Source organism: Monodelphis domestica, chromosome 1, assembly GCF_027887165.1.
Source record: "Monodelphis domestica isolate mMonDom1 chromosome 1, mMonDom1.pri, whole genome shotgun sequence".
NCBI lineage: Eukaryota > Metazoa > Chordata > Mammalia > Didelphimorphia > Didelphidae > Monodelphis > Monodelphis domestica.
Genome location: NC_077227.1, coordinates 253,111,397 through 253,183,485, shown reverse-complemented (window position 1 = coordinate 253,183,485; position 72,089 = coordinate 253,111,397). Strand labels below are relative to the sequence as shown.

The 72,089-nt window shown below is 43.0% G+C and overlaps 1 protein-coding gene and 1 long non-coding RNA gene across 3 annotated transcripts; both read right to left on the bottom strand.

Annotated features, from left to right (window-relative positions):
- Positions 1-30,684: 30,684 nt before the first annotated feature.
- On the bottom strand, positions 30,685-42,154 carry LOC107650765 (uncharacterized). 2 transcript variants are annotated; one of them, XR_001626726.2, is made up of 4 exons: positions 42,021-42,154; positions 35,173-35,273; positions 32,517-32,955; positions 30,686-32,181 (listed from the first exon to the last, which is right to left on the bottom strand). It is a non-coding gene; the product is annotated as an uncharacterized LOC107650765 (long non-coding RNA). The 2 variants fall into 2 exon arrangements; XR_008914962.1 differs by having other exon boundaries at positions 30,685-32,955.
- A 9,888-nt stretch (positions 42,155-52,042) lies between these two features.
- On the bottom strand, positions 52,043-58,749 carry IRF2BPL (interferon regulatory factor 2 binding protein like). Its single transcript, XM_056810625.1, has one exon. It carries the CDS (start codon positions 55,228-55,230, stop codon positions 52,897-52,899), a length of 2,334 nt encoding a protein of 777 aa, XP_056666603.1. The 5' UTR covers positions 55,231-58,749; the 3' UTR covers positions 52,043-52,896.
- Positions 58,750-72,089: the final 13,340 nt, after the last annotated feature.

The window sequence follows — 72,089 nt, the reverse complement described above, 5'->3', positions numbered from 1 at the left end:
CCTTGCACACACCCATACAAAACAGACCTGGTCTCTTCTACCCACCATGCACTTGTGGGTCCCTAGGCCCCGTGCCACATAGTGGCTGAGGCTGGATTTGAACTCCGGTCTTTTTTTTTTTAATTTTGGAAAACTTAATTTAATTAATTTAGAATATTCTCCATGATTACAAGATTCTTGTTCTTTCCCTCCCCTACCCCCACCTCCCTCCCATAGCTGACACACAATTCCATTTTTTAAAAAAAATGTATCATTGATCAAGACCTATTTCCATATTATTGATATTTGCACTAGGGTGATCCTTTAGAGTCTACATCCCCAATCATATCCCCATTGACCCATGTGATCAAGTAGTTGTTTTTCTTCTGTGTTTCTATTCCCACAATTCTTCCTCTGAATGTGGATGGTTGAACTCAGGTCTTTCTGACTCCAGATCCCACTCAATACCTAGCTGACTCTTTTTTTTTTCTCATTATCCCAGTACAAAATAATGACTTAAAAAAGAGGAATTGGGAAAAGCTAGAGGACCAGTTTGTATCATGCTCTCCTCTAAGACCAGACTTCCCTTATGACCTCATCTGGACCACTCATCCTCCGTCCAGATTCTTCAAATATGGTTCCAGGGGCTAGCTAGGCTCCCTAGATATTGAAAATGGGCACTCTTCCACCCACTATGTGCCCAACATTGGGATGCCAAAAAGGCTCGGGAACCTTCAGCCTGGTCTAGCAGATCTGGTCTAACAAATGTGTGAAACAGGACTAGAATGTCAATTCCTTAATTTCCTTACTTTTCGTGTGCCTAAACATGTCATGAAAGGTATCTTGTACCTCAAGGACCCAAAGGAATTTCCAGAGAGCTTAAGTCATTTGCCCATAGTACTACAAATTGCCTCAGAGACTAGATTTGAACTCAGGGCTTGCTTCCTGATTTCAGCCCAGCTGTCTAAATGCATTAAGTAAGGTCTTTGTTATTTTTTTTTACTTTGGAAATTTTTATTTAATTAGTTAACTTAGAATATTTTTCCATGGTTACAAGATTCTTGTTCTTTCCCTCCCCTCTTCCCAACCCCCTCTTGTAGCCAACGAACAATTCCACTGGGTTTTACACGTGTCATTGATCAATACCCATTTCTATTCCATGGATGTTTGCACTAGGGTGATCTTTTAGAGTGTATATCCCCAATCATATCCTCATCAATCCATGTGATCAAGCAGTTGTTTTTCTTCTGTGCTTCTACTCCCACAGTTCTTCCTCTGGATGTGGATAGTGTTCTTAAGTCCTTCAGAATTGTCCTGGATCCTTGCATTGCTGCTAGTAGAGAAGTTCATTACATTTGATTGTACCTCTATGTATCAGTCTGTGTACAATGTTCTCCTGGTTCTGCTCCTTTCACTCCATGCAGTGGGTTCTTAATAGATGTTTAACTGTGGCTAAATTGAATCCTACTTTCCTCAAGATGATTGGTAAAACTTTCACAAAACAGCTTACTGAAAGGAATGTCCCCCTGAGATTTTAAGGTATCCCCCATGTCAAATAGGGAGCAGCGAGGTGGCACAGAAAGACCTGAGTTCAAAACCAGTCTCAGATACTTTCTAGCTATAAGACCCAATGCAAGTCCCTTAACCTCTGCCTCCATTTTTCTCACTTGTAAAATGAGTATAATAATAGCACTTATCTCCCAAGGTTGTTATGAGAATCTGAAAGGAGATAACATTTGTAAGGCAGCTTAGCACAGTACCTGGCACATGGTAAATGCAATAATTTTTTTTTAATAGACAGAAGGAAAGAGCCCTTTGGGAACTTTGCCTTGAGGGAACCTAGAATTTCAACTGCCTGTAATAATCTGGGGCCAAGCAATAGGCAATAATGCCTGGTCCCCCATGAGAGCCTGTTGAATTATTGTTTCATCTAACTTTCCTGAACCTTCTGAATTAGGGCAGGAGCTGTTCTAGAAGGTCCCCTGTCCCCAACCACCACCACCCACCGAATTAGTCCCTGGCTTGTCCCTTCTTCCCTCTCCTCCTCCCCCTCTTGAAACCCATCAGTTCATAGGTTGAAGGACACATGTTTTTAATATGTAAAGGGCTTTAAATATGAGCCAGAATTCTCCAGCAGCTTCGTGTACCCAGAGAAGAAGAAAATGCCAGTTTCCCCAACTGGCATCCGCCAGGGTCAGAGGCCCTGGGTTGGATGAGGAGTGGGGAGGGAGAAGGAGAGGAATGGCCAAGAGGAAGCAGAGATCGTGCTGCTGACATCATCGTCTGCCTGTGGCTTTTGCTTGGAGCCTGAAGTCAGGGAGTTGGACAGGAAATTCTGGGCACAGATTAACTCCTTCCAGCCCAGAATCCCAATTAAATCAGAAGCCCCCATCCACCTGCACCCAGCTCCCCCAGGAGAGCTTTTCCATTTCCAGATGCCAGAAGAATCCCTGCAGGGGAGGCACCATGCCTTTCCCAAAGTTCACTTGGATAGAGCTCTGAGGAAGGATGGGAAATGGGACAAAGAGAGAATGAGATCCCCTTCGATGTGAGGATGTTTTTTCCCAGCTATTTCTCCACACTGTTTCCTAGAGACGTTACAGCCCACACTCCTCACTCTCCATTCTCACCCCCCAACCACACAGAGTAGAGCGCAACTCAGAGATGAAAATGAAATGTTCCCTGCCCTGGAAGAGTTTATTCTCTTCTGCGGTTTGCTCATTCCTTTTCTCTCTATCAATATAAACTCCAAGTTTTGTGGGCTCTGCCTAGGTAAAGGAGTGCATCTATGTTATATAGTCAGAGGAATTTAGATCTAAAAGGGATCTCAGAGGCCATAGGATCATAGATATGAAGCCAGAAGGACCCTCATCCAGTCCAATGCCCTTATTTTACAGATGGTGAAACTGAGACCCAAGTAATTTAAGTGATTTGTCCAGGTTAGAATTTGATCCCAAGCCTTTCGATGGCAAAGTAGATAGAGCGTTCTACCTAGAATCAGGAAGACTTGAGTTAAAATCTAGCCTCAGACACCAGCTGTGGGACCTGAGCAAATCACTTAACCCCAGTGGCCTCAATTTCCTCATCTGGAAAACGAGCTAGAGAGGGAAATGGCAAACCACTCTCATGTCTTCGCTAAGAAAAGTCCAAATGGGGTCATGAGAGCAAAAAGTCTGAATGACTTCTGATCCAAAGACTTTCTACAGTGCCATAAATCTGGTCCAATCTCCTGAAGCTGAGAGACATGAAATCATTTCTCTAAATGAATGAAAATTTACACAGGAATACTAAAATAATAGAATCAGGATTTGAATCTAGCTCTTTTGACTCCATGTCTAGTGTTTCTGGGGTTTTTTTTTGTTTGTTTGTTTTTTACTATTTCAGCACAATGTTCTAGAAGGAATGTATGAGCACACTGGAAAGGGAAAATTGTTGTAAGCAAATATGCAATAGTTTCTTTTGTGAATGGTTATACTCCTGCATGCTCACCTTTTTGGGGTTACTAATGCAGCAAGGTCTCTGGTTTATTTTTTCTATATTAGATAAGTTGTTGGGTTTTAAATTTTTTTTAATGTTACATCATATAATATGAAATATAACAATAATATAATACATATGATTTGTTATAAATATGTAATAAATTATAATAAACATGCTTATCCAAGGGAAACAAATTCTCACATTAGCTATGGCCAAAAATCTAAGTCTCATTCTTTTTTTTCCCCCTTTCTTCTGGTCCCCCTCCCCAAGAAGGCAGGTATTATGATTATGCACATTTAAGGCTATAATTTCAAATCATGTTAAGTTCTTAGGATCATGTAGTAAATGGATGCTGTTCATATCTGAGGTGTTCTGGTAACTATTTAACAACCAGCTCTTGGAGGGTAGAAGGAAATGCACAAGACATACTTTTAAGTTTAATTTGCATTATTCACATATTCTCCATCACTTTCTTAAGACTAGGAAGACTAGGCAAACAACAAAATCAAGACCTTATCTGTGTTTGCTGATTTCTAAGATGTAAATACTAACACTGAAATTTTAACATCATTTCTAACACATTACTGAGTTACCAACCTTCTCTATTATACTAGAAGGAGGTCTATTGTCCCCTAGATATGTCCCCCTCTAGCCCAAACAGAACAGCTCTGCTTCTTTGAGGCAGCCTTTGGGACCTTCAGCAATGATTACAGGTCCCTTGGAAACAAAGTAAAGTTTCTGGAGTTCCCTGGGTTGCTCTGCTCTGATCACCTTACCCAATCCTATTGTTTCCTGGCACCCAGGGACTTCTGAATTTCCCCTGGTCAGTTTCACACAAAATATCATGGCAATAAAGAACCTTAGAAATCATAGCATATGGGTGGGTAGATAAAATAAAAATGATAATACTACCATTTTTTCCAGATTCAGTGTCATGCCAATTAAACATTGTCATTGCTATTGTTTATCCATGTAGACAGACTCTTCATGACCCATTTGGGTTTTTTGTGCCAAAGATACTGGAGTGGTTTGCCATTTCCTTCTCTACCTCATTTTTCAGATGAGAAAACTGAGGCCAGCAGGGTTAAGTGGCTTGCTCCTAAGGGTCCAACAGCTAAGAAGTATCTGAGATCTGATTTGAACTCAGATCTTCCAGACTACAAGCCTGGCACTCTATTCACTTTGCCACCTAACTGTGCTACCAATTAAACCTCTAAAAGATTACTTTATAGAACTAGAAAAAATAACTAGGAAAAAATCATCTGGAGGAAGAAAAGATCAGGAGTCTCAAGGGAAATAACGAAAAAAGGGAAGAGAATAATCATTTATTAAGTGCCTATGTGTCAGACACTGTGCTAAACTCTTTACAAATATTCTTATTATTATCCTCACAACAGTTAATAGTCTGCATTATAACAGATCAGAGAGCTTGGACTAATATTCCAAAAGGAAAAGGATATAGGCTGATAACTAAGAATAACTTACCTAGCAAAAGTAAATATAATCATACGGGGAGAAAATGGGCTATTTATGAAATGTAAGAGTTCCAAGAACTCATGATAAAAAGACAGAAGCTGCAATAGAAATACGAAGTGAAAACACAGGAGTGAACAATCATAAAGGCCTATATAAGAATATCATTTATATTCTAATATGGAGATATGATATATTTGTTCCTTCAAAATCTTATCATCATCAGAGATCATAGAGGGAGTCTAATTAGACTGAGAGTCTGGAAATGGTTCTGTTATATTTAATGATCTTGAGCAGGAAAAGAGAAGAGAAAAGGAATACACCGTGCAGGCTGGGGAAAGTGGGAGACAAAAACCAGGCAAATTTTCTCACATAATTGTAATAATTAAGTAGAAATCTACCTAAACAAGGAGGAAAAGGTAACACTTGAACTTCACTCTCATCTGAATTAGTGAAAGGAGGGAAGAATACATATACACACACAGTTGGGTACAGAAATATATTTCACTCAACAGAAAAACAGGAGGGAAAGGGAGAACTGAAAAGAGATGGAATGAGAGGGAGAATTGATTAAGGGACAGATTAGTCCTAAGCAAAACAAACTCTTAAGAATGTGCAAAAATATTTATAGCAGTTCTTTTTGTGATGGAAAATAATTGGAAACTAAGAACTTACTCATCAATTAAGGAATAACTAAATAAGTTATGGCATAAAACGTCATAGAATGTTATGTGTTGCAACAAATTATCAAAGAGATGGTTTCACAGAAACTTGGGAAGACTTGTATGCACTGATTTAAAGTGAAGTGAGCAGAACCAGGAGAACAATGTATATGGTGATTATACTGTAGAAACAGACAACTCTGAAAGACTTAGAAAATCTTACCAGTATAATGACAAACTTAAATTCTTGATAGAGAGGTAATTGACTCAGTGTACATTGATAGATATATATATGTGTGTGTTTGTATATACATACATATGTGTATATATATACATATACATGACACATCCAATGAGGGAATTTTTTTTGCCTGACTATATAATTATAATAAGCATTTTATTTGATTTTTCTTTCTTTTCTGGGGAGGGAGCAAAAATAGATTTTTTAATTGAAAAAATAAATTTTTTAAAGAAAAATTAGCTAAAATCCATTCTGGTCAGTTACCTAAGAGCATGCCAGTAAATTTATTTTCTTCTAAATCTAACTAAACACTGGAGTAAAAGATTAGATTTGCCAACCATTTGTTGATTTGTTTGCTGATCCATGCATGTTTATAAAAAGAAAAATTATTTCTATTATAAGGGAGGGGAAGAATCATTGGAAAGTGTCAGTGATATGTAAATCTATAAAACATTACATTAAAATTTTAAAAACAAAATGTACATGATAAGGATTCCAGTTTCATACACAATCCTTTTTCTGTTCTTTATATATGAAAATGATCAAACTTTTCAAGCTCATAATGAAAAATAAAATACCTAAATCATAGCATCACAGATTTAGAGAGAGAGGGAAACTCAGAGGTCATTTAGTCTAAGTCTTTCATTTTACAGATGAGGAAACGAGACCCAGGAAGATTAAATGATTTGCCTAAAGTCACATAAACAGTATCAGAGGACAGATTGGAAACCAGAGCTTCTGACTCCTGTTGACCTAGTGTTGTTTCTCACTGTAGTTAGTTAATTCAGTCTCATTACTTTACAGACAAGATGCTCTGGCCCATAAGTGACTTGCTTTAAGTCACACAATTAGGGCAGATTTAGGGTCCAAGCATGTATGCTTCTGTAGGTCAGTCCTGGTCCTCTCCTGCAGCATGACTATGTGGCTTAGGACTAGATGGCAAAGTCAAGTCAGAAGCAAATTAAGATCAAGTTGAGGCTTTGGGATGAAAAGGGCACCAATTTTTACTTCAGAAGCCTCAACCCTAGTCCTACTTCCTAGTTAGATAACTTTAAGCAAGTCATTGAACTTGTTTGAATCCTAGTATGAAATAATATATGGAAACCAAAAGCTGCTATATGTACATATAAACTGTCATCACCATCATACTAGCATCATCGTTATTATGATTTAATAAAGTTTGTCTCTGCATCATCACTCAACAGTATCCCTGCTCCCGAAAGGTTCTGGGAATCTTAATTATAAGTAAGGGTTAATGATAATGCATATTTGTATCTTAAAAGAGAGATCAAGTGAATCCCCCAAATTTATTAATGGTAAAATCTTATCAATTTTGAGTCAGGTAGGCTTCCCTCTTGCCCCTGAAATCACAGATCATTTGTTCCTATAAACTTCTGGCCAGCCCTGCATACTATTGCCCCAAAGTCTAATTTCTGCAAGGAATAATGGGGAAGATGAGATTCCATATGAAAGATGAAGCTGGTTCATCCACTGACATACACTGCTAGAAAGTCATGAGGGTGGACAGATCACGCATGAAATGTGGGAAAGTTTTTTTTTCAACCAGTAACTAGAAAGGATCATTTCAAATGGGAATCACTTTGAAATGGGTCAGATTCAAAGTCTGACTTAGAAATACTTGGGAAGAAGAGACCAGGATAGTCCTACAGACAGAAGGCACTGCTGGGATGGAAGGAGGGAAGGAGGGAAGGAGGGAAGGAAGGAAGGAAGGAAGGAAGGAAGGAAGGAAGGAAGGAAGGAAGGAAGGAAGGAAGGAAGGAAGGAAGGAAGGAAGAGAAGGAAGGAAGGGAGGAAGGGAGGAAGGGAGGAAGGGAGGAAGGGAGGAGGAAGGGAGGAGGGAGGAGGGAGGGAGGAAGGAAGGAAGGAGGAAGGGAGGAAGGAAGGAAGGAAGGAAGGGAGGAAGGAAGGGAGGAAGGGAGGAAGGAAGGAAGGAGGAAGGAAGGAAAAGCCCCTTAGTGTTATCCTAGATCATTGAATTGCTTTTAATAATAAAATTGATTACATTTGATCGTCCCACAATGTTTCAGTTACTTACTGTGTATGATGTTCTCCTGGTTCTGCTCCTTTTACTATGCATCAGTTCCTGGAGGTCATTACAGTTCACATAAAATTCCTCCAGTTTACTATTCCTTTTAGCACAATTCCTTTAGCACAATAGTATTCCATCACCAACATATGCCACAATTTGTTCAGCCATTCCCCAATTGAAGGGCATCCCCTCATTTTCCAATTTTTTTTTCACCACAAAGAATACAACTCATAGTAAACTTAATAAAAGCTGGAGACAGGAAGTCCTGGGTTCAAATTTGACCTTAGATACTTCCAAGTTGTGTAACCCTGGGCAAACCACTTAACCCCAACTGCCTAGCTCTTACCACTTGTCTGCCTTGGAACCAATACTTAGTATTGATTCTAAAACAAAAGGTAAGAGTTAAAAATTTTTTAATAAAATAAAAGGTTATTGACTGATTGACTGTCAAGTAGCCACTTGGGTTCTCTGGACTTTAATATCAGTAAATGAGTTAGCTGATTTCTGATATCCACAATCCTTCCAAGTCTAAATCGTACAATCTCCTATCTCAGGTCTCTTCTTTTCTGGTTCCTCTGAAAGGAGCCTGGAACACTAAGGCATCTCTCAGATTGATGGCAAAGCTAACTCAGATTCATGTGCTCCTATTCCTAGACTTCCTCTTCTCCACCCCACCCCTGCCCCCAAATCCACTCAACACAGATGCATCTAGAACTTACACAATTTTTCATGAGTCTCAGCTTCTGTGCTGCTTTGGCTCCAAGTCAGACCTTACCCACAGGCAGCTCAGGAATACGGTTCACTGGGAGGCAGAATGAGAGTCCTGTTCTGCTCCCTGTCTCACATAGCAACCAGAGGGCTTGCTGTCTTCTAATGAACTAAGGTGTGTTTAGGTTCCTCCACATTAGTCACTGGTTCTTTGTGCCTGTGTGCTTATGTGCCCATGTACTGGAGGTTAGGACTCTGTGGGGTCCTATAATAGAACATATCTATATATGAGCTACAAGGGCGTGTGTGTGTGTGTGTGTGTGTGTGTGTGTGTGTGTGTGTGTGTGTGTGTGTACAGGGTGTCCCCAAATCCTTAGTGCAGTTTTAAGCTTTAAGCCCATCTTTTTAACCCTGTAATATTCTATATTTTCAAATCACCTAACATATCCTTCTTAAAAGAATCCAAATTATGGATAGCCCAAAGAGCAAGAGAAAGATTTGTGGTGGGTGCAAGTAGATAGCAACATATAATCAATCACTAGTAGCTTGTGTATGAAAGGGTCAGAGGTTTCAGGGTTAGAAGGCACTTAAGAGATCTAATCCAATGCTATTATTTTACAAGTGAAGGGAAGAAATTGAGGCCCAGATTTATAAAAAATATAATGAAGAAGAACAGGGCAGCTAGGTGACACAGAGGATAGAGCATCTGGCCTGGGCTCAGGAGGACTTAAAATCAAATCTGGCCACAGACATTTCCTAGCTCTGTGATCCTGGGCAAGTCACTTAATCCAAATTGCTTAGCCTTTGTTGGTCTTCTATTTTAGATTTGATACTAAAGCAGAAGGAAAGAGTTTTTTAAAAAATAAGAAAGAAAGAAATGGAGGAAGGGAGGGAGGGAGTAAGGCAAAGAGGAAAGAGAAGAAGAAAGAAAGAAAGAAAGAAAGAAAGAAAGAAAGAAAGAAAGAAAGAAAGAAAGAAAGAAAGAAAGAAAGAAAGAAAGAGAAAGAAAGAAAGAAAGAAAGAAAGAAAGAAAGAAAGAAAGAAAGAAAGAAAGAAAGAAAGAAAGAGAGAAAGAGAGAGAGAAAGAGAGAGAGAAAGAAAGAAAGAAAGAAAGAAAGAAAGAAAGAAAGAAAGAAAGAAAGAAAGAAAGAAAGAGAGAGAGAGAGAAAGAAAGAAAGAAAGAAAGAAAGAGAGAGAGAGAGAAGAAAAGAAAGAAAGAGAGAGAGAGAAAGAGAGAAGAGAAGAAAGAAAGAAAGAAAGAAAGAAAGAAAGAAGAAAGAAAGAAAGAAAGAAAGAAAGAAAGAAAGAAAGAAAGAAAGAAGAAAAGAAAGAAAGAAGAAGAAAGAAAGAAAGAAAGAAAGAAAGAAAGAAAGAAGAAAGAAAGAAAGAAAGAAAGAAAGAAAGAAGAGAGAGAGAGAGAGGGAGGGAGGGAGGGAGGGAGGAAGGAAGGAAGGAAGGAAGGAAGGAAGGAAGGAAGGAAGGAAGGAAGGAAGGAAGGAAGGAAGGAAGGAAGGAAGGAAGGAAGGAAGGAAGGAAGGAAGGAAGGAAGGAAGGAAGGAAGAGAAAGGAAGGAAGGAAGGAGCAAACAAACAAAAACAAAAAAGGAAGAAAGAAAAAGAAAGGAAGGAAGGAAGAAGGAAGGAAGGAAGGAAGGAAAGGAAGGGGGAGGAAGGAAGAAGTTTCTGTCCAGAGAGGATATGAAAAAATATAATCTGCTTCTGTGCTCTCATGGATGTTAGCCTAGCTGGGAGACAGAACACAAAGAGATGGTTTAGATGCTGCAGCGTCATCCACAAAATATTGAAAAATCTCAAGGACGGCACAGAGATGAATCCTGTACAGATGGCTGGCAGGAAGATGGGGACAAGAACCGAACAGAAGAGGCTGTACAGGGACTGCAATCTGTACAGAGTTTGGATCATAACATAACTAGACCACAGATAAGGTAGAAGGAACCTTAGAGAATGAGTTCACAACTCCTACATTTTTCAGATGAGGAAATGGAGACTTTATGTGAAGGGATGCCATTGTGATTATGGAACCATTGACTCACTGAAATATATCTATATCAACACACATATATGTATATATGTATATGCAAGGTGCTATCAGCATCATGTCTGAATCTGTATTCATATTCATATAATTATTTTTACTTTTAATAGTAATTTATCTTATTTATCATTCATCATTGTTACCTATCAAATTATTCATCTTTAAAAATTTAAAGATTAAAAGAAAAAGTAAATTATATAAAAATCAATTAATCTTTAAAGATTTCAATACAAAAGAAATATATGTATATGAATATGGATTCAGAAATGTGTAGCGAATCAGATTTCATAGTGTATAGGAGTCCTGCCTAAGAGTCAAAAGAACTGAGTTAAAATCCTCCCTCTAACGCATAATAGATCATGACCCTGAACAAACAGGCAACCTATGAGGTCATCATTTGCAGAGTGGTTACTAGTCTACTTTGGCAAATGTAAATGAAATCTCGTCACTCACAATAATGAAATCATAGACATATGTGTGTATCCATACATGAATAATAAATATGAGGCAGCATGTGAAAATGGATAGAAAGCTGGCTTCAGAGCCAGAAAGACCTGGATTCAAATTTTGTTTTGGCATATACTGTCTGCATAACCTTGGATAAGTCACAACCTCTCAGTGCCCCAGGCAACTCTCCAAAACTAAAAATTACAGTAAAGTACCCTAATTCATCTGTAGAAGGATTTTCTATACCAGATGTTCTCTACATGGATAAAATTGCAGGTCTGGGCCAAAACCAAATATATTTATAAATATTAAAATATTGAAGTAAATATAAACCTATATACTGAAGCATAAAATAATAGAAACTTATATGAACACACAGATATACAATAATATAAGTATATTAAGATATTATAGAAAAATAGGGGTAAATATATGCATATATACATATGTACATATATATTATACATAGTCTCCATTTCCTCACCTGAAAATTGTAGGAATTGAACTCATTCTCTAAGGTTCTTTCTACCTTATCTGTGGTCTAGTTATGTTATGATCCAAACTCTGTACAGATTGCAGTCCCTGCACAGCCTCTCGCCTTGGCTCTTGTCCCCATCTTCCTGCCAGCCATCTGTACAGGATTCATACAGTATATATGTATTGCATATATATATATATATATATATATATGTGTGTGTGTGTGTGTGTGTGTGTGTGATTTGTATATCTAGTATGCCTATATATGCATGTATGTGTATGTATGCATGTATATATGCATATGTGTGCATAGTGTGTGTACACAGGTGTAGCTGTGTATACATAGCATGCATTTACATGTGTGTTTTGTAACAGTTAAAATTTAGGGAGACTGAGGCAGGTAGAAATTAGTTTCTCTCTACAAGGAGTATTATATTTTTAGAGGTTTATTAAAAGTTAAGGATTAAAAGAAAATACAGGATAAGGAAAACGTGCCTAGGCCAGGGAGGCCTAGACAAGACCTCACCTCCATTATGGAAAGAGCCAAGTCTGCTCCAAAATGGAAGTCCAAAAAGAGAGCAAAAGCCCTTACAAATCAGGTAAATCCCTTTTCAATCTCGGCCCACCTGAGAATTTTTGTGACATTACAAAGCATTTTGGGGAAGTGGAACAAGGAATTGTGGGGATTGTAGTCCAGAGTTCAAATCTCAATTTTACAGTTTATGTATACGTGTGTATGTGTATGATATATGTACATATATCACACATAGTAGGTATAAATAAATATATTGTGTGTATATATTAACATCAATATACTGTGCATATATAAAATATGTAAATGTATATGTAAATATATTATGCACATATAAATATATGTATATATTTATATTATATGTCTATATAAATATATATTGTATTCAATAGAAATATAATATATTATACATATATAAATATATTATATAACCAAATATATAATACACAAAATATATTGTGTGTCTATATAAATATATATATATTGTATGTATATATTATATGTATAAATATATTGTATGTACATATGCATATAATATAGACATAAATGTATATTATGTAAAATATTACTCTAAGATATAAATAGTATAATATACAACCCAACATTCATATAATATGAATAAATTATATATCAATATATAGATATATCAGCTAGGTGATGCAGTAAATAGAATGCCAGGCCTGGAGTGATTCATCTTCCTGAGTTCAAATCCAGCCTCAGACACTTACTAGCTATGTAACCTGGGCAAGGCACTTAACCCTGTTTGCCTCAGTTTCCTCATCTGTAAAATGGTCTGGAGAAGGAAATGGCAAACCATCCCCAGTATCTTGCCAAGAAAGTCCCAAATGGGGTCATAGAGAGTCCAAAATGACCAAAAAAATGATTGAATAACCCGTGTGTGTGTGTGTGTGTGTGTGTGTGTGTGGTGAGAGTGAGTGTGTGTATATATATATATAGTGAATTAGAATGTGAATGTGTAAATGTCCCTCAATCAACAAATATCTTGGACTCCTATTAGGTGCTAGACATTGGGGAAAGGACAAAGAAGTATCGCTTCCTTCCCTCTGACCTGCGTTAAGGAACTCAGTCTAGTTGAGCGGAGATACAGAGAATGGTAATCGATGCACTGGGAGGCATCTGAGAAATGCCAAATAAAATACATAGAGAGAAAAATAGGCGATGGGAGCTCGGCAGGAGAAATCACTTTGGTCGGGGTGGCTCTTTGAGCTGTGCTTTCGCTGTATCAGGAGCACGCGGATGTCGGCATCATGGACACCCAGAAGCCTGTCTCCCCGAAGCTCTGATATCCGACGTGTGTGTATGCAGAATGTGTTAAAGAGCCTGCGTGTGTAGGCATGTAACACGAGCGGGGAATGCCTGTGTGTTCGTGCACGCCTGTGGAGAGGGCTCCGGGATGTTTCTTTGTGCACCTAGCAGACGTGTTATTTATGGGCTGTTTTGTGCTGTGTCGGGCTGGGAAGATGGGTCCCCTCCCAGCGCGGCTCTTTGGTCCTTGCTGAATCAGAAGAGCCAGCCCCGGTTTACTGCAGCAGGAAGGGGTTAATTGGAATGCCCTTGCTGAGCTCCAGGTCTCCTTGCATTCCAGGGGAAATGGTGTTTTTGCAGAGCCTGGTTACCAATAGCAACAGCAGAAGGGAATATTGCAGCTGAATCTTCTGAATCACAGGATTTACAGCCCATATGTTTATTCTGCAGTGAAACATTTCCAGTTCTCTGTCTCTGATGTGCGCCCAGCTAGTTGGAGAGAAGGTTTTTAGAGCCATTTAAAAACCATTCTAATCTAAGGCCTGGCAGAGAAGCCAGTGCTTCTGCCAGTAACGCTACTGATTGCTTCCTCCCCAGACCTACCCTCCATGGCACCTTATACAGACAGACTCACCCAAGGTCTCCCCAGACAGTTAGTTCCTTTTCCAGGGAGAGCCAGAGTGTAGCAAACCAGTTCCCACACCAGCTTAACAAAGGAAAAGCCAGATGCATGCCATCCAATACAGAATTTCCCAGACTCCTCTCCTCTCCTTTCCTGAAAGGTATATATTATTAATATATTATATATTAATACATAATGTATTAAGATATATTATTAAGATATACCTTAATAATTATCATAAGTATGCATTTATTTAAAAACCCTAACCTATCTTATATCAATATATTAAGATCTACCTTAATAATATTATAGTCAATATGCATTTATTTAAAAACCCTTACGTATTATTATATTAATATATTAAGATCTACCTTAATTTTATAGTCAATGTGCATTTATTTTAAACCTTATCTTCTATTATTATATTTCATATTAATATAGAATATATTAAGATATATCTTAATAATAATTATAGAGCCAATGTGCATTTATTTTTAAAACCCTTACCTATTATATTATATTAATAAATTAATAAGATCTACCTTAATAACATTATAGTCAATATGCATTTATTTAGAAATTACCTTCTATTATTATGTTAATATGGAATATATTAATATTAAGATAAGCCTTAATAATAGTCAATATGCATTTATTTTTTAAAACTTACTTTCTATTATTATTATACTATTTTATTATATATTCTATTATATATTAATATAATGTTAAAATATATCATTAAGATATACCTTAATAATAATTATAGTCAATATGCATCTATTTTTAAAAACTTACCTTTTATCTATCATTATTATTATTTTATTATATATTCTATAATTTATATTAAGATATAACTTAACAATCATAGAGTCAATATATTTTTTGTTTTTTTTTACTTTTACTTTAACAATACTAAGTTTTGGTTCACCACAGCAGAAGAGCAGTAAGGGCTAAACAATGGGGGTTAAGTGACTTTCCCAGGGTGATACAGCTAAGTATCTGAGGCCAAATTTAAATTCAGGACCTCCTGTCCCTAGGTTTGGTTTTCTATTCACCAAGCCCCTTAGTATGCCCCCAGTATGTATTTATTAAGTGCCTACTACGTGCCAAGCACCGTGCAAAGGGCTAGAGATATAAAGAAAGCTCTAATAAGGGACACAGCTATGCACAAACAAAATTCAGACAGGATAACTTAAAGATAATCAGCAAAGCAAAACTGAGGCCCCAGACCTGGGGTCCTGTGAATGAGATCACATCTCCAGCAAATGGAACAATCATGGAAGCCCTTCCAGATCTACTAGAGGAGGGAGATTCAGGAATTAGCTGACCTGCCCTGGCTGGAATCTGTCCTCAGAGAGCCATGGATCAGCCCTGCTGACTCTGCTCCAGACAAGGTGACTTTGGGCCATTCCCTCACCCAACTTGTCTCAACCTTCATTATCTGAAACTGGCTCCATAGTTACAGTGTGGCTTGCCAGCATTGGCCCTGCACCATTTTGAACTACTCTGGCAGCCAAAGGAACCACGGGTGAATGGGTCTTTGATAACCACTCTCCAGTCCACTACCTCACCTGATTCTAGCCCATCAGATGGATCCAAAAGACAGGTCCTGGAATGCCCCTTGCTCAGAGTAGATGCTCAATGTATTTTTGTAGATTTGATTTTGACTTTACCTAGTTGGGCCTAGGTTAGCAATGGTAAGGCTTTGGGGTCCCCAGAAGGAAGATGGGTCCTTTTTCCAAATCCCCAGCCTGAGATAGATTAGACTAAGTCTACTATTATCCCTTCTAGTTCCAATATTCTTTATCTCTATCATTCCCCAAAGTCAGCGCACAGAAGAATGTCTAGCCTTGAAGAACAAAATAAATAAGTCTCACCCACCTCCTCCCACCATCATTCTCCCCCAGGTCCCAATCCCTCAGCCCTCTTGTGGTGAAATGTAAGGTGAAATTTGGGAGCTCAAGCCTAGGCTTTTTAAAGTAATTGGTTTTCAGAGAGGAAGAGGAAGTGGGGGTGTCTCCAAAGCAAAAGACAATGGCCACAATCTGCAGGAACCCACTCAAGACCATGCCATGGCGTAATGATGGCAGTGGGGTAGGGATGGTTCCATTGGGATATGAAAAACACAGGGAATTTCCTCCCTCCCCCCTAAACTGGGGGGGGGGGACACCACAAAGAGAAAACACGATTTGGGGAATAGAGATGGGGAAGTTTGTTTTATTTTTCTTTCTTCTTTTTAATTTCCTCCCTGTTACTTTGGAAGAATGAGAGCCGGGGAGATGGAGATATTTAGGCTGAGACAGAGTTTACTGACCAGGTCACTGCTGTGATTTATTTGTGAGATTCCTGTAGAAGGTCAATGGGCTGGGAGGTGGACTGAGGTCAAGGAAAGGGGGGAGGGGCATTGGAGGAAAAGAGACTAGAGGTGGGGATGAGAGAGAGAAGGGAACATGATGTAAACAATCCAGGAAGTTGTCAGCTAAGATAAGGGGGCATCTCACATCCTTTACCCAAGGATAATATAAACTGCTGAAAAAGAGAGGGAGGGAGGGAGGGAGGGAGGGAGGGAGGGAGGGAGGGAGAGAGAGAGAAAGAGAGAGAGAGAGAGAGAGAGAGAGAGAGAGAGAGAGAGAGAGAGAGAGAGAGAGAGAGAGAGAGAGAGAGAGAGAGGAGGGAGAGAGGGGATAGCAAATACATCCCCCAGTGGGGAAGTTATGGAACATTTGAAAAGCAGGAAGAAAGACTGTTGGGTGGGGAGTAGGAGAGCTAGGGGAGACACCGGGAAGAGAAGATGAGAGGAGGAAAGAATTCCTTGGCTTTCCTTAAGCAAAAAAAAAAAAAAAGAATCAGAGGGAGAAATGGGCTGACGGCATAGAGAGGCGGCTGAAAGAATAAAGCACTGAAGCGGGATTCCCTAAGCATTGTTTATTAGTAATTTCTCATTCTCTGCAGTTTCCTGCAAAGACATCCAAGCAAAGGAAATGTACACGCACAGCCAGACTCATGTACAGAGGCACACTATGGGAATACATTCTCTCTGTCTCTGTCTTTCTGTCCCTCTCTGTCTCTCACTCCGTTTGTCTCTCTCTTTCTCTGTGTCTCTGACACTGTGTCTACCTCTCTGCCTCTCTACTCCTGTCTCCCTGTTTCTGTCTCTCTCTGGGTGTCTCTTACTCTGTCTCTGTGTCTCTCATTGTTTCTGTCTCTGTATCTCTGTATCTGTCTGTGTGTCTCTGTGTCTGTCTCGATCTCTCTGCCTCTGCTTCTTTGTCTTTCTCTTTCTCTCTGTCTCTGTCTCTCTCTGTGCTTCTGTCTCTCACTTGTTTCTGTCTCACTTTCTCTGTCTCTGACACTATTTTTCTGCCTCTCTGCCCCTGTCTCCATATTCTGTCTCTCTGGGTGTCTCTCACTCTGTCTCTATCTGTCTCTGTATGTCTCTCATTGTCTCTGTGTGTCTGTCTCTTAATCTCTGTCTTTGTTTCTGTCTTTATTTCTCTGCTTCTGTCTCTCTGTGTGTCTCTGAGTCCCTACATACCTGTCCGTCTCTGCCTTTTTCTGTCTCTCTCTCAGTTTGGAAGTGGGGGAAGGAAGGGAAGAGGTGAACTGGCTTGGACGGAGGGAAGGAGGGAGAGAGGGAGGGTAATCCGAGATGTGCTTAGTCTTGAGAGGAAGAAAAATGCTGGGGCTCCTGCTCCACCATAAATTGCATCTGGTGATTTGGGCACCAGCAAGTTATTAAAGCGACTGCATTAAAGCCATAATTCAGCGTGTCGGGGGCGAGCGTGCTCTGCAATCGCTCCTCCATCATCCCGCCAGACACTGCCGCCCGGCCCCATTTCCGGAGAGCGCTCCACGCCAGTGGCCTGAATCAGCTCTTATGCGGCACTTAATGACTTTTTTTCTCTCCCTTCCTTGAAGGGCGAGAAGTAGAGGGCTGAGGCTGTTGGCACAGGTGTTGGCAGGCCAGGGTTGGAGGAGGTGGAGAGGGGAAGGGATTGCTGCCTGAAGACAGATGCCCCTTCTCCTCTGGTTTAGTCCCGCAGAGGTACTGACAGCCATAGAACAGGTTCAAGGACATAATGGGGATGAAAAGAAAGGGTGACCGTGAGGTCAACATATTTTCTCATGCCAAAGCAGGTGGAGAAAACGGGAGCATCCTGGGAAAATCCATTGAATCAAAGGATTGGGGATCAGGATTAAGGACCTTATTGGTCACCTAGATTAAACTTCATTTCTATGTGGGGACGCTAGAGAGAAGAAATGGCATTCAAAGAGAGAAATGACTCCCCCAGTCACACAGCTAGTCACAGCCAGCTAGGACAGGATCCAGGCCTCTTGGAATGAGGGTTGGGAGTGGGGTGGGGGAGCTAGGAAATTTGGGAGATTTTCTGCACCCTCATTTTACTAGAGACTGATCACAGGATTAACCTGGTTCATGTGCCAAGCAGGCTCTTCCTTCATCACTATGTTATTTTTCTTTCTTAGTCTGCCTTCAGTTACAGATACGTGGAGATATGTCTATTGGAGTAGGAAGGGATGGGAAGGCTCAGTGAGATTGAAGAACAGAGAGAGAGATGGTGCAGAGGGGAAGAAGAATGGGCAGTTGAATGTTTTGCACCCCTTTTCTATAGAGGAGAGCTGTGGATTTGGAGTTGTGTTGCTTTTGCATTTCTGCCAAGGTGGATGTGAGTGACTGTGCCATGAGGATGTGTGTTGAGGGAAGGAGGGTGGTGTGGCTTATGAGTTCTTCATTGTGTTTAGAGGAAGGGTTTGGATTGAGATGGGTAACCCCCCATCTGGTTGAAGGAGGAAGTTAAGGAATCTGAATTCCTGAATCTGACTAGGAAAAGTAGAGAGCTGCCTGGCAGTGGCCCAGGGACTGATGAGAAACAAACTGGGAGGATAAGGCCTAAGGAGACACAGCATTGTAAGGAGGTAGAGGATGGAGGAAGATCAGTATGGAAAGCCCTTTGGGACAGGGTTGCCCTTCAAGGACAGACTAAATGGTGGGCTTTAAGGAAAGCAGCAGTACAGGGAGTCCTGACACTCAAAGGAAGCCCTCCTGCCTTAGCCCATCAGAAAACTCCCCTCCCTTCACCCTGGACCATCCCATCCTTGGCCCCATTGTACTAAGGCTCTGAGTCCTAGAGTCCTATTTGTCTTGGCTGGGCTACATGTTGGGAGTATTAGCTAGGGTTCTATGAGCTCCTGCACGCCATTTTCTTTTTCAATATTTGTTCAGCAAACTGGAGGAGAAACAGCCAAGCAGAACCTGCCAAGATGACAGGTGAGTGCATGAAATTGAGGGTTATCTAGGTAAGACTTGTCCTGAGGGGAGTGAGAATGGTGGGAATTACCTTTGGAGGAACTCTGGACATTGGAGGGATCAGAGGGCTAGATTAAAAGCATTTCATTTAGAGACAAAAGACTTTATATTTTGAACTAAATGTTGCCTAGGTATCTCAAAGTCAACCTGTTTCCCTCACTCTTCTGAAATTCTCTATTTTTGTGGCAGCTAGATGGTTCAGTAGACAGAGTGCTGGCCTGGTTTCTGGAAGACCTGAGTTTGAAGCCAGTCTCATATACTTTCTAGATGTGTGATTCTAGGCTAGTCATTAAACCTCCGCTTACCTGTCTAAAGGATCCACAGGATCCACTGGAGAAGGAAATGGCAAACCACTCCAGAATACTTGACAAGGAAACCCCATAAATAGCTTTGGTCCATGAAGTCCCAAAGAGTCAGATGCGGTTGAACAACAATAATTTTGGTCAAGGGCACAACTATTGTCCCAATCACTCCAGTTGGAAATCTCAGAGTTTCAGAATCATTCTCCCTCAGCTCTACGTATCTAATGAGTTGCCAGGTCCTATTGATTCTACCTCAGCATCCTCACTCCTATGTCCCTTCCTTCTTCCCAGAGCCATCCAGCTCCTTAGTTCAGATCCTCACTGCTTAGATGACAGCTAGGTCTTGATTGGTAAGGAATAATGAATTTCAAAAAGTGGTCACATTATATGAATTCCCATTTCCATTGGGCTGGAACCAATTACCATATTTTACACTATTATAACTTCAAATAGTCTGATTTCAAATACATGGTACCACTTCACAGGATTCATTAATTATCCACACCATCCTAATTGGTCTCCAATTCATCCTCCACCTATCTGCTAAAGTGATATTACTTCATTTCTCAGTCAGTTCTTCTGGATCAGCACCTTCTCTAGCATCAAATACAGATACTTCTTTCTGTTTGACATTTAGTTCAACCTCTACATTTTACCCTGTTTGCTTCAACTTCCTTATCTATAAACAACCTAGAGAAAGACATGGCAAATCATTCCAGCATCTTTGCCAAGAAAATCCCAAATGGGGTCACAAAGAATCGGACATGACTGAAAAACAACTAAACAACAACTACATTTTATAGATGAGGAAATTGAGATCTACAGGTAAAGTAAATTGTTCAAGGTCACACATTCAAGCAAGCAAGAAAGCAAATAAAAATTCTGTCACAACCTGCTTCCAGCCTATCTTCCCAAGTGATCTCAGCCTAAAATGCATTCCTCAGCCTGGGTCAGGAGCAACTAGGTGGCTCAGTGGATAGAGAGAATTTGGAACTCAAATTGAATGTTAAAGGGGGCAGGTAGATGCCTCAATGGATAGAGTCAGGTCTGGAGATTGGAGGTCCTGGGTTCAAATATGACCTCAAATACTTCCTGTGTGACCCTAGGAAAATCACTTAATCCCAGTTGCCTAGCCCTTATCCCTCTTCTGCCTTAGAACCAATACTTAGAATTGGTTCTAAGACAGAAGGTGAAGGTTATAATTTTTTTATTTTAAAAAGCTTGAACCAAATGTCATCCATCTCTTGTGACCCACGTGAGTGGATCTTTCTTAATCCTGTCCAATCTGCTAGTGCCTTCCATCCCCTCCTCAAAAAAAAAAAAAACCTTCATATTGAGATACTTCAAAAAAAAATCTTTGTATCTTTATTACCTAGCTCCATGCCAGACACATTCCTATGTGGAGCTTAATAAATGATTTTTGTTTTTCTGTTTGCTAGCTTGCTTGTGTGACCTTGGACAATTCACTTTGCCCTGAGAACTTTCCTCATCTGTAAAATGAAGAAGTTAAACTAAAATGTCTCCGTGGTTCTTGCCAGTTCTAAACCAGATAGTCCTGCATCTAAGAAAATTAATCAATCAATTTACATTTAGGAAACACCTGCTACATGCCAGGCACTGTGCTAAGAACTAAAGATACAAAAAGGGGCAAAAGAATAGTCCATGCCTGGGGTTGTGAGACTCTACATGTTTGGTGGTTATTCCCACTCCGCTCCTTATTCCAGAAAACCATCTTCCTAGTTTTTCTAACTTTTACCTTTTGTCTTAGAATCAATACCTTGTATTGGTTCTAAGGTAGAAGAGCAGTAAGAGCTAAGCAAGGAGGGTTAAATGACTTGCCCAGGGTCACACAGCTAAGAAATGTCCTGGATCTAGTCCTGGCTCTAAGCCCACTAAGCCACCCCGCTTCCCCCTTGAGTTCCAAATTCTCTCCTTTCCTCTCCTCTACTCTTCCACCCAAGACTTATACCTCAGAGGTCATATAATCCATCCCTTCATTTTACTCACAGGGAAACTAAGGCTTTTAGTGGTCAAGTGAATTGTCAGAGGTCATATAGATCATGATATAAGTGACAAAGCAGAGATTTGAAACCAAGGTTGTTTCAAATCCAGTGCTCAAAGAACTTTCCTTGTACATATTGGATATCTAAAAGTATATGAATGAATGAATGAATGAATGAACGAACGAATGAACAAACGAATGAATGAAGTATTCAGCTTCACCTCCTCATAAAAAGTAGAAGACAATCAAAATTTCCCTCTCCCTCTAACTCCAATGACTCAGACACTCCAAGTTCAGCAGCAGCAGAGCAATCTCTGTCTGAAACATAGAAGGACCACCTAGGATTTGGGAAGTAGTCAAGAGGATCCCAAACCATAGAACACAGTGCCTTGGCTATTTCCAAGGCCATTAGAGCTCAGGGTCTGCTCCCACCTTTCCTGGGACTGGTGCCCTCAAATTTCCCCATTCAAATGATTTGAGATTTGAGATTTATGACTCATTCCCTGGCTGTCCCAGCTGACCAAGGCTACTCCAGGACAGAGGTTCAAAGTCTTTTCCGTCCCATTCCTTACTCTCTGGGACAGCCAATGAGAAACAACTTTGGAAGCTAGGTTTTGGTTTGGGGTGCTGGGTATAAGGGCACTTGTTTTTCATTTTGCTTTGCAAAGCAAACCTGCACCCCCACCCTCAAGTTCCCTGGCATTAGCATGCGCCATAAATCTCCAGGATGCTGCAGCTGTGACTGGATTATTTATAGCTCTGGTCTTACATTTCCAACTTGAAAACATCACACAAAGAGAAAGGTAATGAAATCTCGACCTCTCCTGCCATCTCCCTCTCTCTAATCTGCAGAGCCTTTCCAGGAGCCAGGCTGACTGAAAAAAAGATGGAAGAAACAGGCTCACTCTCTCTCCTCTCCCCTCCCCACTTTCCCCTCTCTCTTTCTCTCACACATCTCACATACTTTCTCATATACACACATATTCACACATATAGTCTCTCCCTCCCTCCCTTCCTCCCTTCCTCCCTTCCTCTCTCTCTTTCTCTCTGTGTCTCTCTGTCTCTCTGCCTCTCTCTCTCTGCCTCTCTTTCACACACACAAACACATTCTCTCACATATATAATCTCCCACACCTACATTTTCTCAGATAGCACTTTCATAAATAAATCCCCTCTCACAGACTCACTCAAACCATCTCTCCCAGATGCAGACTGTCACACTTACATTGTCTCTCTGGAACACACACATGTCCATGCTTTCTTGCATATACAATTTCTGGGGCACACACCCTCTCTGACAGACAAAGCAATCAGTTCTTGTTTCTATTCATTCTCCCCCCTGCCCCCATATCTATTGGCATTGAAGTGGGTTTATAGAATCTCTTTCCTGTTGCCTCTAATTTACATGAGCACGCACATACACCCCAAGTCTTCTGGTGTCTATATATAATCAAAGTTGCAATGGGTTTATAATCCCACCTTTTCTTTCATCCTACATTTACAAACATATCTCAACCTTCTGTGTCTCCATCTGTCTGTCTCTCTCTATGTATATGTACAGGTATACATACGTATATATATACACACACACACACACACACATGTGTCAACCTTATAATGGGTTTATAATCCCCCTTTCTGTTACACTTAATTTATAAACACATAAACACCCCCCAAACTCATCTTGTGTCCCTATACACATCAAATCTACAAAGGGTTTGTAATCCCCACTTTTCTGTTACCCCAATTTACAAACACACACCCCCACTCATGTTGTGTCTCTATACACATCAAACCTACAATGGGTTTATAATCTTCACTTTTCTGCTATCCCTCCTTTACAAACCCTCCCCACCCAACTCTTCTTGTGCCTGCATACATCAACTGTGCAGTGGGGTATAAAATTCTCTTGTTGTCACCTCTAATTTACACATACATACATGCATACATATATAGAGGCAAACCAACTCTTCTGCTGCCTGCATATGCATTAGAAGTGTAATGAGTTTAGAATATTCCCCCCTCCTGTTGCCTCTAATTCACACACACACACACACACACACACACACACACACACACACACACACACACACGCTGTAGTTCTGCTTCCCCAGCACAACAAAGAACCCCACACTGTCCCCTTTCTTTCTCCCAACACCTTCTCTCCTCATGAGTCATTCTGGCAGTGGAATACTTGAGTCCGTTGGGTTTTAGGTTTGGGGGTTTTTTTGTGTTGTTTTTTTTTTTTTTTGCTTTGTCAATGAAGATGGTTCAGCATTAATTATCAAACTTGTCTTCCACTGAGGCTCTTTTGGCTCCTTTTCCATGGTGGGTGGGTGTCAATTTACATTCATCTGGCTCCTTCCAAAACATCACATACACTGTCTACATAGGAGGACCCATTTGGTGGGTGAGCGCAAATGTGATTCTTGGCTTTGACATATGGCTAGGAAGGCACATGTGACTGTGTGTGACAAGGATGGGAAGTCTCACAGAGACTCTATATCCCTTTAATTATTTTTTGGTAGCTTTTTAAGTAAATCTTATTTTATTTTCAGATCTGCATTTTCTCTCTCCTACTCCCACCCCCTCCCCAATTGAGAATGTATCCCTTTAAAATTATACACATATGCCTTGAAGATGCCTATCCCACATGATGTATACCTTAAATATAGATAGGATACCTTAAATATATACAAATGTATATATTTACACAATAATTACACAATTATACAATACAATAACATGGCCTCTATCAACCCTGCTCGCTCTCAGACATAGTTGTTTTTTTTAAGCCCTTCCCTTCCTTCTTAGAATCAATACTATGAATTGGTTCCAAGGCAAAAGAGTAGTAAGGGCTAAGCAATAAGGGTTAAGTGACTTGCCCAGGGTCACACAGCCAGGAAGTGTCTAAGGTCCCATCTCTAGGCTTGGCTCTCAACTCACTGAGCTACCCAGTTTCCCCCTCAGATATACTATTAAAATGTTACTTATTTGGAATATTTTTTGACCCAGGATAATATAACGCTCCTTCTCCCTCACATTTTACTGTTATCATCACATCAGACCCCCCTTTTTTTTTGTACCATCCCAATCTCATTGTGTCTGAGGGAGCATTCCCTGTACAAGATATTGCATTTGGAATCCAGAGTAGATACATGGGATCCAGGTAGAAAGAGGGTCAAGTTACCCATGGGGAGATCAAGGGGCGATCTGAGGCAATGGCTATACAGAAGTCTAGAACTAAAAAAAAAGTTGGCTCTGGAATCAAGGAGGTCAGAATGGATGTAGGAAGTCTGTGTATGTTATTTGTGATTAAAGCAGGCCAAAGGTCTGGGGAAGGGTAAGAGAATTCAAGGTATTATTTGCCTGGGAACCAAGAGAAAAAAGTAGACCTTCGTAATCCAGGTAGAGACGGATCTAGAATCCAAGAGGTTAGGTAAAGCAAGGCAATGACTAAGGCTTAGAAAAGAGAAATAAGATAGACCACTTGGCAAGGAGTTTGGCCTCTGGATTTTCTATAGCTTCTACAAAATGTGGACAGTTCTTGACCTGCAGATACTTATAAGAAATCATTGTGGAAGACAGCTGGATAGCTCAATGGATTGAGTGCCAGGCCTAGAGATGGGAGGTCCTGGATTCACTTCTGGCCTCAGATACTTCCTAGCTGTGTGACCCTGGGCAAGTCACTTAACCCCCATTGCCTAGCCCTTATTGCTCTTCTGCCTTGGAACCAATACACAGTATTGATTCTAAGATGGAAGTTAAGGGTTTAAAAATGAAGGAGGAAGAGGAGGAGGAGAGGGAGGAGAAGGAGAAGGAAGAGAGGGAGAAGGAGAAGGAGAAGGAGAAGGAGAAGGAGAAGAAGGAGGAGAAGAAGAAGAAGAAGAAGAAGAAGAAGAAGAAGAAGAAGAAGAAGAAGAAGAAGAAGAAGAAGAAGAAGAAGAAGAAGAAGAAGAAGAAGGAGAAGGAGAAGGAGAAGGAGAAGGAGAAGGAGAAGGAGAAGGAGAAGGAGAAGGAGAAGGAGAAGGAGAAGGAGAAGGAGAAGAAGGAGAAGAAGAAGGAGAAGGAGAAGGAGAAGGAGAAGGAGAAGGAGAAGGAGAAGGAGAAGGAGAAGAAGGAGAAGAAGAAGAAGGAGAAGAAGAAGAAGAAGAAGAAGAAGAAGAAGAAGAAGAAGAAGAAGAAGAAGAAGAAGAAGAAGAAGAAGGAGAAGGAGGAGGAGGAGGAGGAGGAGGAGGAGGAGGAGGAGGAGGAGGAGGAGGAGGAGGAGCTAGCTAGCTTCAGATATACTTTTTTCCCTCATTTCCAGATTATTTTTATTTATTATTCATTGTTCATATCCTTATGAATACCCCTTACTTTTGTTTTGTTTTTTAAACCCTTACCTTCTTTCTTAGAATTGATAGTAAATATTGATTCTAAAGTAGAAGAGGGGTAAGGGCTAGGCAAGGAGGTTAAGTGACTTGCCCAGGATCATAGGATCACTCAGTTTGGACATGTGACAGAATATTTGAACCTGACACCTCTGAATTCCAAGCCTGGCATTCTATACACTGTGCTAAATAGCTGCCTCACAGATGCTTTGAATATATGTCAGATTAGAATAGGAAAGGCAAGGTAACAGGAATGTTCTTACAAGGGTCCTTGGAGTAAAATACATTCAACACTTTGTACCATTTGTCTTAAGATGAAAACTGCTGCTGAAATCAGATGGGATTTGAAATTAGAAGATCTGGGTTCAAATCCTAGTTTTGCTCTTTACCAATAATAGCATTTATAGAATATATTAAAATTTGCAAAGCTCCATACATATATTTTCTCATTTGATCATCACAACAACCCTGGGAGGTAGATATTATTTTCGTTTTATGGATGAGGAATGGAATTTATGGAATGAGGAAATTAAGGCAGAGGTTAGTTGACTTGCACAGCATCACACAGCTAGTGTCTATGTCAAGATTTGAACTCAAGTCTTTCTGACTATAGGTTTAATACTCTACTCACTATACAACTCTCTGCCTCTACTTACTAACTGGGTGACTTTGTACATGTCAGAAAACTTGTCTGAACTTCAGTTTCCCTATGTGAAAAAGGAGGGGATTTGGAATAGGCAATCTCTCAAGGTTCCTATTTGTTCTAAATTCTTTAATTCTACCTTTGTTATTTGTTGTTGTTCAGCCATTTTTCAGTCACACCTGACTCTTTGTGACTCCATTTGGGGTTCTCTTGGCAAAGATGCTTGAATGGTTTGCCATTTCCTTTTCCCAATTATTTTCCAGATGAGGAAACTGAGGCCAATGGGGTTAAATAACTTCCTCAAAGTCCCATAGCTAATGTCTGAGGTCAGATTTGAACTTAGAGATGAGTCTTCCTGACTCCAAGTCTAGCACTCTATCCACTGCACCACCTAGCTTCCCTATAATTCTATCCATCCTATCCATATGAAACACACAAAACTTAGTCCTGGATACTGTCTCTATCTCTGCCAACACCCCATTCCACAAAAGATGTAAAATCTAGATCAGAAAAATCTGAAATATTGAACTATTCAACAACTTTAATTAAATTTTATTTTTTAATCAACAAAAATTAATTTTTGTTTCTTCATGCTCTATCTCCTAATCACTCAAAAAAAAAAAAGAAATGAAAATCCAAAATCTTTTAGCAAATATGCACAGTGAAGAAAAACAAATTTCCCCATTGGCCATATCCAAAAAGTACATGTCTCATTCTGTACTTTGAGTTTGTGACCTCTCTGTCAGGAGGTGGCTTCATCATCATAGAATCATGATTGGTCATTGCACTTGGATCACAATTTTTAATCAAATTCTTTCTCTTTCAGGTTTTCTATCTTGGCCATGGCTCTTCCCCAGAGATTGATCTCCCTAATGCTCTGTTTATTCTAGGTAAGGGAGGAGAAGGAGAAGGAGAAGGAGAAGGAGAAGGAGAAGGAGAAGGAGAAGGAGAAGGAGAAGGAGAAGGAGAAGGAGAAGGAGAAGGAGAAGGAGAAGAAGAAGAAGAAGAGCTAAGAGTAACAGAGCTAAGAGCCTTGAGGAAGAGTAGCTTCCCATTCCAATATACCTATCAGGAATATTTTATCTATGGGCAAGAAATTATTTCCCCTCAAAGGACTGAATTAAGCCTAATCAAGCTGCCTCAAGAACTCTTGGTCTAGGGGCAGCTAGGTGGCTCAGGGGATAGAGAGTCAGGCCAACCTAGTTACAAATATGACATTGGATACTTCCTAACTCTGTGACCACTGGGTAAGTCACAGCCACAATTGCCTAGTCCTTACCACTCTTCTGCCTTGGAACTGGTACTTAGTCTCAATTCTAAGACAGAAGGTAAGAGGTTTTTTTTTGTTGTTGTTGTTTTGTTTTGTTTTTAATCCTAGGTTGGTAGCTAGAGAGATTTATTTTTGTTGAGGCAGGGGCCTAGGTCTATTAGGATACCACCACCAACAACAACAACCCACCTTGACCTTTGTTCTCTCTGCTATTTGGAGCTGGGTCACTCAATAGGTTTTCTATGGCATAGACGAGTGATGGCAAACCTTTTAGAGATGGAGTGCCAGGCCCTATCCCTACCCCACCCCTCAGACCAAATGCTGTGCCCCTTCTCCCCCACCGAGTTCTAGTTGCATTTCGCCCCACTCTTTACCCCACACAGGGGAGGGAGGAAGTGCTCCTATTGGGTTACTGGGTGAGTGAAGTGAAGAATGTCCTAAGTGAGTGTAGAGAAGGGGAGGGGAGTGGCCCCAGCAGTCCACTCCCCTCCAACCCTGCAACCTGTGAGCCACCCACCTTAACCCCTGTGTGCTTCCATTAGGCAGCTGGACAGAGGGGCAGGGGATGTGAAAAAATGTCATCAGGCATGGGAGAGAGGGAGAGGGAAGCAGCTCCCCCTAGTCCTTCTGCCTTTCTAATAATAAACTGGGAGTGGGGTGGGGAGGAGGGGAGGGGTTGGCTGTGTGCCCACCATAGGTTCACCATCACTGGTATAGGCTCTGGGGCCACCTACTCTTTAGTACCAAATTCTCCTTTGAGTCTAGGAAAGGTCTTCATCCATGACCAAGATGGCACCAGTCAGTAATATGGCATCCAGAAAGGTTTCTTATCAGGCTACAATGAACCTTTTCTCTTAGATGATAACTCACGATAGTCCAAGGTTTCAAAGTAGCTCACCAAAGCATATTAATGCTATCTATATACAGACATCTTTTTCTTAATTTCTCCTTAGCTAATAAGAAACTGATATCTTGAGATGACATGTGACTTTCCCAGAATTACCTAATACAGAAAGGGCAGAACCCAGATGTCCTTACTCCAGGGACCTAATTACTCCCTCTTGTCTCTTCCTGTAACTTAAGTAGCCATTAAGCTAAGATGACCAGATTTACCTGTTTGACCAGGACAGTTCTGCTTTTTTATGACTTCATACAGGGACATTTTTGTACTAAGATTTTCTTGGAATATTTTATTCAGGGACAAAGGGGATCAACACACACTATGAAGTATATTTCCTGTCTTATTATCATACATAAGTCAAGTTGATGGGTTGGAAGTTCACAAGTTATTCCTAATGTTTCGAAGCTTTTTCACAGTTTAAGTCCTGGGACCTATTCTACCATGTCACTACTCTCCTCAATAAACTCTAATGTCTCCCCATTACTTTTAGGATCAAATACTACCTTCAGAACATTACACATGACTCCCCTTTCCATACTCTACCATCTTGTCAAACAGTCCAAACTATTCCTGGGCTTGAAATTAACCCTTTCTTCACTTCCACCTCTTAGAAATCCTCCTTTCCTTCAAATACTGCTTTCCACAGGAAGCATTTCCTTATGCCTCTCCAAGGCCCTTTTATTGTTGTTGTTATTTGTTGTTGTTTTAATCCTTTTCAGTAATGTCTGATTTTTTATCCCATTTGAGGTTTTCTTGGCAAAGCTACTGAAGTGGTTTGCCCTTTCCTTCTCTAGCTCATTTAACAGATAAGGAAACTGAGGCCAGCAGGATTAATCGACTGGCTCAGTCACATAGCAAATAAGTGTCAGAGGTGAGATTTGAACTTAAGTCTTTCTGACTTCACTCTATCCACTGTGCCACCTAGCTAATGCCTATCCACCCTGCCAATATACTGGATATTTTGTCGAAGGGACAGGAGCCTCTCATCGATATTGGACCTGCCTCATTTTTCAACTGAGTTCATGCTGCACCTCTGACAAATTTTAGTTTTGTGATCCTAACCTCTCTGTGCCCCCAGGCAAACTCTAAATTAGAGAACTTCTGTAGAACTGCATTGGAAGATGGAGTTTGATTAAGGGGAGATCTCAGGTCTGTCGTTTGGTTTTTTAAAGTATGTATAATTATATATGTATACCTTGAAAAAAGTTCCTAGAAGGCAGAGATTGTTTCATATTTTCCCTTTGTTATCGCCAGTGTCTGTTATAGGCTTGGTGCTTAATAAATGCTCATTGGTTGATGATTTCCTGGTATATCTACCTAAATGGAAAGAAGTCCCCTCCAGACCCAAGAAGTCAAAAGGGAGAGTTGAGAGGAGGTCCTCTGGACCCCTCCCTCACCACCAGGACTTGACTGAAAAGCAGATTCTTTGTTTCACTGTTGCCCTGGCAGCTACAGTATTCCTTCCCTTCCCTGCTGGCTCTGCTATGCTCAGATTTTGCTGTGGAGCAAAGAAAGAAATTCTGCCCCATACCCAAGTTCTATTCATCCCCTTCCTATACTAGCTAGAGTGACCGTGGATGTCACCTAGCCTCTACTTATCTGTTTCTTCATCTGTAAGTTGATGATAATAATAATAATAATAATAATAGCACCTACCAACCCAGGGTTGTTGTGAGACTCAAATGAGATAATAATTGCAAAGCATTTAGCATAGTACGGGTCAGTCACAGAGAGCTATGTAAATGTTAGCTATTACTATTCTGTTGAACTTCATTGACTGGAAGCAAATAAGGCTACTTTAGATTATTTAGAATATAAAAACTTATAGATTATATATTTCATAATATATAATGTCAATAATCTATATTATATACATATGCTATAGTATATAATCTATAATATGGTATATTGTATAATTAATATCTGTACCTGTACCCTAGAACTATAATTTCTTCACCCCACTCTCCTCCTCACCTTACATACTGACGTAGGGAGGATATAAATTTGGTGTAGCCCCACCTCTCGTTCTCTTCTCTTCCTATCATGGCTTTGGTGGAGCAGCTTTTTAAACAGGCAAGAAAATTTAGTCATGTCGTCTTATTTTGTTAGATAATTACCTTTTTATTCCTTTACTTCTAGGATTATTAATAAACTTTATAAAATATAAATCTTGGAGTTGCTGGACATTAATTGAAATCTTATACTATATGGTATATAATATAGTAATAACATTTATGTAATCTACATGTATATAATCTATTTTATGTATTATCCATATGTAATCTAAAAATTATAATTATATATTATAGATTATATATTTAGATTATATAAAACATCCTTTGAAGAGTGCTATTATCCCCATTTTATAGTTGAGAAAATTGAGACAAGCACAGGTTAAATGATTTGTCTTGAGTCACAGTTAGCCTCTGAGGGCAGATTTTAAATCAGATCTTCCAGTCTGCTGACTCAGCATTCTATATACTTGGGCACCAGCTACCTCTATGTGTCTGGGTCTTAAGTCCAGGAAGTCTAGGGTTCTAGTCCCTCCTATGACACATCCTGGGAGGGTGACCCTGACAAGTCAATTTATATATCTCTTGACAAGTCTCTAAGAGTATATATTAAAAAATAGTAGCTGATCTACATTGATAAAGATAAATTCTTCAAAGCAAGGAAAATCAATAGCAGAGAAAGGGTTGACTTGAATTCATGGAGTTTCTTCATCTGAGAGTTCCTATTACTAGTCCCTTTCCCAATGGGATGATAACACAGACTGTGTCACCAGGACACAATGTTATTGCTCCTGCCCAGTGTCAAACACTTAGGTCTTTGACCTCTATTGGTGGGAAAAGGCAAAAGGGGCACATACAGATGGGGACCTTAAGAACCCTGGGAAAACCACTTTACTTTGAGGAATAGGACAAATAGCCTACTGCCAGGCCTGGACTTGCTCAAGGTTATTACCCTTAAGGTTGACTTCCTTCTGATTCCTCCCATAATTCAGAAGCATAAGTTTAAATTCCAGGCTCTCAAGCAAAGCTTTGCAAGACTCTGCTATTTCCACAGCCTAACCTTCAATCCATTGCCTCCAGAAATATCCTCCTTTTTCATCTTTTCCCCTATATCCCTCCTCCTTTCAAGCTTATCCAGGCTATTTCTTGAGAGTTCATTGCACCTTTGTTTATGAATTAATATTTTTACTCTTTCCATTTGGGTTGTAAGTTATAGAAATTCAGAGGTCAGGAAGACATTGAAGGCAAAAACTATCTTTTTTCTTCTGCAAATTATAGGGGCTTAATCAATGTTTGTTCAATCAGTCAAGCAGGTGTAGTCAGGAAGAGCTTTTTGGAGAATGTAGGGCTTGAGTTGGACCTGAAAGAATGGGTAGCATTTGGTTAGGTAGAAGGATAGAACATTCCTGGCTCTGTGTATGTGCATTTGTGCATCCATGCACACCATGTGTGGGGTGTATGGGGTGCTCAGGGAGGGGTAATATCTCTGGTATGGAGGGCTTGTTGTGCCCTTCTAGGGCAGCTCTCCAGCCACTGACCCTCACCTGACACCCAGCTCTCACTTGTGGCTCCTAGTAGCTGCTAGCATGCGGCAGCGGCCACACCCCCGGGCAAAGGCTTTGACAGGCCGGCTAAACCTTGTGAGGGTAGCCATCGGGTCGTCGTGGACCCCTGGTGAACTAGGACTTTGCTCACCCAGCATGTGAAGACTGCTTTGGCCGAACAGATGGAAGAAACCAACAAGAAGGTTCAACGGCTGAGATGGCGATGCAGCAAAGCACTGTGGAGTGTTTAGGGTGTGTTGGAGCACAAAAGACAACACTGCCATCCAATGCAGCTGAGGAAGTCTCCAGGTGTAACGACTTTTCATGCCAATGGACCCAGGCTTCCAACTCCAAGAGAGTGGGACTGTCTCTGTGCATCGACTTTTCCACTTAAATCTTCATGCACAGGTGTCTTTGTGTATAAAAACGCACAAAGACAATCGTCATCCTCGGTTCGAGAGTCAACCAACAACAACAAGCACACCATATGCATGGCATTTTGGAGAGTAGGACAGTAGGAGTGAAATTGTGCCACTTGGGAATTGGTTGAAGGAACTGGGGATACTTAGCCTGGAGAAAAGAGGAAAGTCCTGGGTGGGAGGAGGAAGAGAGACAGTTAATAACTACTTTTAAGAACTATCACATGGAAGAGGTATTAGACTTGTTTTGCTTGGCCTCAAGGGGCAATAAATATGGGAAATGGAGAGAAGTTATTTCCAATGTCTAATATTTTGACTCCATGAAAGGAAAAACTTCCTAACAATTGTTGTTATTCAGTCATTTCAGTTATGTCTAACTCTTTCTGACCCCATTTGGGGTTTTCTTGGCAAAGAAGTGGTTTGCCATTTCCTTCTCCAGCTCATTTTCCAAACGAGGAAACTGAGGCTAACATGGTGAAGTGACTTGCCCAGGGTAAGTTTCCTAACAATTAGAGTTATCCAAAAATGCCATGTACTCCATAGTGACTAGTGACTGTCACGAGAGGTCTTCCAAGAAAGATAATCTGATTGCTTGATGAGGGAGTTTTATATAAAGAATTCATGCTTTGGGTTGGGGCTAGCCTGGATAGCCCTGGAGGTCCCTCCCAACTATGGAGTTCTGATCTTGTAAAGACCTGGGAAAGAGAATATAATGTGTTTGTGGGATAGTGATGAGGCAAATCTAATGAACAGAGGGCACAGGTTGGGGAATTTAAGAACAAAAGTCTGGACCAATAGATAGGCTAACAGGGAGCAAAAATAATGAGGCCTAAAGTGATTTCCCCTAGTTTTGGCACTCTCTCCCTATTGAAATGAGTTTGCATTACAGAAAATATACTTTGAATTGTCTTACTTGTAAAGAGGTTATATATATCCTTCCAACCAAATACAATTCAAGTTCATTAAGGGTATAAACTCTCCTTATTTTATATTTATATCCCCAGGGTCAATACAGTGCATTGCACATAGTAGGTTCTTTTTTATAGTAGGCTCTTGATGAAAGTTTGATTAAATTTTTCTTTCCCTCTCTATGAACTTAGTTACCCCTCTTGTAAAATGTTTACACTATTTTTTTTTAAAAGGTAGACAGCTAAGTGGGATGATAGCTATAAGCACTGGGCTTAGAATGAGGAAAACCTGAGTTGAAATCCTTCCTGAGACAATTATTAGCTGTCTGGCTATAGCCAGCACAATTTTTTAAAAAGCCTCTCAACACTTCAGTTTCTGTAAAATTGGGGGAGGAGAGAGTATTTTTGATGACCTCTAAAATTCTTCTAACTTTAAATCTAAATCCCAGGTCAGTGATGACCAGCCTTTTAGAGATCAATTGCCCAAACTGCATGTGAGTCCCCCAACTTACCCCAGAGAGGGGAGGGAGGAAGTGCTCCCATTGGGCTGCTGGGCAGAGGGGTGGGTGACATGAGGAATGTTCTCAAGTGTGCCTGGAGAGGGGGAAGGGAGCAGTTCCCTCTGGCATACATGCCATAAGCTTGCCAACACAGTCCTAGGTCATTGTTTAATTGTTTTTTAGTCATGTCCAACTCTTTATGACCCCATTTGGGATTTTCTGATACTAGAGTGGCTTGCCATTTCCTTCTCCAGCTTATTTTACAGATGAGGAAACTGAGGCAAATAAAATTGTTAAGTGACTTGCCTAGGATCATATGGCTAATAAGTATCTGAGGATGAATTTGAACTCAGAAAGATGAGTCTTCCTGACTCCAAGCCTGGCACTCTATCCACCTGGATACCTAGCTGCCCTATAAATCCTAGATAGAGAAAAGTAGGAGAGGAACTGTGTTGTTGTGGAAATACAAATCTTCAGGGTGATCAGAAGTTCTGATCTGAAGTAGCAGCTCTACCATTAATTAGTTGTGTTCAAGTCTTCATCTCTCTGGTCTCAGTTTCCCCATTTACAAAATTAGTTTTGGCTTAGATTATCTGTAAAGCTCCTAAAAGGTGTGAAGTCTATGATGTTTGGTTTGTCTGGCAAAGAGAACATCTAGTCATCTTTTCCCAATGGACCATCCCGTCCCACAGTAGCATCCCACTCACTGTTCCAGGGCTTCCTAGGAGCTCCTTCCTTCTGTCTCACCAGCCTTCCTCTCTTCCTCCGCCCTTCCCCTCTCATTGCCCTGGCTCTGGGTTTTATTTTTAACTCACAGTTTACAAGTGGAGCTAGAAAAACGACTCTGCAGAAGCAGATTCCATCCCAGGGGACAGGGCTCCTCCCTTCACTCCTTCTGTAGGGGCAATCCCAGGCTGTGCTGGGACATGCCCACCAGGTGCCGGGTGAAGGGAGTCAATCAAGCTGGGTGAATCACTCACCTCGTGCTTCTGCTGGCTGGAAGGGGGCCAGGGGCTGCATTCTGTTGTTGACTCAGGCTTGCTGGAAGGGAAGAAAGAAGGACCAGCCCCTACCTCCACCCCTAATGCAAGGGCAGAGAATCAGACCTTCTATTCTCCAGGGCCCCTGGACCCCCATCACCACATCCCCCTCCCCGACCCCAGCTTCCTCTGGGAAAGTTTCTGTGTGGAAAGCCGATGGCCTCCAGACAGGCCAGCTCCCAAGCCTGGATCCCACCCCACTTACAGAGAGAGTCACTGGGCAGCCTTGCTAAGCATAGTAATAATACTCAGGAGGTCTCAAGGAAGGAAAGGAGAGTGCAAGGACAAGAAGGGAAAATGGAAACAGTCACAGTCAGGTGGAAAGCATTTATTAAGGGTCTACTATGTGCCAGGGCTGGGAATGCAGACAGCTCAAAGATAGTCAGGCTCACAGTCTAATGGTAGGCACCTGGATGGTACTGTGGATAAAGGAGGGGCCCAGATTTAGCCGTAACCTCTGCTGTTTCCTTTTTTTTTTAAACCCTTATCTTCTCTCTTAGAATAAATTCTAAGTATTGGTTCCAAGGCAGAAGAGCAGTAAGGAATGGGCAATAGGGATGAAGTGATTTGTCCAGGATTACCCTGTAGGATGTATCTGAAGGCACATTTGAACCCAGGTCTTCCTAACTCCAGGCCTGGCTCTCGATCCACTGAATCACTTGCCTTCCCTGCCTCAGTTTCCACAACTGTTAAATAGCACCCATCCCCCAAAGTTTTTCTGAGGGTAAAATGAAATAATAATTGTAAAGCATTTAGTAAGTGCTAAATAAATGGTAGTTATCATTATTAAAGGGGGAGGCAATATACAAACCACATACAGGATAAATAGGAAATAATCTACAAAAAGAAGGCACAAGGATTAAAAGAGTTTATAAGCTTGTCACTAGGACTTGGAGGAAGCCAGGGAAGGTAAAGATGAAGACTCAGAGGATTTCAGGTGTCCGTGAAAATGTCCACATTGGGGAGGTGGAAGGTCTTGTTCTTTGAGCAAAGAGAAGAACAATGTCACTGGATCAAGGAATATATTGGAGTGGAGGGAGGGGATAAGGGATAAGAAGTCTAGAAAGATAGGGGAGAGGCAGTAGCGGTAGGCTGGAGTGATACCCAGAAATCACTAGGGTCTAGGTCCACCCAGGGAGGGAGATGGAAGTTTTAAGGTTTACAAAGCGCTTTACATATCTTATCTGATTTGCTAGTCACAAAGATCCAATGAATTAAGTACTACAGATAGTATTATCCCTATTTATAGATAAGGCAACTGAGGCTCTAGGAGATTGGTTGATTTGCTCTCTTTGAAACTGCCAGTGTTAGATATAGGATTTGAACTAAGCTGTCTTCTGATTCCAAGGCCAATTGTTCTTTCCATAATGTTATACTGTGACTCCCTAGGTTAAGAGGCTTCCTCTTAAATCAACATAGCTCTCCCCTACCACAAGCCTTGACAGGAAGGAGCTCTGAGGCCAGCAGAGGTAAAGGTAGAGGGAAACTGAGGCAAAAAATTGGGAAATGAGTCACCCAAAGTCACATGGAAAGCCTGGGAACAGAGCCCAGAAGTCTGGGAATTCCACCCCTACTCTGCCCTTTGTATTACGTTGCCTCCCTTTTAAGCTGGCAAAGCCTTTGGCAAGATGTGGGTGAAGATGTTGGCACTGGGCCAGTTTGGAGGGTGGAGTTGGCAGCCTTTGGGTAGAAAATGGTATGCAGTCATCATGGAGAGAGTGAAGATTTTGTACCTGCCCTCCCAGCAGAATAAAGGGCAAGGACTGAGTTCATCTCTTTATCATCCTATAGTGGGGACCCAGAAATATTAATTGGCTGCTTGTTGGCCTAATTAATTTGCATCAGACAGATTTAACAATCCATGGGGAAGAAGTATAGATCAATAGCTCTAGTGTTAAGAGAATATGAAGCCATTCCCTAGGCCAGTAAGCAGCTATCTGGTCAGTTCTCAGTTTTCAAAGGTTGATTCTTACTTTGGATCATGAATGGGTTTCCTAACTTCAAGTCCAAAGCCCTTTCCATTGCACTAATGGATGTTTCCAAAAGTCAGTAATTAAAACTTGCCTCTTTCCCCTTTGCTTTGCCTTCAGGTAATAATGATTAAGCCAGCTTTGGTCTCCAATCCTTGTGACTGGACCAAAGTCCCTGCCAAGGCACCTGATTCAGAGCTTAGAACCCCCTTCCCTGTCAGAAATAGATCCAACTTAATAAAGTGAATAAAACCAAGAGAACAATGTATTCAGTAGCAACAGCAGTAGAAGTCAAGCCAAGTATTTCTTAAGCACCTAACATGCACCAGGCATTCTGCTAATCACTAAAGAAACAAAGAAAAACAGAAACAGTCCCTGTCCTCAACAAGCTCACAATCTAATGGGGGAGATGAGATGTTTATGAACGATTGATGAAGAAGATGACAAAATGAGGGTGGCTTCAGAGGGAAGGCAGGAAAACTAAAGAGGGTTGAGAAAGGCTTCTTGGCAAAAGGTGGTAGTTTAGCCAAGACCCAAAGGAAGCCAGAGAAGCCAGGAGGCAAGGATGAGGAGAGAGTGTTCCTGGCACCAAAGAATGCCAATGAAAATACTTGGATTCCAGAGATGGTGTGTCCTGTTCAAGAAACAGCAAGGAGGCTGTTTGTTGTAAAAACAAACAACTGGGAAAAAATTAAGACCTCTGATCAATGCAAGGATCATTCACAACTCCAGCAATGAAGCATGCTGGCCACCTCCTGATAGAGGGGTGATGGATTCAAGATGCACAAAGAGACATGGATTTTTTAACATAGTGAAATTGTGGATCTGTTTTCCTTGACTGTACATATCTGTTACAAGGGTTTTGTTTTTCTTTTTTCACTGGGGGAAGGGTGCTGGTTTGGCTGAAAGTGAGGAGCTAGCAATAGGAAAGAAAGAGATAAAGGGAAAAAAAGAAGGAAAGAGAGAGAAAGAGGGAAGGATGGGTAGATGGAGGCAGGAAGGAAAGAAGTGTCACTGAAGCATTTTTTAAATATACAGAGGAAAAAAGAACAAAGTTCAGAAGGAGACATGGACAGGCAAGACAGTCTTGAAAATAATGTGATAGGGGCAAGAAGTACATAGCTCAATGGGTAGAGAACGAAGCCTGGAGAAGGAAGGTCCTGGGTTCAAATTTGGCCTTAGACACTTCCTAGCTGTGTAATCCTAGGCAAGTCACTTAGCCTTTGCCACTCTTCTGGCTTGGAACCAAAACATGGTACTGATTCTAAGACAAAAGGTAAGGGGTTAAAAAAACATTTTTTTTAAATTTAAAAAGAAAGTAACATGATGAATTTAGTGCATATGTATAGACTATATAAACATACTACATATATATAAACATAGAGTACATATAAACATTTGTAAACATATATTTTTCAAAGCAAATAGCCCATAATAGAAATTCACAGTTTCAAATATAATCCTTTATTTTCTGATCTATTTTTAATATGGAAATGTTCTTTGTGTATATGTCAGAAATTTTTTTTAAACCCTTACCTTCCATATTGGAGTCAATACTATGTATTGATTCCAAGGCAGAAGAGTGGTAAGGGCTAGACAAATGGGGTTAAGTGACTTGCCCAGGGTCACACAGCGGGGAAGTGTCTGAGGCCAGATTTGAACCTAGGACCTCCCATCTCTAGGCCTGGCTCTCAATCCACTGAGCTACCCAGCTGCCCCCCCATGTCAGAATTTTTAAAAAAAGAAATGGATCCAAATTAAAGAGGTGACAGAGGGATAAAAAGCAAGCCAAAGCTCAATTTTACTTCCATTATTATTCTTACTTTTTTAAAAAATCATAATGAAGGTATCTATAATAGAGTTCTTTCTGAAAAACAATCTTCCAGAACCTCTAAGGGAATGAGCATTTATTAAATGCCTATTACATGCCAGGGACAGTGCTAAATAGTGTTAAATGGTACTGACCTGAATGTTCAGGGAAACAGAAGAGATCTCTCATCCTTTAGGATCACCCCCAAGTCTGCTCCTTTGAGGTGTATTCTGGGAAGGGTTTTCTCACCTTTCTCAAAGCTAGATGACCACATAGATTCTCTGCACCTGAGCTCAGATGATTTGGTGGAAAAAATGCTTAAGTAAAGCTCTGGAAATCTGGGGACCTGCTCCAAGCAGTCCAGATGAGCAGACTAAGCAGCAGAAAGGGACTTCCTGCACCATTGAGTTCAAATTCTCTATTCCACAGATGGGGAAACTAAGGCCTAGAAAACTAAATCATCAGCTTCTTTATCATTTAAGTTCAGATAGTAATAGCCCCCCCCCCCCCCCATGTATTTTCATAGACTTGTAGATTTGGAAACAGAAGGAACCTGAGAAGCAGGATGTGTGGTTGCAGGTGAAGGAGCTATAACTGGAGGGGAGTAAAGCCTGGCTAGAATCACCATTTAGATGTAATGGGCAAGTGAGGCAACCACACATCAGCCCAGGGGGTTGGACCCTGGCCAGGGCCAGAAAAGCTCATTTTATTTAGGGATAAGGGAGTCAGGGCTTTCAACTAGAAAACAGAGGTAGAACTGAGAAAGCCTCAGATGAATGTTGTTGAAGATAGCAATCATGATGGATGATAAGGAATGCTGATCTAGAAAGAAAATGGTTGTTCTTTAAAATTTTTCTCCATATCCACCCTTCTACCTTTCTAACTTTTTCTTTCCTCCCCACCTAAGGCACACCTCACTCCATTCCATTTTCCTCTGTTCTCGCCTGGTGGGTAGGGAGAATGGTGGACTTCACTAAACATCTATCTCCACTAACTTAATAAAGGAAACACAACATTTCAAGAAGAATCCATGGCCTTTTCCTCATATTTAAAGCTTAGGATATGCCTCTAGCCCATGGAATTTGGAGAGAAGGTAAGGAGGAGGAATAGAGCAGCTAGGTGGCCCAATGGATAGAGCAGCAAGGCTGGAATCAGGAAGACCTAGGTTTAAATCCAGTCTCACACTTAGTAGCTGTGTGACCCTGAGCAAGTCACTTAACCCTGGTTGCCTCAGTTTCCTCATCTGTAAAATGAGCTGGAGAAGGAAATGGCAAACCACTCCAGTATCTTTGCCAAGAACATCCCAAAAGGGTCATAAAGAGTCAGACATGATTGAAAATGACTCAGCAGCCACAAGGGAAGAGGGACAAAGAGATATCTGGTAGGCTTGACTAGAGTTCCAAGTAATAAAAATCAAACAATCATTTTTTAAAGTGCCTGCTATGTTCCAAACATCCTGCTAAGCTATGGGGATACCAAAAAAAGAAAAAAGGAAAAAAAGGGCAAAAAGATGATCTCTACCCTCCAGGAGCTCACATTCTAGTGGTAGGAAATATCATGGTATATATAAAAGATATCCTATTTCAAGATTTGCAATGTGAATTTTTTCCTCATAACACTAAGAGTTAGGTAGCAAGAGATACTGTTATTCCCATTTTACAAATACAAAAACCCAAACTAAGAGAGATTAAGTGATTTGCTCAGTATCACAAAACTAGTAAGTGATAGAGCTGACTCTCAAGCCCAACCTATTCCCATGACATTATACTGTAGGCTCAAACCATCTTGGTTTAGAGATTTCTGGACAAAAAAAAAAAAACAGAAGTCTGGATGCTTTACTCACCTGCTCTAATGCTTAGACCTAGCAAACTCTGCCTGCCAGTCATACTCGGGTCACTAGAACATAAGAGATTGATGCCCTAATTGATATTAACCTAATTGATGCCCCATATGTTGGCTTCCCTAAGCAAGAGCACCAGAACTGATACCAACAACCCTTCGGAGTCCCTACCTAGTCAGTCCTTCTCTGTGACCCCAGAAGTCTGGTCTAGACCTGCCTCTAGGCATCTCCCAGAACACTGGAGCTCACACTAGTTATTTCCAAGTAGTCAATCATTACCAATCATTTATTAAACGCTGGCTGTATGCCAGACAAAGAAAGGCACAAAGACCCTCCCTTTGTCCTCAAGAAGCTCATCTTTTTTTTTTTTAACCCTTACCTTCCATCTTGCAATCAATACTGTGTATTGATTCCAAGGCAGAAGAGTGGTAAGGGCTAGGCAATCGGGGTCAAGTGACTTGCCCAGGGTCACACAGTTGGGAAGTGTCTGAGGCCAGATTTGAACCTAGGACCTCCCATCTCTAGGCCTGGCTCTCAAGCCACTGAGTTATCCAGCTGCCCCTGTCATCTTCGAATATATAATATATTAACAGTGCAATATATAAACAACCAAGTACGATACATAACAGATGCTACTGCTTCTTCCAGGGGTCAACTATCCCAGTTTCCTATCCGTTCCAACAAGAAAGTTGGAGTGGAGTTTGCAGCCTCCAACTTTCCTCAAAGGAAAGTAGAGGGGCAGTTAGGTGGCTCATTGGAAACTGGAAGTCCTGGGTTCCAATATGACCCAACATGCCTGGGCAAGTCACTTAACCCCCATTGCCTAGCCTTTACTGCTCTTCTGCCTTGGAACCAATATTTAGTATTGATTCTAATGTGGAAGGTAAGGGTCTTAAAAAATAAAAATAAAATAGACTACAGGGGAGGTCATCTGGGGGTGAGAGGCTATGGTAGAAGGTAGGATTGGGGCTGAGCCTTGAAGGAGGCTACGAAAGCCGATGGTGATTGCTCTGACTCACTGGGATGGAATGGAGCCCACAGCCAGCCTGACCCCTTCTCTCCAGGTGGCACAGCCAGTTACTATTTAACCCAAAGCAAGGAGCACCCCCAGGGAGGCATCTCTACTGGCTCCTCTCCCTCACTGCCTTTCCCCCTTTCACCTACTTACCAGCCGCTCCTTGCCCTCTCCCCAGAAATCATTGTGATTCCAAACTGCTCCATTTCTGAGTCACTGGGGCTATTTTTGACTTTGGGTAACCAATTTTCTCGGCCTCCTTCCCTCCCCTCCAGCCTCCTTCCCTTCGTCTCTCCCCCGCTCCTCCCCAGCTCCATCCCCAGCCACCACCCCCATCCCTGTCCCGTCCAGGGTTCTATTATGCAGATCACAGGACCCGGATTTGGTCGGTTGCCACCTAGCCGGGAGTCTAGCACCGGTCTTTCCCCTCCAGAGCACGGAGGGAGGAGGGGCGAGGGCAAGGGAGGGGCGAGGAGGATTTCAGTGGTGTGACCAGGATCTGTGCAGACAAGTCCCATGTTGTCCTCATACGGGTGCTTTGGCTGCCCAAGGCGGAGGGGGCCCAAGGCAGAGGGGACCAGATCCGGGACTAGTAAGGAAGGGAGAGGCGGTTCCGGAGCATCACATGACTGTCTAGGCTGGGTCCCAGTCAAATGGAGTTAATTCCATCTGTGTTCACATGCCCCAGCATTCCAGAGCGGCCTCTCCCAGAGTTTTGGCTCGACAACACAGCTCCTGCTGCTATTGCTGCCTTTTGCTGCTATTGCTGCTGCTGCTGCTGCCGCCACCACCACTGGCCGACCATCGGCTTCCCCACCCCCACCCCCACCCAGCCAGAAACTTGGGGTGACGTTTGCTGCCTCCAAATTTCCCTCCCAAAAGACTCCAAACAAGCAAAGCCAGAAAACACTGTCAGGCAAACCCATCTTTTCCTTACGTCTATACACTTTCTTCCCAGTTCTCCCTTTATAAACTCCAAATCTTTTGTGTGTGTGTGATTTGGGGGGAATGTGTGGGGGGCTTTCAAGGGGTGAGAATTTGTTTAAAGAGGGAGACAGCTTTGGAAAATGTACTTTTGCATTACAACAAATGACAAACCCAAAGAAGGACCAACTCCATTAGCCCTGACATCAAGGACTTCCCACCCTCTCAAAACAAACCAAAGGTATGACTCCCAACTTTTGCTATGGATATTAATCAGTCTTCCTTAGATTCAAAACATTTCAGAGCAGAAATCAGGTTATCCAGTTCAATCCATAGAGCCTAAATTATTATCATTATTAGCTAACATTTATATGACACTTAACATTTGCAAAGTGCTTTACAAATAAATCATTTCATCCTCACAACACCCCTAGAAAGCAATTGCTTTTGTTATTGTTACTGTCGTTTTGCAGATGAGAAAACTGAGGCAGACAGAGGCCCAACACTCTTATCCACTGTACCACCTCATACCTGAAAAAAGTCCAATGAGTTCCCATTCCACTTTTGTTGGAAAACCCGTAATGTGAAGGGCAGAGAAGACTCACTGATATTTCCCAAAGCAGCCCATTTCCATCTTGGGAAAGGATAACTAAGTGGCAAAGTGGATAGAATGCCCAGCTTGGACTCAGGAAGACGTGCATTCGAGTCCAGTCTGACAATTCATAGCTGCGTGATCCTTGGCTTCCATGTTAGACTCACTGAAGCTTCTCTCCTCTCATGTGGCAAGAATGATTGCTTTCCCTAAGCGCAAGGGAATGAGCAGAGTCTAGCTGCATTTCCGAGACAGAAACAATAGCTGGTTGCTCTTTTATTGATGGTAGGAAACATTGGAGGGAAATAAGAAGAGGAGAAACCATCTTCCAAACAGGGTCTTTGGGTTTGTATGGTGGTGCATACCTGTAATTTCCATTACTAAAGATGAGAAGTGGATCTCTTGAGTTCAGGAGTTCTGAGCTGCAGTAGGGATAAAGCATGACTGGGTATCTACACTGTCTGGTACCAAAACAGGGAACTCTCAAGAGTTGGGAGCACAAGGGCCCAGGTTGGAAAGGGAGTAGGTCAAAGTTTATGTACCAATTAGTAGGGGGATCCAGCACTGAGTACCAACTGTACTTCCAAACTGGAAAAGATAGGGAAAGTCAGTCTCAACACAAACAAATAAAAACCAAACATGTTGGGGAGTCTTTTGCAGAGAATGCCTAGCCTATAAATTGAGTTCAGTGATAAGGACCAGTGCCCAGAGGAATGTTGAGTTAGTAAGTTTGTGTTTGTTTTCTTTCTAAGTGTTTTTTTTCCCCTCAACATTTTCTGCCATCATCTCCCTCTTGCCTTAGCCCTCCCAAAGTGAGGGTTCCTATTTAGGATGGGAGAGAGCTTTGTTCTAAGATCTCTTTTCCTCAAGGTCTCTCTCTGGAAGAGGAGAAAAAGGACTCAAAGCAAAAGGGAGGAGTATAACTAAGTGAAAGCTACACAATGAACATCTGGTTATAGGTAGTACAGTGAAGAGAGGACTATTGTAAGAATCAGGAAGACCTGAGTTCAAATCCTGCTTGAGACATTTGTTATGACCCTAGAAGCCAATTATGTAATTTTTCCATGTAGATTTTCATAGCATCCCTTTTTTTTGTGGTGGCAAAGAACTGGAAGTCAAAGGAGTTCTTTTGAACTGGGTAATGATGTACAAACTGTGTTATGTGAATGTGATGGAATATTATAGTTTCATAGAAATCTGGAGACACTTATATGAACTGATCAAGAGTGAAATGAGTACAGCCAGTAGAACAAATTCCACAATAATATCAACATTATAAAAACAATTTTGAAAGACAATATCTCTATTCAATGTCATGAATATCACTCTAGAAGACTTATATTGAAGCATGTTACCTATCTCCTAGAAGAGGTAATGCACTTGGACCACAGAGGAGATATATATTTTAAAAATTGAATGTGATCAATGAATGTGTGTCCCTGGGCAAGTCACTTAACCCTGTTTGCCTCAGTTTTCTCATCTGTCAAATGAGCTGGAGAAGGAAATGGGAAACCACTCCAGTATCTGCCAAGAAAAACCCCAAATGGAGTCACAAAGAGTAGAACATGACTAAAATGACTGAACAACAACAACAAATGTGGAAAATTGTTTTCTGGGGCAGCTAGATAGCTCATTGGGTAGAACACCAGGCCTGGAGTCACAAAGACCTAAATTCAAACATGGTCTCAGATATTTATTAGTTGTGTAACCCTAGACAAGTCAATTAACCTCTCTTTGCTCCAGTTTCTTCCTAAATAATCTATCTAATATTTTAATAGGTGTAATAATCTAATATCCTAAATGTTCTAAATATTACTAAATAAAATAAAATATTATTTCTAAAATAGGAATAGGAATAGTAGCACCTCAGGGTTATTGTAAAGACCAAATGAGATAGTATGAAAAAGCTCTTTTTTGTCACATGTTGACTATTTCAGTGATGGTGAACCTTTTAGAGAAATGCCAGGCCCTGCCCCCACCCCACCAGACCAAGTGTCATGTCTACCTTCCCCAACAGATTTCCAGAGGCACCCTGCCCCACCTTACCCCACACAAGGGAAAGAGAAAGCTCTCCCATTGGGCTGCTAGGCAGAAGGGCCGGTGATGTGAAAAAAATGTCATCAGGCATGGTAGAGATGAGGAGGGGAGCAACTCCACCCAAGTCTCTCTGCTTTTCTGGTAACTAACTCTGGGGGATGGAGCAGGGAGAGCAGCCATGTGCCCACAGAGAGTGTTCTTCATGCACCATGCCATAGCTTCACCATCACAGCTCTATATAAATGCTATTATTCTTCTTGTATTAGTTGACTTTGAAACAAGGGTTAGGTTTTTCTTCTCTCTCTCTCTCTCTCTCTCTCTCTCTCTCTCTCTCTCTCTCTCTCTCTCTCTCTCTCTCTTCAATTTGGAGGGGAGACATGGGAAGGAGAGGAAATAGATTTCTGTTAATTGAAAAAAAATTTTTTTAAAGAAGAGGGAATAAACTATCCTGAGCAGAGTGAGTCCTCCTTTGATAGACCCCTGCTTGACTTGCCTCTTTGGCTATGAAAGAAAAACTAATACTCATCCTCAGGTCTGCTATGATGGAGAGTTTGTAGAGAAGTTACCAGTCTAAAGCAAGAATAAGGTAGGGCTAGAATACTACCTGAGAGAATCTTCTGAATGGAAAATAATTGACATCACTTTCCTCCAAGCAGAAGAAAGTTCAAGCAGAAAGGACCTCAAGGAAAAATCTTCACCCTTCCCCTCTCTCTTACTTCTGGACCCTGAAATATTTGCCATGTTTTTAGAATAAGTTGGCTGTATGCCTGAATTTAAAATGAGATATTTCCAACCAGTAAAGGGATGAATCCGTGATGGGAATGAGGACAAAGTTTATAGGTTAGAAAAGTCAGAGGTGAGCTGGAACCTGCTTCCCACTCTACCCAGCAGATGGTTAAATTTTCAGTGTGAATATTTACACCTCAGAAATCTGCAAATGAAGACTGTGGTTGATTTATGGTTTTATTGATTGTTTGGATTTAAGAAAGTAATGGAGAAAATGTTAATGCAGATTAAATTTAAAAGCATTTAGTGTGTACATTCCTACCTCCCTTTGTGTTTTTCTCAGCTGATAGTTAAACATTCACTAGCATGCCCCCAGGAAAGATGTCCAGTAGCTGCAGTCCAAGTTACATTTATATTCATTCAGGCAATTTAACTTGGGACCACAAGATTTAGAGCTGAGATGATATCTCCAAAACCTTAGAGATCTCATTTAGTCTAACTCTCCTATTTTACAGATAAGGAAACTGAGGCTCAGGGGAGTGGAATGATTTGGCAGCCACACCTTTGTAATAGTCCAGCATGAGGCTATAACTTTCCTAAGGTCACACAAGAATAAAAGTTTTAAATAGCAAAACTAGGACTGGAAATTCAATTATTTGACCCAAATCTTATGTACTATGGAGTTAATTAATTAATTCCTTCCTTCCTTCCTTCCTTCCTTCCTTCCTTCCTTCCTTCCTTCCTTCCTTCCTTCCTTCCCTTCAGTCTTAGAATTGATACTAAGTGTCAGTTCCAAAGCAGAAGAGTAGTAAGGGTCAGGCCTTTGGAGGTAAGTAACTTGACCAGGGTCACACAGCTAAGAAGTATCCACAGTGTTCTGTTCACTATAATCCCCTGCCCCTAACAATATATGCTCTACCCAGAAGGAAATGGAACCAAAAGGGATAAAAAAAAGTCCACATTATTCTGCAAAATGAAAGGCAATTATAGAAAAACCAACCTTACAGCTTCCTTTCACCTATGAAACTCCATTCCTAATGCTTGTTTAATTGCACTGAACAACTCCTAGGCCCTTCTTGTTCTCTTTAGCAACAGCCTTTACTTCCTTATGAAGCTCCAGTTAAGACAAGAATTTATGATTAAAAATAAAATCTATATTAGTTCTGTCCACAGAAGTTCCTACAAAATTGGGTTCTACTCTCAGCTCTGCCTCTGACTCACTTCTCTAGATTTTAGTTTGCTCATTGGAAAGGTAAAGGAGTTTGGATTAAGGACCACTAAATCCCCTTCTAGCTTTAGAATTCTTTAATATATAAAGATAATCACAACTGAATAATATTCATCCATGTTATACTTACCATTGTGATGCCAGTGTTTGATAAATGTTATCTGGAGAATGAATGAATGAATGAGAAACATTTACTAATCACCAATCATGTATATTTGTCTTTATAATCCTTTCCCCCCAAACACACTTTCCAGTCTTCTTGCACCTTATTCTCCACCCTTCCACCTCCCACAGACTCTGAGATTTATTGACACCTTGCTGTTCCTCAAACAAGACAGTCTGTCTTCCAACCCTGGACATTTTCACTGACTCTCCTTGATGCCTGGAATTCTTTCCTTCCTCATTCTCTGGCTTCCTTCAAACCCCAGCTAAAATCCCACTTTTTACAAGAAACCTGGAGAAGGAAAAGGCAAACCATCCCAGTATCTTTGCCAAGAAAACCCCATGGACAGAATTGGCACGCTGTGGCCCACAGGGGCACAAAAAATCAGACATGTCTGAACAACAACAAACAAGAAGCCTTCCCCACCCTTCTTAATGCTTAAGTCTCTCTGTTGATTATCTCCAATTTATTCTGTATATATCTTGTTTGTTGTTTGAATTTTGTTTCCTCCATTGGACTGTGAGCTCCTTCTGCTCAGGGACTATTAGGTGTTTTGTTTTGTTTTTGTTTGTTTGTTTGTTTGGTTTTTTTTTTTTTTGTATCTCCAGCCTTTAGCACAGAATCTCAAATACAAGTACCTAATAAATGTTTAGCAGCTAGGTGACTCAGGAGGCAGAGAGTCAGATCTGGAGATCTGGGTTCAAATATGGTCTCAGATACTTCCAAGCTGTGTGATCCTGGGTAAATCACTTAATCCCAAATGGCCTACCCCTTACCACTCTTCTGCCTTGGAACTCAATATAGATTCGAAGACAAAAGATAAGTTTTTTGTTTTGATGCTTATTGATTGACTGACTTTGAAGCACTAAGATAAACATGCTTGTGACTATTTACTAGTGTGCAACTCTTCATGGCCCGATCTGGAATTCATTTGGCAAAGGTACTGGAGTAGTTTGCCATTTCCTTCTCCTGTTCATTTTGCAGATGAGTAAACTGAAGAACACAGGATCAAGTGATTTAGTCTGGATCATATAGCTAGTATGTATCTGAGGCCAGATTTAATGTCTTCCAGGACTCTATCCCCTATGCCACCTAGCTGCCTGGGATGCTAAATTTAATGTGGATAAAAATACAAAAGGTAACAGTCCTTGCCCTCAAGAAGTTTACATTTTGATGGGAGAGACTACATCTATGGGAAGTAGTGACCAGAGAAGGAAATTATGGTGGGATTTATCTTAAAGATGGTGGGATTAGATCAACAGGGCAGTCAATTGATATATTTTTGGAGAATGGATGATAAAAGTTGATTTGATTACATTGCTCAGAGCAAGATAGGTTGGGACTTGGCAGAGAGTTGAATCTGAGGTCAGAGGAGTTGGGTTTGAGTTCTGGTTTCACCATTCTTTACCAGTCTGACCTTATCATGCATCATTCAGCCTCATTTTCTTCATCTGTGAGATTAGGGGATTTGGACTATAGATGGCCTCTGAGGCCCTTTCCAGTTCCAAATCAATGCCCTATATCCCTAAATGCATATAAACATATATTTATGTTTCTGTTACATGCAAAATGTGTGTAGAAAGGTATTACTAATACATACACAAACTTTCTAATTGCTATTTTTCTTTCCTTCCTTCCTTCCTTCTCTCTCTCTCTCTCTCTCTCTCTCTCTCTCTCTCTCTCTCTCTCTCTCTCTCTCTCTCTCTCTCTCTCTTCTCTCTCTCTCTCTCCTTACCTTCTGTTTTAGAATTGGTACTAAGTATGAGTTCCAAAATCATTTAACTGATCCAAAGCCATTTAAAAGAAACGGCTAAAAAAGATTCCTGGAAAAGTTTAATTAAATGCCCATAATTATCCCACCATCTTTCTCTCTCTTGTGGAAAGAAAGAACCAATCTGTGCTTAGCAGCACAATTTATTAAAATCAATCTAATAAGGATTTTTAAAAAAGATTTTGGTTAATGACACATGCATGAATCTATTTTTTAGGGCTTCTCTAAGGAATTTCAAATATTGGTAAAGAAGGACTGGCAGGGCTGCTGAAAGGGTGAGGGAAAAGCAGACTTGGAGAAATTAGGCACCGGTCCCCATCAGTACTCTGTTTTGCATCTAGTAAATGCTTAATAAATGTTTGTTGAGTTAAATGAAATACCAGGAAGAAGTGAAGCTGAATGAGGTCAAGGCTGATTCTGTCCATATTGCTAAATGTCTGTAACCAAGAACATTCTCCCCATGTCAGAAGAGGGGAAATATATAGCCTGTTTGTCAGCTGTTCGAAGGAGGGGGAGGGAAAAGAAAAAAAATGCTATGTTAAAGGGATAAAAGAAAGGCTGGTTAATACGCCCAGACCGGCTGCTGAATGGATCAGAGCAAAGAGAAAGGTCACATGGTTACAAAAAAGGAAGAAAAAAAACCCTCCCTACAACAACTGCCCTCTAGCTATGGTTAACTTTAATTAACTGCAGTATTATAATTCACTTCCAGCTCAGGTTCCACCTTCCCTCTCTCCTTTCTCTCTCAAATCTGATCTAACCAGGTTGCTCCTTGGAATATTTTTGTTTGGAATATTTTGTTTTCAAATTATGATTAATGCCAATAACAGGGGAAAAAAACCAATGAAATTCTTGAGGGTCCTTAGTGATTGTTTCTTTTTCCTATCGTCAGGCACTCCAGCAATGCTTTGAGGACTGGCTGGTTTACACAGTCAACTTGCAGACAGATCTGTGGATTTTTGCTTCCAAGCTTGCCTACAGGTACACCAATCGTGGAACCTGTCTATTTCAGCTAACATGCATGGTTGAGATCTGTGCAACCAGTCAATAATTCCAATTCTTAATGGGTAAACTGTGCCCGTACTCTTGGGTTTCCCTTGAAGGTGGGTCACTCTCTTTTAAATACCAGCACACTCATATGGGAGGGGGAATCATCTTCCAAGGTGATCAGACCAAATGGCCTTTATTTTTTATTAATGTTTTCCGAATTAACTGTCTGTTATGCACTGTCACTCCCAGTTAATTATCTCGAAGGATGGAAATGGTTTTTGTGACTCATAAGCAACAATAAAATACTTGGCATCAAATAGAAACTCGAGGACGTCAGGCTCAGGAAACACACATACACATCCATCTATTTCTCTTGGTGGAAGAGATGAAAAAGGCACTAAGGAAGAGATAGAATTAGAATTCCGGAACCCCAGTACCCTGCCCTGATGTATAAGGGGCAAGCATAGCCATTAAGCTCTGTGTTCAAGATTTCCATCCTTTCCAGAACAGAAACTAAAAGGGATCCTGAAAGCTAACCCAGCCCCTTAAAGCATCTGGAAGACTGGAGGATTTTTTTCCCCTCCAGGAGATTCCTCCCGCTACCCCCCTCCCCCCAAACTCAGTGCTCTATTTATTCCAACTGGCTGGGCTGGGGACACTTTGGTCCTCCCCCTCTCCCCCATCACCAGGAATGAGTGTTGAGTGATACATTTCTGATTAGTATCTCTGGATTTTATTTTGTTTCCCAAAAGCTGTTTTCTACTCTCCCCTGGAAAGTAAAAAGTTTCAAACCAGATTTGCCTTCTTTAGCCTGGAGCACACTGGGAGACTGCCTAGGGATTTCAGTCCTCCTCTCCTAGCCCCAAACCAGCAGCAAGAAACTGTCACTAAAAAGTCAATTAGATGAATAATCACATATGTTCACTGGCAGGAGTAAAGGATTTGATTGGAAGCCATAAGTGACCATCATTCTCCACTGGAAGTGTTCCTCAACACCCCCCCCCCCCAAACTCCCACTTCCTGGTCAGTTAAGTTTTCCACCTTTAGAAATGCTTATCAAAGCAGGAGAACAAAAGTTTAAGAAATGAGGTGAAAACTGCTCCTTCCTACCTAGGACCAAATTGTATCAGCTGGAAGCTGCCAGGAGCCCCCCCCTAGCACAATTACATGCTTCTCAGTGGTCTGAATTCCTCCCTCTCCCCCCTGTTCTCAACTCCCTGTCAACTCCCAGATCTGAAATCCCTTTGTTTTTAAAAGCAAGCAGTGTATAAATTAGCTCCACTCCCACCTCCTGCCACCTCAAGAGTCAGAACCAAGCCTGTGTCCCCCCTATTTGTTAGAGCTCCCCAGTCCTAGACAGATCTGGTATGATGGTGATGATGATGATAACCATCATAACCACAGGTTGAGAAATCCCTACAGTCCTAGCAACAAGGCCATTTGCAACCAGAGGGCTTCAGGGGAAAACAAAGTGGAGAAATCGGTAAACAGAAAATGCTTAGTCAGCAATTGCTACCGCTGCATTAAAAGGTGAGATGTAAATAGGCACGGTGCCAAGATGTAGATAAGTTTAGATAACACCAGCCCAGCTTTTCTTGGATGCCACAATTAAAGGACTTCTCAAAGGCAGACATGTTTTTGTTGCATACTTTGGAGGCTTTTAAATCAGGAAGGGAGGGGGCAGCCCATGTTTTGGAGCAGTCTCCTTAGCACTGAGAAAAATAAACTTGCTACTCAGGAAGTATTAATATCAATTGAATTTATTACAAGTTACTAAGCTCCAAGGCACATTACAGTGTTCTGTTAACTACAGAAATGTATAAAGGACAAACAGAGCATGTTTTCCATGTACAGCATTTTGCTCTACTGCTCAAAAGCATCCGTGCATCAATAAAGCAAAAACAAAAACACATGAAGATTAAAAACGTTCAGATCAATAGAAACAAACTGAAACAGTTTTTTCCCCTTACAAACTTGCAACGAAAAACACCCACCCCCCCAGCCCCACCCCCAGACTCCCCCTCCCTCACTGTTTTGCAAACAAAACAAAACAAAACAAAATTAAGTGAAGACTAAACACTCAGGGCTTGGTAAAACAGAAGCTGATCACCATTTTTGTAGCAATTTTTGTAGGCATCAACACTGGCCTTGGCAAAAAGGAAAAGGTGTTTTTCTTTTTTTTCTTTTTTTCTTTTTTTTCTTTTAGAGAAGTGCATAACATTTACAAAAATACACAGCAGCAGCAGGTAATTGCTAAGGGCTAGCAAATCTTGTACCTAGGCAAACACACTGCCACCAAATAAATGAGAAAACAGATATTGTGTAAGTAACCAAACAATATTATATTCTGTTTAACAAAAACCAGCTCTATCCTTCAAATGAAGAAGAGTTACATACCTTTGTTTCAAAATATAGAAACATACGACGAAAATAATGTCTATACATAAGACTAACTTTTTGCAGTTTTGTTATATTCACAATTCTACATCTTCGTGGTGGGGGAGGAAGGGCTGTGGACTAGGAGGGGGTGGGAGGGATCTGGCTTGGAGGAGAGGGGTGGGGGGAGAGGACGAGGCCAAGTAGGGATTTTGCTGGATTTTAAGAGTCTCTCTCTTTTTTCACCTTAACGTCCCCAGCTAAGATAGTCGCGATTTCCCCCTGCATGAAAGCCCAAGGTACGTTAGAACCGACTAAGGGGCATTTCTCGCCACTGGGGCAGTATACCTCGCCGGTAGCGCCCTGGGCCTTGATGCTTTCCCTAGAACAGGGGAAGCAGAACTTGTGGCTGGGCACGGAAGGGCACTGAACAAAATGTGTGTCCTCCAAACGTTCGTGGCAAATGGTACAGCAGAGGGGGCCGCTGTTGGCCATGGGGGAATCAGGAATGTTTTGGGGGTGAACTTGGTCCATGCCCGGGTGGGCACTAGGAGGTGGGGGTGCCACTTGTAAGTTTATATCCCCATTGCGAGATGCCAAGCGGCGCTGGGCTGGCACTGAGGCCGGTGACACGGGGCTGCTGCTGTTCCTTCGAGTGGCCGTAGTGGAATGCACTGAGCTGCCGTCCTTGGGCGAGTGAGCATTACCCAGCGTGTCAGCCACAGACATGAGGGCCGCCATGGGGGACTGGCCGTTCTGGGGGGCTGATTCGGGTGGGGTGGTCCGGTTAGAGAGGGGCCCCAGGGGCGGGGGCGGGGGCGGAGGAGGGCCCCCAGCTCCGTGCACTGCCCCGAACCCCCCGGCAGACATGGTGAGCTTGAGGGCCTCGCTTTGGGTGGCCATCCACTGCTGGCGCTGCTGCTCCTCGCTCAGCTTCAGCGCCCCCTCGGCCGAGTCCGGCGGCTCCGGGGACGCTTTCCTCTTACGCAATCCAGACGCTCCCCCACGGCTGGAGGCGCTGGCGGGAGGGAGTACCCCAACGACTCCCCCAGCCCCGCCAGCGCCTCGAGGATGGGTGACCAGGGCGGTGGGCAGCATGGGACAGTTGGCATCCAGGTAAGGTTGGGGGAGCATGTCTGCCCCGGGGACTCCCTCCTTGAAGAAGCGCACAGACTCGGGTAGTAGGTCCCCCAGAAGCCGCCAGTCTCCCGAGCCATGTTTCTTTTCATACTCCAGGTACTTGAAGCCTGAAGACAGGCCGCGGCCGAAGTCTTTCATGCAGTCCTGATACATCTGCTTGGCCACCCCGGATGCGCTGGAGAACACATTGCCCGAGCCTGTAGGGTATTCGATAAAGAGTTTGAGTTCATAGTCCAGACCCGGCTTGGAGACCGCATCGAAAGCAAAGACGCGGCCCAGCAGAGAGTGGTCTTTCTTGAAGCGGACCTCATAAGGGGTGCAGCCTGCCAAAGTGAGCAGGGTCTCCCGTACCATCTTGGGCTTGCTGGCCCAATCTTCTGCCCGGTTTCGGAGACTCTCGCTCAGTTCTGCCAGGGCCTCTGCGTTGCGCTGCTTCTCCTTTAATTCTCGTTCCTGGTCGGTACTGGACACCGAACCCGGCCGCTTGCCCCCACCGCAGGCCTCTGAGGATGAAGAAGAGGTTGAGGATGACGAAGATGAGGAAGAGGACGCGGAGCCAGCAGCCAAGGTGGTCCCCCCTAGGCAGGAGGGACCCCCGCCTCCGCCCACGTTGGAGCCCTGCGGGGGAGGGCGGCTGCCTAGCCCGTGGGGAGGTGGAGGGGGCAACACGGCTGCTCCCGGCCCATTGAGCAGCGTTTGAGGGAGCAGGTTGGGGGGCACATTCAGAGGACCCCCGCCACCTCCGCCACTCCCACTCCCAGGGGGTAGCCCTGTCACCAGCCCCCCGTGAGCCCCGCGACGGGAAGATGAGGAGTTGGGGCTTTGGCGGTTCAGTTCCGGGGGCCCATCCTCCGGGGACTGTTTGGGGAAGCCATTGGGGCCGCCCAACCCGTTGGGTAGCCGGGCTGCATGGCCGCCGCCCCCGCTGCCCCCCAGGCTTCCCGGGGGCGGGGGGTACTCAAAGCGGCTTCGCTGTTCAACCGCGGCTGCAGCGGCAGCGGCGGCTGCGGCTGCTGCGCTCAGGCCGTAGCGCTCTAGGCCAGACGGCGCTGCCAAGACGGCGGCTTTGGTAGAGCCGTCAACGTGGTTAAGCTGTTGCTGTTGCTGCTGCTGCTGCTGTTGTTGTTGTTGCTGCTGCTGCGCCGCCGCCGCCGCCTCTTTAGCGGAGAGGGCCACGGTTTTGACCCCGACCGGCGGCGGCGGCCCCGGGGATCTGCCGTCTTGGAAGCAGCCGTGGGCTCGCTTCAGCTGCCTGGCTGTATCGATTACGAACTCAATGCGGTCCGCACCCTCATAGTTGACACAGCCTCGACACACTGGCTCCGTGAAGTCCCAAATCATGGCCCAGGGCATGCGGGGCAGGTCGCACAGGTAACACGACTGTCTCCGAGAGGAAGCCACCTGCGCCGAGGACATGGTGCCGGCCCGGGGGAGGGAGGGGGAGGGGAGGGGGGGAAGGGCAGATTGGTCCCTACCCGCCCAGGCTGCTGTTGCTCTTTCTCCTCCGGGGAGGGCTGGCGGGCGGGGGAAGGAGTACAGGAGGAAGGGGGGAGAAGATTCTGTCTCCTGCCACTCGCTGCCGCTGCGCCTCTTGGTGGTTGCTCCACCACCTGGGTGGCAGAGTAGCTTGCCTCCTTGCCCCCGCCTCCTATTGCAGTTTTCTGGCAGGGGAGGGGAAATCGGTCGACTTCTTCCTGGTGCTGTTGCCCCTGGGACAGGGGTGCTGGGAACGGGGTGGGGGTAGGGGAAGAACGTAGTGCCCCGCTGTTACTGTCACTGCTGCTTTTCCTCTCTAGGATTTCTGTCCTCTTCCCTGGGCAGGGGGCAGAGAGGTGTTAAGGGCTACCGTACTCTACCCTCAGCTTGTCTCCGATCTCGCTTGCTGCCGCTGCTTCTCCGGAGGGAAGAGGAACAGGAGGGACGGGAAGAGTATGAGGAAGGGAAGAGAGAGGGCAACAGGAGAAAGGTACACGGAGAGCCACTGGCAGCCGTCCTGGCCCTCCTGCAGCACTGGATGTTCCGCCTGGTGGCTGTAAGATTTTGCACACGCTGAGCCGCCGCCGCTGCTTCCCGGACGCACACCAGATGAAAGGAGTAGCCAGGGGTTCAGCAGACCCCGGCCCTGTTCCCGGCTGCCGCGGCTGCCGCAGCTCACGTAGGGTGCATGGCTCTCCGTCGGTTCTGCCTCTGTCACATCCCGTTCGGAATTGGAATGTGGGAATTGTGATTGTTACTCTACGTTCCAGAGGCGCGTCTCGCGCTCCCGCTCGGGCTGCAGCTCGCGCTGTCCCCGGCTCAGCCGCGCGGGATGCCGCCCGGGCGGAGCGGTGACGTCACCGCCATGCTCTGCACCAGTCCCCCTCCCCTTTACACTTCCTCTGTCTGTAGAGCCCACTTGTTGCATAGAGAATGCGCATGCTCGGCACACAGCCCAGATTCCTCCCAGCCTTTCCCCTCCTCCCGCTTCTCCCCGCCCTCCCCGGACTCTGTGTGTACAACAGCTGAAGCAATGCAAGTTAATGCTAGAAATCAAGTGAAGAAATACCCAGGGCTATGTTTGGAAATTAAACAGAAGATGATCTTTCTCTCCCCTCCCTTCCCAAGCCGATGCCCAGCTTTCCAATGTGAAAATGCATTCAGGAAACATGGATCATTTCCCCCCCTGTGAGTTCAAATGTCTCATTTCAGAATTTTAGCTGTAAATTTCATAAGAGACATTACCCATCACATTTAGAGTTTTCTAACAGGGATCAAGCCATTTTCCGTGCGGGTATTTTATATCATTTTCCACTGTTAATGCCACAATGCACAGCACCAACAAAATTAGCTCTTTAGCAATCTCATCCTGTTTTTCCTATTTATTGGTTTCCATTCTTGATCGAGGGACCATAGGAATTGGAGTTTCAGTGAATGATGGTGCTGGAGACAGACTGAGCTATCCCATTTTTCATTTCTGGCACATAGTGGCCCAGCAGATGCTAAGTTGTGAAACCAGGGGCTGTATAACCTGGGCTCTTAGTATGCTGAAGGGTGCTGGAGAGGCCAAACAGGTGAGTAATTTATGTGTTTGCTAATGGAAAGGGAAACAGGATTCCCTCTGTTTAATAACAATAATACATTGCATTTTTAGAACTTGAGCTCATTTGCTAGTGCTGTGAGAAAGGCAAAACAAGGCCATTCTGCCTCCTTTTTTAGAATGCCCTTTGCTCAGGACATTTACCTTACAGCAGAACAAACACTGCTCAAATCAGCCCGAGTTAGTGTATTTAAAAGGTTACTGCCAAATCATGGGGGGAGAGAAGGACCCTTCTCCTGAAAACCCACCATGGAAACAAACAAGAAAATACTCTTTTTTTTTTGGTAGAGATTCTTTAGGACATATGGCAATCTCATCATGCCCTCCCCCCACATGCCACTCTCAGTAATACCTTCTCACAGTCTCAGTCTTATTGCACCACCCTGGGGCTTCAGCTCCTACGGGAAAGATTTTATAAGGGAAGGAGCAGTAGGAGGAAAGATGGCTCTGGGGACCCCTGCCTTTTATTCCCTCTGCAGTCAGTTTCTGCTTTTTGCAGAACTGTTTTTGCAAAACAATGAAATTGCTGTCCACTCCCCAACAATAATAAACTTTCACTGCCAGGCTTGCCTGGATCATGGCAATTATTTTTCTACAAAGGGCTGCAAACAGAGTATTGCATCACTCACACATACTTCAACCATTGCAATGCAACCGGTTACCCCAGGGTGAGTCAAAATATATGAGGGTGTGTGAAGGAGGGAGGATTGTGTGACATTCCTATGAACCAGGAGGACATCAGCTCTGGCTTGCTTGTTTAACCCATTTGTATACCCTAATATGTACTCAGCCCATCCTTTCATTTAATCATAATGTTGGAAAATTACAATTTAACTTCTTGCCAAGATTTATGTAGGAGGGAGCTCATTTCATCCCATAGCAGTCTGTGTCTATATCATAACTTTCAGGCCATATATGTACTTATATATGTACTCATAGGCAGACAGACATAGCATAAACGCACCAGCTTGAATTAGGAGGTGGCAATAAATCATACTTTCATTGTATTCTCATAATCCTTTAATTTAAAAAAGTGTTATTTCTCCAGACGGAGCCCCCCTCCCACCAAATTACCCCCATTTGTCATTCCTGCATCTTAATTGACTGGGGCACCCCCAGCATGGAGGGGGGCAGGAAATGATAGCACCAAGAAGATAGGGACACAATATAGGAACAGAAGTAGGGACGCCTCCAACATATTTCAATGTAGGATTTCTGGACAAAAGGGGATACTCCAAGAACCCTTCTGCAGAAGGGGTGGGTTTACACAGCAGTAATGAACCCTATTAAGGAAATGAGGTGATTTAGTATCCCAGACACCAAGTGAAGTGACCCTACAGTCCTAGGGCATAGAGTCTGCGGCAACCCCGAGATCTAGAAGAGGTGGACCCCATCTGAAGCTTAATTTCAAACTCTCCTGAACCTGCAGTTTCAGGTAGCTCGTAGTGGGTTGTTTCCACTGGGGAGAAAGTTGAGAGCACAGTGATTAAGTGAGCTCTCTGCGGGCGGGGCTTCCACAGGACACTTGGGAAAGCTCATTCCACAATACCACTGTGCTTTGGGCCCAGAATCGGGGCAAAAGGTTGCCCCAGAGCCCCGGGGGAGCTGATTGATTTTTGGAGGAGGAAATGTACTAACATTTGGCACAGAGATGTTAACATACAGAAAAGCCCCTTTTCAGTCGGATTGCTCACAAACCCAGGCCTCCAGCCCCCTTTCCCGACTTTGGGCACACTCTGGATCCCGTCATCTCTTGCTCTGGCCTCCTCTGCAGGAATGGTGCTCCCCTGCTGACTTCTTCACCCGGCGCCACAGCTTTATCCGGCTGGCACTAATAAAAAAAAACATTTCTTAAAAAAAAAAAGGCGTTCTCTCTCTCTTTCTCCCTGAACCTCCCGTCACCCCTGGGCTATTCACTCGGCTGAGAGCTCCTTCGAGAAAGGCCTTTTTTGGTAACACTCACCCCTGTGTAAACGAGGCCGACTAGACTCACAAGGGCCGCCTTTATAGTGGGTGTAAATAATAAGCACCTTAGATAGGATCAGGCCTTGCCGATCCCTCACGGGCTGTGTCAGCTCCTAGTGGCCCAGCAAATGAATGCAGAAGCCTGTACATGGACATATAGGTTGGGGGAGGGGAGGGAGGGGTCGAGGATTAGCACACGTGTGAAATCACCAACTGGGACAAGACCGAACCGTGATTTACTTTTACTAAAAGGACGTATTGTGGGACGGAAGTGTGTTTGCTTTTCCGTAATGATTAATCCCAGATTTTTTTTTTTTAAATTCAGCCAGGGCCGGGGTTACGCAAGAGCCACTCGAGCGTGAAATCCCAGCAACAACACGGGCTCGCTGCAGGAGCTGCGATCTGAAAACCAGGAAGAGAGGAGCCTATGTCTCCGAAATCTGCCAAGCCAGGATGCGTGCTAACGGAACGGGGGCTCTCCGGGGTAAAGTCGGCTGGAAGAAGAAAATGAAATCTTGATGGTGGCGCTGGCCGTGCAGCTGCAAGAGAAGATCAAATCTCTGACTACATTCTTCCGGGGGGGGGGGGGGAAGAGCGCGGGGGAGGGAGTGGGGGAGAGCTGAGTAAGGGAAGGAGAATAAAAGGGGGAGTCGCGTCTGGTTCCTGCCTCCTGGTCTTCCTTTCCCAGCTTCCTCCCCTTGCCATTTCGCCAGGGCACCGGGGGAGTCCAGAGCTGTCCTCAGCAAAAGCTGGTGTGTTTATTTAGATCTGAAAATAAAGAAATACTGGAACGAGCCTTACGAGATGGGGGGGGGGGGGGGGAGGGAGGGAGGAGCAGGGAGAAAAGGGAAGCACCAGACAATGACACCATTCAGACAAATACACTAGGAGAGGGGCCTGTGGGGGGAGGTTGGGTAGTGAGATGGGGAGAGGGAAAGACAACATTGGGGGCAGTTTTTGAAGAGGAGATCAGTGGAGGGGAACAGTTTGGGCAGCGGTCGATCCACGAGCCTTCTGGGTCTGAACCCCGAATCGTTATTAGGAGACTTGGGTGGGGGGAGGCGGTGAAGATTCACAGTGCCTTACCAAAAGTCCTGGAACCAAAGTAAGCTGCGGACACAGCTTCAGTGTGGCGGGGCATTTCCGGGGTCACCATGTCAGAGGCCCTTCTCCGCGGAATCTTTCCGTCTCGGGCCACTTAGAGTGGCCTCAAACTGGAAAGCCCAGGCACTCCTCTCCCTGCGTCCTCTCTATTTCCCTTTTACTTAAACAGCCTCGAAGCAGCAACTAGCTAACTAGTGCTGCCTTCCAGGTAGGTACATTAATCTTTCGATGGCCCGACCTGATCCAGTGATTTAGAAACAGGGAATCCAACCCTGGATAACTTGACTGGCTGGTATTGCCTCACGAAAGCCCCCAAGGTAGCAAAAAGGCACCAGTTATTTTGACCCGAAAGAGGCTAAGATGACCTCAGGGACTTGACAGGATGAGGGTGGGGGAGTTGGAGCTGAGATTTAGGATCTCCATTATTTTAAATTAACACCATGCAAATTAGATCCAAAGTGGGGGTCTAATCACACACTATTTTTGAGTCGTTAACCACACTCGAATGGTTGGCTCTAGGCAAAACAGTGAAGTAATAATTTCAAATTTATATTGTGCATTAACGTTTGCATTGAGCATCCCAACGGAACCTAACACTATAAGGCATATTCTTCCCTCAGGCGGAGTGTTCTGAATGTGTTCACACCAAAGTGTTAGGGACTTTTTCTGTACACACCTCTAGCCCATCTTTGCATTTTAAAAGAGGATCCCGGGGTATGTATGATACTTAGCAAAGGAATGAATCCTACCAGTGGAATTTCTGGGAGTCTGAAGGAAGGAGGGGCAGCAGGGGGTGCTGTTTTTTGGGGAGAAGCACCAGAATCACACTGCAAATCGATAGCCACCTCTGCCCAGTCCTTTCCTTAACTTGAATTTATCCACTGTTTTTGAATGACAAGAGGGGGGAAAAGTCTCAGGATGAGCTAGAAATTGTGAGAAATTAATGAGAATGAAAAGGAAAATTAACTTCTGGTTTCCATTCCAGACCAGATAGTCCCCTAATCCCACCATACATTCTTTCCTGCAGATTTCCCACCTCAAATTTACCAGTGAGAACAGACTTTCCATTCAAGATTAATGCAACTGTGCAACTGGAATATATGCCTTCCAGTTGGAGATCTTGAACCTATCTAACATCTTTTTCAGTTCCTTGTATGATGTTAGGTTTGACTGCCAGACCTTCACATCCTGCTCCCCATCTACCCCTTTAGCAATGAGGATACCTTTTGAAGTTCTTTCCAGACCTAAATCTTTGGAGTGGGGGATCTTTATTTGGTGATCTTCAGATGGCACAGCCTGATCTGGTGATGTGGGATTTGGTATTCTGTCTCTAAATGATTTACTTCTCCCCTCTAAAGCCCCTGGCAAAAAGAGCAGCAGACTTGTTCCGGAATCTATTTTGCATTTGTTTCTTGATTATTCTTGGAGAAGTCCTTTAGTGAATTTTCTGGTCCTCAGATTTCTCAAAAGTTCAAGGGAAATAATACCTATTCGAGCCACCTCCAAGATCAAAAGATTTAGGTGAAAGCGCTTTGCAAATTTTAAGGCATTATACAAACTCAAGGTGTTAATTATCCTTTCAGTTTGAGAAACTGCTAGTTAAAATTGTTGCACAGAAATATTCTGTGGGCACTAACCAGGGAACAGTACTTTTCCAAAACACACTCTTAGGGGTAGGCACCTGTAGAAAGAGCGTTTCCCTCCTAGGAAGACTGATAGCTACTAGAGGTTTATGGAGGAGTAACCAGGGAGTAAAGTATACCTAATATCCTTGTGGGCTTGCTCCAAGGAAGAAAAATGAGAAACTGACTATCCTTTAATGCAGGGCTTTGTGGGGGGGGGGGGGGCAGGGGAGAGATAGACAGACACAGAGAAAGAGAGAGAGGGGGAGGAAGGGAGGGAGGGAGGGAGGGAGAGAGAGAGAGAGAGAGAGAGAGAGAGAGAGAGAGAGAGAGAGAGAGAGAGAGAGAGAGAGAGAGAGAGAGAGAGAGAGAGAGATGAAGTTATAGGACCTGAGACTTGTCTTTTCCCACTCCCATCTCATATGCCCCCAAATCGAGTGAGGCTTTTTTCCTTTGCCTAAATCTCTCTGGGATTGAATTTTGGGATTTGAGGGGGTAGCTTGGGGTTGCTTTTTGCATTGGTCATTTTAAAAGTGAATAGTCATTGACCTCTTCTTTAAAAACAGAACTGACAGGAAGTGTCAAAACAATGAGTGGCAAGGAATAAGAGTGTAATTATGTGTTTATGTTTATCATTCTCCATTTAATTAAATTCAACAGAGAGCACTTCAGAACTTCTTGGGCCCAGGGCAGTAAAGAAGTCCTGGGGTCAGAGGTTGACTGGATTGATAGAAGTGAAGGAGGGTAGTGTTAGGTTTTGGGAAGAGAATTTGCCTTTCAGGCTGAGATTAGGCAGGTTTCTCTTCTTTATTTAATTTTTTAAAAATTCCTTTTGTATATGGTAGTCAATTCATAATCCTTTTATTCTATGCCATTGCAGGCTCCTCGGTGACATTTTCCAGCCTGTCGCTCTGCACATATTTTTTTATTACCAGTTCTCTCCCCCCTCCCCCTTTTTCATATTACTGGTTTTCTGCCTGGTTGCCCACACAATAACCTTCAATAATGCAAAATCCAACTTCCTTGCCTAACAAGTTCTGTTACCAGCAGCCTACATTGACTACCATAAAACAGTTCCCATTCTCTGTCTCTCTCTCTCTGTCTCTCTCTCTCTCTGTCTCTCTGTCTCTGTCTTTGTCTCTCTGTCTCTGTCTCTGTCTATCTCTCTCTGTCTCTCTGTCTCTCTCTCTCTGTCTCTCTCTCTGTCTCTCTCTGTCTGTCTCTCTCTGTCTCTGTCTCTGTCTCTCTCTGTCTCTCTCTGTCTCTCTCTGTCTCTCTCTGTCTCTCTCTCTCTCTCTCTCTCTCTCTCTCTCTCTCTCTCTCTCTCTCTCTCTCTCTCCCTTTGCCTTCTACAAAGCTCTGGTTTCTTCCCTTATACCTCACAGGACTTCTACCTCCATCTCATTCTGATACTTCCAAGGCTGCCTGGGTCCTCTTTCTGCTGAGCTGACTCCCTCTGGATCTGGACTCCTTTCATAGATTAAACAGAGAAGGAGCCTTCTATTTCAGAACCTTTAAAATGAGCCAGGCCTCTCTCTTCTGTCTTGGGTATTTAGTCTGTGGGCTCCACTCCCAGTGAGTTGGAAATTTAACTTGGTATTTGAGGTGTTTCCCTACCTCCATATCCTTTCCCAAATTAGTAATGTTCTTCCTCAGTTCTGAGTAAAACGAGCAAGACCTGCAGCAATTATGAAATGACTGTCTGGGTTCAGACCTAAAGAAAAGCTATCCCTGCTGAATTAGAGCCCTTTATGTTCTGTGTGATGATGGGGTAACTGTCAAAGACTGAATTAGTTGGAAACAATATCACCTTCCCTGGGCCCTGCTCTCCCAACACAGAGACTTCCCTCAATCCTACTACTATGGATCAGTTATCCACTTTTCCTTAACCATTTTTTGGTCAGGACCATCAGCCAATCAACACAGTCCCATTTCTAGATTCTGCCACTAAGAATGGAAGTCTTAATTGTATTTGTAGTGAAAAAATCAAGTTTAAAAAGACTGATAATTTAGTTATTTGGCAAGACTATATAATATATTGCTTTCTCCTTTCCCCAGGTTTCCCTTTTGGTGAGACTGGGGAGAGAATTGAATGTTTCATTAAAAATTATCCCTTCTTCTTTCCCTTCCCCCATCTTTCTTTACCAAGCCTCCCATCTGATGACTTAATAGTATTGACTTCCTTTTAATTCTGATTAACACTCTCAGCTGTCAAGGGGGAGGGGGGATGCTGGAAGGACACACACAGATTGTACTGTCCAACAAATACATAGATATTTGGGGAGTATTCTTTCCCTTCCTTTTCCCCGTCCCTTTGAAATGGCATTAGGTTAGGCAGCTACTCAGAAAGGAAGGGTAAAATAAAGAGACAGAAAAGGGAGAAGGGGGTGGAGGAAGGGAATAACAACAACAACAACAAAAAAAGCAATTTACTTTCTTTTTTCTAAGGCAGCTACTAAAATTCCTATGGGAGATCAAATGCCAAAATTGACTGTCTTGGTATATTTTAGACCAGATTGCTTGGGTGAATCATGTCAGGGTTTCAAGCTGTACTCTAGAGAGGTTGAAAGTGATGAAGTACACAAAACATCTTTGAGCTTGTGAGATAACTCTCCAGAAAGGCAGAGAGGGGTATGTGCTCATTCCAGTGCTATCCCACCCAATCCTCTTTGGGATAATTTCCCCCCTGATTCATTGCAATATAGATACTGGGGGTGAGGGGAGAAGAAGAAATAGGGAATCCTATAGACAGCAAAAAAGAAAGAAAAGAAAAGAAAGGAAAAGAAAAGAAAAGAAAAGAAAAGAAAAAAAACACAACAGATAAAACATGGTCCCCAAAGGAAAGGTGTAAAATTCATTTGAACCAGAGATAGAGATATCTCCACCTTTTTTTTTCTTTCCTCATTTGCTTTACTACTCTGTAGACATCAGGTTAGCAAAAGGTAATAAATAGTCCTTGCACAGTGGGATCCAGACTAGTGAAAACAGTTTACTGAAATTAATGGGCCTGGCTTGAACCAAAACCTCCACTTTGGAATTAATGCCAGACATAGTTTTCCTGAACTCTATCCAACTGCCTGAGCGACAGACAATTTTCATTCTATTTGTACTAAAGGCTTATGACTAGTGCTGGAAAATAAAGCCTGGGTCCTTGATCTCCCTGTATGTTAAAAACATTTTTGAGTTCTATATTTTAAAAATTAAGAACAGTGAAGGTACTGTGCCAATTCATGGATTCTGCCAGCAGAAGTCCTAGTGTTCTGGGCAATATGTAGTCGTCAGAATTCTCATGAAAACTCTCCATTGAAAAGCCAGTCTTCATTCTTCTCCACCCCCACCCCCCACTTCCTTTTCTACAGCATTCACTCAGGGATTGGTCTCAGAGATTCTCCCCATCTCAGCAAAACACTCCGGAGGGAGGGACAAGGGCAGAAAGACTAGCCACCACTAAGACACTGCCCACTTGTCTTAGGAAAGCACTTGGTGATACTTTGTAATGAATGATGCCTAAATGATACTGTAAACAACAGAACCTAAGCCAGTATTTTCTTCTTGCTGCCTTTCCCCCCCTACAGTTTCCCTCCCTAATGTCCTTGCTGCAGGGCTGTATGCAGATCTAGGGAACCATTTTTTTAGGATGGAAACACATTTCACTTGCCTCCCGCTATGGACACACACACACACACACACATACACACACACACAGAATGGCATTTACAGGTACAGGGCATGTACTGTGCCGCCTTCAGCTTGCTAGTTAACCTGAAACTGCTTTTCCTTTTCCTTTTCTCCCCCCTTCTCCCTGGGTTATTAATAAAAACAGAATCCCAGGCAGCCGGCTGGGTTTTTGCTTTCACTGTACAATCTGCACTTGTGACACAGGACATGTGGAAAATTTTGAGTGCACTGCAGTGAATGGTATGGGGAGGGAGAAAGAGAAGGAGCGTGAGGAGGGGGGGGGGGGAGTGTGGAGGGAAAAGGGGGAGGGAGTGAGTTACTTTTTAGCTTCCGCTAAGTCCTTGGCAGCTTGCCAGCCCTGAAGGATTGTGGGAACTGAACGCCTCCCAAGTACAAACTGCCAGTTTTAAGCAGCCCTGACAGTCCTGCTCCTTCCAAACTTGGCAGCAGTTCAAAGTGCTCTTTCATTTGAAATTCTGGAAGCCTGCCATGTGCAATGCAGATTTGCGGTGCCTGCTCTCATAAGGAACTGATAAATGCCGTTACAGTTGCCATGGGGACAGGAGGCTATCAGAATGGCCCTGTGATCTACAGCCTCTCAGCTCTGCAGGGTTTCTCCCTTCTCTCTCTCTCTCTCTCTCTCTCTCTCTCTCTCTCTCTCTCTCTCTCACACACACACACACACACTCCCTCTCTCTTTCCCTCTCTCTGTCTCATATCTCCCCCCCCCACACTCCCTCTCTCCCCCCTCTCCCTCTCTCTTTCCTCTCTGTCTCATCTCTCCCTCCCTCCCCCCCTCTCCTTATTTTTGTATGTCTGTTTCTGCCACACACACGTCTCCCCCCTCCCCCCCCTTTCTGTGAGATGGTGAAATAAATGTTCTGGAAAAGCTTAACCCTTCCCAGCTATAGTTCTGATGATTCAGCCAGACAAAGCTGGAATGGGATGGAAAGAAGGTGGTTTTGAAGTTTGAACAGAGGTTTAACCCTGCCTGTCAGTCACCCCTTTGGCCTTTTTCCGTGCCTGGGAGGGGAGCCTCTTCCCCATTCTCTCCCCCTCTCCCTCCCCCTCCTCCCATCAGTCTTTCCTTCACCCTGGCTCTGGGGCTTATACAAAGCTGTGTTTTTCATAGAGCATTTCAGCAAAAGAGAAAAACCCCAAGAGCCGGCTTGGAGTCATTAAAACCCGGATGTAAACATAGCAGCCCCACATTCTGCACAGTTTGAGCGTATTTTATCTTTTTTAAACAATATTTAGCTGGCAGCCTCCTCCAGCATGCATGCCAGATATTTTAGCCAGCGGCTGACGTCATTTAGCATCCATCTTGCTGTGCTGTTGTTGCCTTTCCCACATTTCCCTTGCTCTAGGGCTGGGGACTGTGAATCGGCCCCAAATTGGGGTTCTTTCTGAAGCTCTCTCTCCACAGAATGCTACACCGAATCCCTTCAGAACCAGGGTTATTGTGAACATGGCATTCTCTGGGCAGCGGTGCCCATTACCCAGTCTGTAGCACAGATTCAGACCTCACGCTGGGGAAGCAGAGGTGAAATAAGGCTGCACGATTTCAGCCGGATCAGTGAGTGTGAATACGGGCGTGTGTGCGTGTTCCCGAGCACGTGAGCTCCTGGGTGAATCTCTAGATCATAAGCAACCCATTTTGCACACGTCCAGTCCAATTCAATATACAGACTCAGGATAACATTAACCATTGGGTGTATAGGGCAAGATCTAGGCTGCCAGCTCTATGGGTGGCCTTTTAGAATGGGATGTGGAAGGAAGAAAAGGAGAACTACTCTTTGGAAACCGAAAAGGGTTGGCGATTTATTTGTATTGAGGCAAGAATGGGGAGAAAAATATCCCCTCCACTGAACTTACTGTTTCCTGGATTTAAATGTTCTTTAACATACCAGTGAAGGAATGCATCATTTTCCACTCATTTTCCTGTGGGTTTCAATATTCTCTGCTAAATATATTATTCCAGACTGGGTTTTTTTTGGGCTTCAGCCTGCAGACCTTGCTGTACTCTCAGCACCTGAGGCTATTCCACACACACACACACAAATTATGTGAATGTGCATTAAAGAGTACTTTAGCCCTGTGTGAGGACATGAGGATAGTGGGAATTTCTATTTGGGGCTGTCATCTTTAGTAGCTTATAATGAGACTGCAGAAACCCATTTGTCCAGATTTCTTTTTTCTTTTTTAAACCCTTACCTTCCGTATTGGTTCCAAGGCAGAAGAGTGATAAGGGCTAGACTATGGGGGTTAAGTGACTTGCCCAGGGTCATACAGCTAGGAAATGTCTGAGGTCAGATTTGAACCTAAGACCTCCAGTCTCTAGGCTCAGCTGCCAATCTACAGCTACTCAGCTGCCCCACCGTTCAGATTTCTGTAGCACTTTCCACATGGCAAGCAGTCAGGTCCATCCTTCCATAAACCATCAGACCCCAGTAGGAGGCTATATTTTTATCAAGGGTTTCTGGTGATAATTTTCAGCTCTAAGAGTCAGAGTATATATTTCTTCAGAGGGGAGAAAAAGAGCTCAAAGTTTATGAGGCTTCACTATCTTTTTTTTTCTTTTTCCCACTATCATTTTTAACTGGGATTTCTTTACCTCCTTCTGAGTTCCTGCCTCCAGTTGTCATGGCAATTTTGGGTTACTCTACGCATTCTGTTTGTCTCCTTGGAATTTCCTGATTCTTCTGTAACCCCTTCCAAATAAATAAATAAATACCATCTGCTTTCCATCCTTCCAGCAGGCTGAAGAACTAGATCCATTAGTGTTTAAAAATCTGCTACTGGGTACTCGGGCTTACCTGGAAAAAGAATAAAAGATGGGGGAGACACTTTGGGAGAAGAAGGGCTAAGGATTGAAATTTCTCTTTCTGGGGAAAGAGAAGCTGTCAAGCAAATCTGGGAAAATTGCGATGATCTCATCCTTTATTCCAGAAAGGCTAATTCCACCCAAACCTGCAACCTTCCAGGCTAAACTAGGCCCTTTTGGGGGGGGGGGGGGAGTGGCAGAAAGGGAAGGCTCTTCACTGCTGCTAAGCTTTTGATAGCAGAAAGTATATTTAGCATTGGATGTTCCTTTTCCCAAGATGACAGGCGAGTATCTTTATTGAGCGCCAGGGAGACAGAGCTTTAAACACTACCTGACTGTATGCTCTGAGTGGGAGGCTATATTTTTATCAAGGGTTTCTGGTGACAATTTTCAGCTGGAAGAACAAAGCAGACCATGACATGCACATATCACCAGAAACCGGAGATAAAGAGCCCTGCACGGCGGCGGGCGGCAGAGTGGACAGCTCGGATGTGTTTTTATTTTTTAATGCTTGGGGAAACCATGAGCAGTCACCTCCTCTGCTTGCTGGCTTCCTCGGACCCTGCCTTCCCACCCCCCAGCCCCACTTATCTGCAGCCAACTTTCACACTGCAATCTCTAACCTTCTCTTTCTTTGAATGTCCTTGGCTGTGTTTGTTTCTAGGTCAACCTGGCCAAAAAATAGGAAAAAAACAAAACAAAAACTAGTCCTTTGCCTTCCTTTTCCAAGTCGGGGAGAGAAATCTGGAGATTCCCAAGTAGCCATTTTGGGGTGATTGAATGCCCATCAAATCTGTGGTAGGCACAATAAATCCAAACAACCTTGACATTCTCTCTCTCTCTTTTTAATACGATTGCAACAGGCCAGATAACATCAGAAGAGGCCATGGCATGGCCCGTTTGTGCCCAAGGCCTGAAAAGCCTGTTATTCTTCCAGGTTTCCCAGAAATCTATGATTAGGAAGGTCTGTTGTGAGGCCTCAGAGATGGGGGTGGGGTGGACAACAAAAATTTTTGTTTGTTTCTTAGCATGTGACCTAGACTTTTTTTTTTTTAAGCTAATTTTAACCCCACTCAAGTGCTGCTGGGAAAGGAAGAAAAAAAAAAGCCAACAACTTGCATCTGGAGGGAGAGTAACTGTGGGCTGGATAAAAAGCTTTTTCAGCCTTGTGCTCCTTCCTGTTTCAGTTTCCAAACTTGCATTATCAGTAACCTGAAAAATGATGAGTTTCACCAAATTCCTGGATGTTGCGCAAAACAAAAATGAGTCTATTTTCAGTGGTATGTGTCTGGCTCACTCCCTGGAGGCCATTGTTTTGGATAATGTGAATGCTTTGGATTTCTGGTGCTGGCTTTCTGGGATCTCAAAGCACTGAAGACAGGAAACAAGACTAACCTGATCTCACTCCCCCTGGGAGGGCGCCTGAGGGTAATCAAGGGAGATCTACCAAAAAGTGAAAGTCCTCTGGGTTTGGTGGGAGGAAGGACAGGCAGTGGAGTTGGTAAGATTTCATTATTGAGGGGTGGTGGGTGGGGAAGAGGGGGAAAATGCTTGTAATCTGTGGATATTTGAAGTGCTAGAATGTTCTTGGTAAAGTGGGCAGAGCATGGGATTTGGATTAGAGGACCTGGGTTCAGATTCCAACCTTGTCACTTAATTTTCTCTGAGTGACTTTGGACCATCAATCAATAATGATTTATTAAGTAACTAATATGTGAGGGAGCAGTTGTGTAGTTCAGTGGATTGAGAGCCAGGTTTAGAGAGGAAAGGGTTCAAATTTGACTTCGGACACTTCCCAGGGGTGTGACCCTGGGCAAGTCACTTAACCCCCATTGCCTAGCCTTTACCACTCTTTCCTGCCTTGGAACCAATATACAGCATTGATTCTAAGATGGAAGGTAAGGGTTTAGAAAGGAGAAGAAAGCAGAGGAAAGGGGAGTAGAGGAAAGGAGAGAAAAAAGAGCAGAGCAGAGAGGAGAGGAGAAGAGAGGAGAGGAAAGGAGAGGAGAGGAGAGGAGAGGAGAGGAGAGGAGAGGAGAGGAGAGGAGAGGAGAGGAGAGGAGAGGAGAGGAGAGGAGAGGAGAAGAGAGGAGAGGAGAGGAGAAGAGAGGAGAGGAGAGGAGAGGAGAGGAGAGGAGAGGAGAGGAGAGGAGAGGAGAGGAGAGGAGAGGAGAGGAGAGGAGAGGAGAGGAGAGGAGAGGAGAGGGAAGGAAAGAAGGAAAGGAAAGGAAAGAAAAGGAGGAAAGGGAAGGAAAGAAGAAAAGGAAAGGAGGAAAGGAAGGAAAAGAAGGGAAGGGAAGGAAACTACTATGTGAATGGGGTTATTTTAGGGACTGGGGATGTAACGGCAAATGAAATTATTCCTGACTACAAGGAGAGAGTAGGCACATATATAAATGTATGCAAAAAAAATTAAGTAGTGGAAAGGGAGAGGGAGATACTAACAAGTAGGGGGAATCAGCCAAGTTGTCAAGAAAAAAGGTACTAATTGAGCACAGCTTCAAAGGAAACTAGGTAGTCTTAAGAGATAGAGTTGATGAATACAAAACAACAGAGAGGGAGATGGAGAGTCTTGTATGAGTAAAAGCAACTAAGACAATTTGACTGAGTGGTTGAAAGGGAGGGCAAGCTGATAAAAACAAGTTGGAGTCATGTTGTATAGGGAAAAATTTAACTTCTTTAGGCCTTAGTTTCCTTATCTGTAAAATGGGGCTATTGGATTGGATGGCTTCTAGGATGATCCCATAACCAGTGATGAAACTTTCCTCCTCACATCCATGTGTTTTTATGGGTGTGCTTCTAGGAGGGCTCAAGAATCAGGATAATATAGTGAATAGGGTGCTAAACTTGTCTGTTTGCCCTGAGTTTGAATTCTGTTCAAGACACATTAATGGTTTGACTTGGAAGTCACTTCTCCTGAGCCCTAGTTTAATCATCCATGAAAGGATGTCATCCCATCTACTTCACTGGGTTGGGCAAAATGTTGGAAAAATTCCATTGAAAATGTTAATGTCATCAAAGGTCCTTTGACATCCTTAATCATTTTCCACCCTGGACTGGACAAGTTGCCTCCTCCATCTTTTCCCCTGGGTCCCTCCCCTCCGTATTCACTGTTTTTAAAGCCTGAAGAGCCTCTTGATGTAATTTAATCCATTTCCCTTCGTTTTACAGATGAGAAAGCTGAGGTCCTGAAAGGGTGTGAGACTCGGCCAAAGCCACAGAGTCAATTGAACTAGAAGATCATACCTGCTGACTCAGAACAGTCTTCTTTTTGCCTTCTCCCTTTGCTGGGCTGGTTCGCCAGTGCTTCCCAGCTGAGGGTTCTAGAGTGTAAATGCAGACAGCCCAGATCAAGAGGGATAACTGAGATGTATGGTCAGGGTCCTGGCCCATCAGGTTCAGTTTGGCACGGGGAGGCCAGGTGACCCAGGAGGAGTGAATGGGCATAGTGTGAGGGTCCCGGGTCTCAGCAGACTAGAGAGGGAGTACCAGGGACTCTAGCCTGAGGGAGAATACAGCAGAGCTCCCTGATCCTGGCTCAGCCACCAGAAGATGCCTGTGGAAGCTGTTTTGACAGCTCCCTGTGAGCTTCCACTGCCTTTTAAACTCCCTGCTCAGCCCTGCCTTACCTGGTTAACTCCCCTGTTTTCAAGCATCCTCACTAGGCTCTCACCAGTCACCTTTGCTCTCTTTGTATTTCAGCAGAACACAACACCATGTCTTGACAGAAGGACAGGCCTAGAAAGAAATTGGAATTCCCTAAATGACTCAGAATCTCGTCCTCAGTCTCTGCAAGTGGGACACCATTCCTGGTCACAGGCACTCTGACTCTAAGAACCACAGCAAGATATTAGGAAAAAAATTGAATTAACATTCTTCTTAGAGCAATTGCAGGGCTCAAGTGAACAAAATGTTTGTCCTGGAGTCAGGAAGTCTTGAGTTCAAAATCTGGAAGTCCTAGCTGTGTGACCCTGGATAAATCACTTAACCTCTGTTTGCCTCATCA

Coding starts and splice junctions, on each gene's coding strand:
- IRF2BPL (XM_056810625.1), bottom strand. CDS start 55,230: ATGTCCTCGGCGCAGGTGGCTTCCTCTCGGAGACAGTCGTGTTACCTG.